At 40.8% G+C, this 72,089-nt stretch overlaps 2 protein-coding genes and 1 pseudogene across 2 annotated transcripts; 2 read left to right on the top strand and 1 right to left on the bottom strand.

The window, feature by feature from the left end:
• Positions 1-17,450: 17,450 nt before the first annotated feature.
• Positions 17,451-23,303, top strand: CRYBA1 (crystallin beta A1). The gene is made up of 6 exons (XM_058705400.1): positions 17,451-17,496; positions 19,096-19,160; positions 20,102-20,220; positions 21,435-21,576; positions 22,492-22,634; positions 23,055-23,303. The coding sequence occupies exons 1-6, from the start codon at positions 17,466-17,468 to the stop codon at positions 23,200-23,202; spliced, it is 648 nt and encodes a 215-aa protein (XP_058561383.1). The 5' UTR covers positions 17,451-17,465; the 3' UTR covers positions 23,203-23,303.
• Positions 23,304-23,945: 642 nt separating this feature from the next.
• On the bottom strand, positions 23,946-54,797 carry NUFIP2 (nuclear FMR1 interacting protein 2). Its single transcript, XM_058705399.1, has 4 exons — positions 54,352-54,797; positions 47,185-48,909; positions 34,668-34,700; positions 23,946-32,511 (listed from the first exon to the last, which is right to left on the bottom strand). The coding sequence occupies exons 1-4, from the start codon at positions 54,662-54,664 to the stop codon at positions 32,459-32,461; spliced, it is 2,124 nt and encodes a 707-aa protein (XP_058561382.1). The 5' UTR covers positions 54,665-54,797; the 3' UTR covers positions 23,946-32,458.
• A 6,854-nt stretch (positions 54,798-61,651) lies between these two features.
• LOC131497652 (small ribosomal subunit protein eS1-like) lies at positions 61,652-62,885 on the top strand (annotated as a pseudogene).
• Positions 62,886-72,089: the final 9,204 nt, after the last annotated feature.

Genomic DNA, 72,089 nt, shown 5'->3' on the forward strand with positions numbered 1-72,089 from the left:
AAGAAAGAAAAAGGAAGGAAGGAAGGAAGGAAGGAAGGAAGGAAGGAAGGAAGGAAGGAAGGAGAATAAAAGGCATGGGGTATAGGGGCACCTCGCTGACTCAGTCAGTGGAGCATACAACTCTTGTTCTCATGAGTTCGAACCCCATTTTGGGTGTGGAGATTACTTAAAAATAAAATATGTAAAATAAAATAAAATAAAATAAAATAAAATAAAACAAAATAAAATAAAATAAAATAAAATAAAATAAAATACATAGGGTATTAGAATGAGACACTCCAAATAGGAGTTCAGAGGGGACAAATAGAAAATAATGGAAGAGAGAAGCAGTACACAAACCAGTAGCAGTGGAGAAGATTCATGAACTGAAGAAAGACCTGAGTTCACACCAATTGAAGAAGCACAAGTCCGGAACAGATGTTTTGAGTCCATATCTAATACAGCCTGGAACTGTGGAACATCAAAGATGAACAGAAAATCTTAAAAGCTACAAAAGGGAACAGACTACTTACATAAGAACAAGAATCAGATGGTGGATTTCTCATCATTGCTGATGTTTCCAGAACACAATAACATAAAATTATCAAAATACTGAGGGAAACAACTGTCAATCAAGAATTTTATTCCCAGCTATCCTTACATTCAAAAGTGAGGGTGATGGGGTGCCTGGTTGTTCCAGTTGGTGGAACATGCAACTCTTGATCTCAGGGTCATGAATTCGAGCCCCCCATTGAATGAAGAGATTACTTAAAAATAAAATCTAAAAAAAAAAAATTAAGAGTGTAAAATAAAAAGTTTTAAAAAAAACTGTTTTGGAGGCACCTGGGTGGGTCAGTCGGTTAAGTGTCTGATTTCTGCTCAGGTCATGATCTCACAGTTTGTGAGTTTGAGCCCTGCGTCGGGCTCTGTGCTGACAACTCAGAGCCTGGAGCCTGCTTAGAATTCTGTGTCTCCTTTTCTCTCTGCTCCCCCCTGCTCACACTCTGTCTCTCTCTCCTTCAAAAATAAATGAATAAACATTCAAAAAAAATTTTAATATGCTGTTTTAGACATACAAAGATTTTTAAAAGTTTATTAGTTATAGCGATTTACTGACAGAACAATTAAAGGATCACTTTAGTAACAAGGAAGAGAAATCCAGAAAGAAAGAGTAAAATGCAAGAAGGTGTGATAGTAAATAAATTGGTAAATCTAAATAAGCATCTATTACTAAAACAGTAAAATAAGGAACTAAACAGTAACATAGAAGATGGGAATGAAAAGTTTAGAGTGAAGATCTTTATCTTATTCAGAAGGATAGAGAAGCTGGATACATTTAAGATTAAAATATAGGGGTGCCTGGGTGGCTCAGTCAGTTGAGTGTCTGACTTCCAATCAGGTCATGATCTCACAGTTTGCGAGTTCGAGCCCCGCGTCGGGCTCTGTGCTGACAGCTCAGAGCCTGGAGCCTGCTTTGGATTCTGTGTCTCCCTCTCTCTCTGCCCCTCCCCGACTCATGCTCTATCTCTCTCCGTCTCAAAAATAAATACACATTAAAAAAAAGTTTTTTTAAAGATTAAAATATAATTATAGGGGCACCACCATAGGGGCACCATTGGGTATAGGGATTACTTCAATAAAAATAAAACTTTAAAAAGTGTAATTATAGGGGTGCCTGGGTGGCTCACTTGGCTGAGCGTTTGACTTCGGCTCAGGTCATGATATCGCGGTCTGTGAGTTCCAGCCCCGCATCAGGCTCTGTGCTGACAGCTCAGAGCCTGGAGCCTGCTTCGGATTCTGTGTCTCCCTCTCTCTCTGCCCTTCCCCCGCTCATGCTCTGTCTCTCTCTGTGTCAAAAATAAATAAACATTAAAAAAAATTTTAAGTGTAATTATAAAAATACTAAAAATAGAATGCATACTTTTCAAACCAGTGGAGAGAAAAAAAGATGATTTGAAAACGTCAGTCAGAAGGTAGGAGTGAGGGTAGTGGGAAGAAGCACAGAAAATCATGATAAATAGAAAACACAAAGACACAAAGTCAAAATAAATAAATAGCACAAAGTAAAATTATAAGTTGTTGTACTTTCTTACTATGGAATATTATACAGTGCATAAAATGAGCGAACAGGATTTACATGTCTCAACATGGACAGATTTCAAAAATATATAAGGTCGAAAGGAGAAGGTGATTTGCAGGGATGCCTGGGTGGCTCAGTCAGTTAAGCGTCCGACTCTTGGTTTTCAGCTCAGGTCATGAGCTCACTCGTGGGTTCGAGCCCTGCATCGGGCTCTGCACTGCTGGAAGTACAGAGCCCGCTTGGGATTCTCTCTCACCCTCTCTGTCTGCCCCTCCCCTTCTTGTGCTGTCTCTGTCTCTCTCAAAATAAATACATAAATTAAAAAAAAAAGAAGGTGCTTTGCAGAATTTATGTCATGCACATTTACATGTATACCATTTGCCTGTATATTATTTACATATTTTTTACAAAATACACACACAAAAACTATGCATATGTTTTATAAGTATGTAGGAAAAATAGACAAACATAGGTGGGAGGCATACATACCGGCTTCAGGATAGTAGTTGCCTCTGAGGCGAGGAAGGGAGAATAAAACTGGGGAGAGGAACAAAGAAATCTTCCATTTTATTTGTAAGGTTTATTTCAAAATGAAAAAGATCTGAAGGAAATATGACAAATTGTTAACTCTTGTTAATTCTGGCTCGTAAGTCATGAGGTTTGGATACTGGAGGCTACTGGAAAAATTCTTCCTTGCCTTTCAGAAAGCCACAGGAAGCCACTCTGTCTCTCTCTCTCTCCTGATGGATGTGAACAATGAAGCACACAGCCCCAATTGCTACTGGAAAACATCCAACAATCATGAAAGCAAGCAGGCTTAGAATGAAGCCAGCACTGAAATCAGTAGAACAGAGATGGAAAAAACCCAGGCTATTGAAACATCACTGGGTTAACCAAGCCTGAAGATTACCTTACCGCATTGTTGTCTGCTAAGTAAACTAAATAAATTTCTTATTGTGCAAGACAGTTTGCATTATTAGGGTTTTCCATTACTTGCAGACAAACTTAGAGTAACTGATACAATGGGGATTTATAGAACTATTAGGGAGGGAGAATTAGCGAGATTCAGCCAAAGGCTGGATATGAGGGTAAGAACGAGAGCGAAGACAAGATCGATTACCAAATTTTTGACGTGGACAAGTGTGGGTGGTGGTACCATCTGTGAGACAGGGAAGAACAGAGGAAGATCAGGTTGAGGGTAGGGGTGACAGTAGAGGTCATCTGTACAGCTTGGTTACATTGGGTTTGAGGGATTGGTTGGAAGCCATCTAACTGGAGATGTCTAAGAGGCACCAAATACTCAATACTGGAGTTGAGTAATGAATAGTGTCTTTCCAGAATTCATGTCCACCCGGAATCTCAGAATTGTGAGATTTGGAAATAGTCATTACAGATGGAATTACATAAATTAAGGTGAGATCATATTGGATTAGAGTGGACCCTTAACCCAATGATTGGCATCCTTATCAGAAGGCCATCTGGGGGCGCCTGGGTGGCGCAGTCGGTTAAGCGTCCGACTTCAGCCAGGTCACGATCTCGCGGTCTGTGAGTTCGAGCCCCGCGTCAGGCTCTGGGCTGATGGCTCGGAGCCTGGAGCCTGTTTCCGATTCTGTGTCTCCCTCTCTCTCTGCCCCTCCCCCGTTCATGCTCTGTCTCTCTCTGTCCCAAAAATAAAAAAAAAATAAATAAAAAAAAAAATAAAAAAATAAATAAATAAAAAAAAAAAAGAAGGCCATCTGAAGACACAGAGAGACACATAAAGGAGAACAGACGGAGGCAGAGCCTGAAGTGATACACCTACAAGCCAAGCCAATGACTGCTACGAATTGCTAGCAACTACCAGAAGCTATGAGACAGGCATAGGACAGTTTCTATTTCAGAGACTCTGGAAGGAACCAACCTTATTGACATCTTGATTTTTTTTTTTAAACATTTTATTTATTTTTGAGAGACAGAGCACGAGTGGGGGAGGAGCAGAGAGAGAGGGAAACACAGAATCCAAAGCAGGCTCCAGGCTCTGAGCCACCTGCAGAGAGCGGGGACTCAGAAGAGAAGTGAAAAGAGAGTTTCTAAAGAAGGGTATGCTTTTTTTTTTTTTTTTAAAGATTAATTTGTAAGGTTTTATTTATTTCTTTGTAAGGTTTTATAATGAGCTTTACTATCAGTAGTGTATCGATGTAAAACTAGAGCTTTCTCCCTTAAAATTATTAAGTTCCTTGGGTTCTTACTTTGCCCGAAAGAAAGATATGCTTAATGGGATGGATAGTGTAGAGAAAAAACAAGTCCATTGGGTGTGACAATACGGAAGTCCCTGGTCTCCCTGGCCAAAGCAGTTTTGGAAGAGTGGCAAGGACAGAAATAAACATTGCTGTTATTGAAAGTGAGAGGGGTGAAGATGTTGAAATAGTCACTACTTCTTTAAGGCCTCTGGCCATGGTGGGAGCAAGGGGTGATGTCCAGAAGGGCAAGCGGAGTCTTGGATGATCTTGGGGTTTTGTTTTGAGATGAAGCCTTAAGCATATTTATAGGCGGAGGAAAAAGAATCAGGAGGAGAAGGGTTAAAAATTACAGGACCAGAAGGGTGCCTGAGTGGCTCAGTCAGTTGAGCATCCGACTTCAGCTCAGGTCATGATCTCACGGTTCGGTTCGCGTCAGGCTCTGTGCTGACATCTCAGAGCCTAGAGCCTGCTTCAGATTCTGTATCTGCCTCTCCTCCTCTCTCTCTCAAAAATAAACACACATTTTTTTTTTAATTGAAAAAAAACCTGACCCGTACTTACTCCTCAAAACTGTCAAGGTCATCAGAAGTAAGGAATGTCTGAGGAACTGTCACACACACAAAAAAAGGAGCCTAAGGAGACATGACGACTAAACGTAATAAGGTATCCATGCTGGAATCTTGGAACAGAAAAAGGACATTAGGGAAAAACTGAGGAAATCTATGTAAGTATAGACTTTAGTTAATAATAATGTGGCTAATACTTGTTCATTATTGTGACAAATGGACTATTCTGATGTAAGATGTTAATAATAGGGAAACTGGGTTTGGGGCATATGAGAATTCTCTCTACTGTCCTCACAATAATTCTGTAAATCTAAAACTATTCTGATATTTTTTTGAAGTTTACTTTATTTTTTTAAAGTTTATTTATTTATTTTGAGAGAGAGAAAGAGAGCGCATGTGAGCAGGGGGAGGGCAGAGGGAGAGACGGGGGAGAGAGAATCCCAAGCAAGCTCCACACTGTCAGCGTGGAGCCTGACTGAGGGCTCGAACTCACGAACTGTGAGATCATGACCTGAGCCGAAGTCAAGAGTCAGACACTGAACCAACTGAACCATCCAGGTGCCCCTCCTTTTTTCTTTTTTTAACGTTTATTTATTTTTGAGAGAGAGAGAGCAGGAGAGGGGCAGAGAGAGGGAGACACAGAATCTGAAGTGGGCTCCAGTCTCGGAGCTGACAGCACAAAGCCCGACGTGGGGCTTGAACTCATGAACCGCGAGATCCTGACCTGAGCTGAAGTCAGAAGCTTAACTGACTGAGCCACCTAGGTGCCCCTACTTTACTATTTTTTTAAAGTAGGAACTTTATTCTGTTCTTTGCTGTATACCTACAATTTTTCTTGGTTTTTTTTTTTTTTTTTGAAAGAGAGAGTGAGAATGGGGGAGAAGTGCAGAGTGAGAGAGAGAAAGAAAATCTTAAGCAGTCTCCACGCTCAGTGAGGGGCTCAATCCCATGACCCTGGGATCATTATCTAAGCTGAAATCAAGAGCCAGATGCTCAACTGACTGAGCCACCCAGGTGCCCCTAAAAAGTTTACTTTAAAAAAAGGGAATGGGGGCACCTGGCTGGCTCACTCTGTAGAGCACTCTTGATCTCAGGGTCATGAGTTTGAGCCTCATGTTGTGTGTGGAGCCTACTTAAAAAAAAAAAAAAGTGAATGGAAAATGGTAAATATCGCAACAAAAAGGACAGTCAAATCTAAGTGAGGGCAGTGAGCAGAAGCTTTGAAAAGAGCCTGGAATTGGAGGCACCAAATACCCACAGGAGGCTGGGTTCCACAAGGAGGCTCAAAGCAGGACTTTGTGATGATCTATAGAAAGAGTAGCTAGGTTTCAGTTCCCCCACCTTCCCACTCACAGCACGGTTAAAACCCTTCAGGAGATAAGACCGTCTGGACTTTGAATCCGAGGGACTGCAGGAGACAACGCACTGGGCACGGAGGGTGGAAGTGAGCCGCTGAGCTGACATCAGTAAGAGGAAGTGAGAGTTCATTCTACACCTGACCCCTTGCACCCGGCTCCAGAAAACGAACAGCCAGAGAGATCATCATTCTCAGCAGAAACTGAAGCACCCCAAGGAAAACACCTGTAGATACTGATCCCAACAAAAGAGCCAGCTGGCCACCTCTTGGCCTATAATGAAACCCACCGGCTGACAATCTTCACTCAAACATCCAGCACTTCTAATCCGTTTTTTGCAATCTGCCTCCAGCCAGCTTTTTCTTTTCTTTTTTTTTTTAATTTTTTTTTAACGTTTATTTATTTTTGAGACAGAGAGAGACAGAGCATGAACGGGGGAGGGTCAGAGAGAGGGAGACACAGAATCCGAAACAGGCTCCAGGCTCTGAGCTGTCAGCACAGAGCCCGACGAGGGGCTCGAACTCACGGACCGCGAGATCATGACCTGAGCTGAAGTCGGCCGCTCAACCGACTGAGCCACCCAGGTGCCCCAGCCAGCTTTTTGTTTAATAAGAAAGGACATCCACAGATCATAACACATTTGAGAAGAACCTCCAACATAAAGTAAAATCAAAACACACAAACAGAAGGAAAGGAACCCAGAAGGAGCAGAGATAATGTAGGGAGAAGAAGAAAACTTCAAAGAAGGTACAATGTCCTCAGAGAAATAAATGAAAATATTGCATCTATGAAACAAGAATAGAATGCTTTTATTTTACTTTTTTTATTTATTTTGAGCGAGAGAGAGAGAGAAAGAGAGAGAGAGAGAATCCCAAGCAGGCTCTGCACTGTCAGCACAGAGCCTGACTGGGTGCTTGAACTCATGAACCATGAGATCATGACCTGAGCCAAAATCAAGAGTCAGATGCTTAACCAACTGAGCCACCCAGGCACTCTTGCCTGACTTTTTTTTTTTAAGATTTTTTTTTAAGGTTTATTTATTTTTGAGAGAGAAAGAGTGAGCAGGAGAGAGGCAGAGAGAGAGGGGGACAGAGGATCAAGCAGACTCCATGCTGACAGCAGAGAGCCTGATGTGGGTCTCAAACTCGCAAACTGTCAGATCATGATCTAAGCCAAAGTTGGACGCTTAACCAACTGAGCCATCCAGGCCCCTCTAAGACTTTATTTTTAAGTAATCTCTACACCCAACATGGGGCAAGAACTCACAACCCCGAGACCAAGAGTCACATGCTCCACCGAGGCAGCCAGCCACCCCAAGAATGGAATGCTTTTAAAATGAAACAATCAGAGGGGCGCCTGGGTGGCTCAGTCGGTTAAGCATCCGACTTCGGCTCAGGTCACGATCTCACTGTCCATGAGTTCGAGCCCCGCGTCGGGCTCTGGGCTGATGGCTCAGACCCTGGAGCCTGCTTCCGATTCTGTCTCCCTCTCTCTCTGCCCCTCCCCCATTCATGCTCTGTCTCTCTCTGTCTCAAAAATAAATAAACGTTAAAAAAAATTAAAAAAAGAAATGAAACAATCAGAGATAACAAAATTGGCTCCTGGACATTAAACATGTAATAGTGAGGGGTGCCCGGGTGGCCCAGTCCGTTAAGCATCAGACTTCAGCTCAGGTCACGATCTCGCAGTTCGTGAGTTCGAGCCTCGCATCAGGCTCTGTGCTGACAGCTCAGAGCCTGGAACCTGCTTCGGATTCTGTGTCTCCCTCTGTCTTTCTGCCCCTACCCCACTCGCACTCTGTCTCTCTCTCCCTCTCAACAATAAATAAACATTAAAATTTTTTTCAAACAAAACAAAAAATATATAAATAAAAATGTGATAGTGAAAATGATAGATTTGATATAAGAGTTTGTGGTAGATAAAATGATAGCCCTCCAAAGATGTTCCCCCTCTAGCCCCCAGTGATCCTACATGGCAGAGACTTTGCACATATGATAAAGGAACTTGAGATGCGGAGAGCAGGCTGGATTGTCTGGGTCTGTAGTCACAGCGTCTTTGTGAGAGAGGCAGGCCAGAACATCAGAGGCAGAGACAGAGAGAGAAGGAGAGAGAGATCTGAAGATCCTATGCTATTGGCTCTGAAGTTAGAGGAAGGAACCCTGAGCCAAGAAGTGCAGGCGGGCTCTAATTGCTGGAAGAGGCAAAGAGACACATTCTCCCCGAGTCTACAGAAGGAACACGGGCCCACACAGAACTGTGAGGTCCTAAGTTCTCTCCTTTGAAGCCACTGTGTTTGTGGTAATTTGCAATAACAGCGATGGGAAACGAATACAGGATTAAAAGCTAAAATCAAGGAAATCTCTTAGAGGTCAGAACAAAAACACAAAGGGACAAAAATAGAATAGATCTATCAGAAAACCGGAGTATCAGTTCAGGAGGTCCAACATCCAACCAATAGAAGTTGCAGACAAAGAGACATTTGAAACAGATGTGAGAAAATGATCAAAGAAATAATACAGGAACATTTCTAATAATTGAAGGACATATGTTTCCTGAAGGTGGAATCTACCAAATGGGAAAAAAAGGAGAAAGATTTTCATCAAGGCACAGTCTCAAGAAATTCAGATTACTAGGGATTTTTTTAAAAAGGCTCCAGCTGCTTCTAGAAAGAAAATAAAAATTCTCATATAAAGGATCAGGAATCAAAATGGCATCACACACGGGGCGCCTGGGTGGCTCCGTCAGTTAAGTGTCCAACTCTTGGTTTTGGCTCAGGTCGTGATCTCACGGTTTCATGAGTTCAAGCGTCGGGCTCCATGTTGACAGTGTGGAGCCTGCTTGGGATTCTTGGTCTCCCTCTCTCTGTCCCTCCCCCACTTATGCTGTCTTTCTGTCTCAAAATAAATAAGTAAACTAAAAAAAAAAAAATGGCATCACACATAGAAGACAAAGGGGAAATGCCCTCTCAATTTATAGAGAACTAATACTCCAACATTCAGCCAAACCTTCAACCAAATGTGACTATATAAAAATACAGTTTTAGACATTTTGATCTTAAAACGTTCATCATTTCTCAGAATGATATTGGTGAATGTGCTTTACCCACTCAAAAAGGTAAACCATGAGGTTTGCCCATCTGGCTCCATTGGTAGAGCATGAGCCTCTAGATCTAGGGTCATGAGTTCAAGTTGGGCGTGGAGCTTACCTAAAAAAAAAAGAAAACAAAACAAAACAAAAAAAACAAAAAGTAATCTATGAGAGAGAAAGATACAGAATTCAATCCCAGAACACAGCACAGGAAATTCCCAGCATGTTTGCCAAGAGAAGTCTCTGGGCAGTACCTGTGCAGTAGCATAGAAAGAAATTTCTTGGGGCACCTGGGTGGCTCAGTCGGTTGAGCGTCCAACTTCAGCTCTGGTCATGATCTCACGGTTTGTGAGCTCAAGCCCCACATCGGGCTTGCTGCTGTTAGCCTGTCAGCACAGAGCCCGCTTTGGATCCTCTGTCCCTCTCTCTCTGCCCCTCCCCTGCTTATGTTCTCTCTCTCAACATACATACATACATACATACATACATACATAAATAAAACATTAAAAGAAGAAGAAGAAGAAGAAGAAGAAGAAGAAGAAGAAGAAGAAGAAGAAGAAGAAGAAGAAGAAGAAGAAGAAGAAGAAGAAGAAAGAAAGCTCTTCATACTGGAGCAGGACAACAGAGGCTTCCAGGGGAAGAGATGGAGCCAGTTGATTATCTGACAGGGTTGAGCAGAATATTGTATTAAGAGGTATTTCATGAAGATGCTGGAAAATTGAATCTATGAAAAAACGGAAAAGCAAAACACGGTTCAAAAAGAAAACGTTATCATGCATTACTTGGTCCAGTACTAAACAACATCTACAAAGTCACAGAAACAGATTCACGGAATATGGATGCAAGCAGAATTTGTAATATATCTATAGAAGGATGGGGAGGGGAAAAGAGCTAAAATCCTCTCTGCCAATGTAGGAAATCTGTATATAACATCTAAAATCAATGAATACCAAAAGAAAAACTAAAAGAGTTGACAATGAGAGCCTCTGGGGAGTAGGGCTTGTGAGTTTGTAAAAACAAACAAACAAACAAACAAACAAACAAACAAACATGTATTATATATCTTTTATTAATATATGACTTCTTAAGTTACATATACTTCTATAATAAAATATAGAAGTTACTTTTTAAAATACTATAGGGGTGCCTGGATGGCTCAGTTGGTTAAGCATCCAACTCTTGATTTCGGTTCAGGTTATGATCTTACAGTTTGTGAGTTCGAGCCCCGTGTGGGGCTCTGTGCTGACAGTGCAGAGCCTGCTTGGGATTCTCTCTCTCTCTCTGCCCCTCCCCTACTCATGCTCTCTCTCTGTCTCTCTCAAAATAAATAAACTTTAAAAGAAAGAAAAATTTAAAAAATAAAAATAAATAAAATACTATAGGGGTGCCTGGGTGGTTCAGTCGGTTAAGCAGCCGACTTCAGCTGAGGTCATGATCTCGCGGTCTGTGGGTTCGAGCCCCACGTTGGGCTCTGTGCTGGCAGCTCAGAGCCTGGAGCCTGCTTCAGATTTTGCATCTCCTTCTCTTTCTCTCTCTGCCCCTCCCCTATTCATGCTGTCTGTCTCTCTCTCAAATAATAAACATTAAAAAAATTTTTTTTAATTAAAAAAAATACTATAGACAAGAAGGGACTAATTGACTACATGAAGTCCTTAAGAAGGGTGAAAGTATGCTACCCGGGACAGGAAGCAGTGAGCAGCCAGGGCGGGTATGAGAGCTCTCAGAGGTGAGAGCTATGGAAATAGTGGTGTTATAGGTACTGCAGTTTCCAGGGGCAGGAAGTGAAGAAAGGTCATGGCTGATGAAACAGGATGTAAGATGTCCTGCTGGGAGAAAAGGGAGTACAGGTGGGCGAACAGCATGAGGAGAGCACCGAACAGAATGCACAGATGTGGACACTTGGGCTGAGACGTTAAAGTAGTAGTCGTATGTGACAGTTATGGGACAGACCACTCCGCAGAAATTTTGAAGGTGTTTGAGAACTGATTTGGTGGCTCTTAGCCCTCCCTTTTTACCATGAGGATGTATAGAGTAGGAGAGATTAGAGACAGAACTTGGAGACAGTGTTGGGAGTAAGCTGTGCTGTGAACCCCACCACCCTTCAGGGGAAGGAGTCAAAGAGTTTCACCTCAAGAAAAGGAGAAGGCTCCAAGATTCACTTGGAAAGCTTGCTGTGTGTCCCTCCAGTTCAAAATCCAATGGTTAGACGTTGGGCTGGACAACCACTGAGGGATGAGACAAAGCAGGGAAGGCTGAATACGAATCCACCTACACACCAGAATTTTCCCAGGCAGAGTACGCACAAGTGTTTGGCGTGGCCCAAAGGTGGGTCGTGCCTCACAAGGATCTGGCATGGGGCCGGAGCAGATTTAGTCTGATAGAAGTCCTGGAGGATCAATGAGTCCTTGTCAGAGTGGATCTAGGGCCATAGTGGAGATGCATAGACCTAGGTCAAGGCTACTACAGGTGAGGGCCCTCCCAAGAACCACTACGTGCCCACCAGACAGGCAGCTTTGAAGAGTTTCCGGGTACGGAATGTGAAGCCATCTTACCCCAGGACCATCAAGGAAGAAGTGTCCTGTTCTCCTTCCTCTCCCATTCCCTCTAACACTGAGAGGATCAGAAACCAGTGCGTAAGTGGAAGAAGAAAAAGAGTGTACTTTGCCTGGTTGCAGGCTTTCTGCCTAAAGCAGGTCCTAGCTAGGGTGGCAGAGAGAAGACTTTCCTCTGAAAGGAGATTGAAGTTTTGGTTACCGCGGTGGACGGAATATTCTAGTTGAAAATCAAGACTGTCTTTGGTGATTGAAAGTAACCATCCATGTTTTTATTACCTAAAAGTGACCAGAAAATTCATGAGACTGCCCAAGTTTACATCCAGGACAGGGGAGGGAAACTTGTGCCGCTGAAGGAACGTACAGGAGCAGAGGAGATGGAAATAAATTTGCTTCTGTGGCTCTTCCCCATGAGCCATGCTTGTTCACACAAGTGAAAGGTAACATGGTAAGAGCAACATGGTAAAGAGTATAGATTTTGGTACCAAAGAGAATTGAGTTTGAATCTGGCTGAGCCACCTCCTAGCTATGTGACCTTGGGTAAGAAACATGACCTCTCTGAGTCTGTTTTTTCTATTATAAAAATAGTTGAGCATATCTCACAGGGTTATTTGGGAAGATTAAATAAGATAACATTTGGAAAGAGGGGCCTGGGTGACTCAGTTGAGCGTCCCCCTCTTGATTTCAGCTCAGGTCATGGTCTCATGGTTCATGGGATCGAGCCCCATGTCGGGCTCTGGGCTGTTAGCACAGAGCCCGCTTGGGATTTTCTCTCTCCTCTCTCTCTGCCCCTCCCCGCTCATGCTCTTTCTCTCTCTCTCTCAAAATAAATAAATAAGCTTTAAAAAAAGAAAAAAGATAACATTTGGGAAAACACTTAAAGACATATTTTCTTCCATTCTCCTCTTTGTTATGAGATGTGGGTCTGGGGGATGTCAAGGAAGGCTCCCTGAAGACAGTGAGATTTTGCACTGACTGTCTTCTCCAGAGAACGAAAGAGACACAGAGAGGCAGAGGGGTGCTCCAGACAAAGGTGGAAGGAGACTAGGTTTGGTAGATAAAATGCAGGACGTCTGGTTAAATTTGAATTTCAGATAAACAACAAATAACTTTTAGTATTAAAAAAATGTTCGGGGCACCTGGGTGGCTCAGTCACTTAAGACTCTGACTTTGGCTCAGGTCATGATCTCACAGTTCGTGGGTTCAAGCCCCGCGTCGGGCTCTGTGCTGACAACTCAGAGCCTGGAGCCTGCTTCCGATTCTGTGTCTCCCTCTCTCTGCCCCTCCCCGCTCATGCTCCGTGTCTCTCTCAGAAATAAATTAACATTTTTAAAAAATGTTCGGAACCTATTTATACTCCAAAATATTCACTGCTTCTCTGGAATTCATGTTTAACTGGGCATCCTATACTTTGATTTGCTAAATCTGGCCACCCTCAATGGGACAGGGTTGGACCACTGGGCTGTGGTGAACAGGGGGGCTAGGCGTCACCCAGCAGGATGAGGCCCATCCTCGTACATATTTTCTACGCGTTGTAGGGTTTCGGTTGAGAGGAAAAGACTTAACCGGCAGCCTCCAGAACTTGAGCGAGACTGAACGGAACTGAAAGGCCGTCAAGCCAGCCCCATGCCCTGGCCCTCAGGACAACAGCATCCCGAGCAGGTGGGTGTCTTTTACTCCTGGCCGCAGAGGAACGGATGCCCAAAGCAAGGGCTTGGAAAGAATTGGAGGCTCAGGATGTCCTCGAGTTCTCTCCCAGCACTTGGGCCTTCCCAGGCCCAGCCAGGCCCTGGCTCTCCTGCTGGGGCTGGGGTAAAACAGGTCCCCCAGAAGCAGCCCCTTGTGGGGGAGGTAGGTGCTGGCCGAACGCTGACTGGGCCCTTTGTTTTGTACCCATCCTGCTTATTCCCAAACAACAGAAGTGCTGCTCAGCCGCCTGGTCAGCCCCATTATGCTCTTGCCACAAAGTGCTGAGTCCAGGGGCTGCCCGGGCCCCATGACCTCACCCCTCCTGCACTGGGCCTCATCCTGTGAGGCTCCCTGGGCCTAGAGGGAAGGCCAGGGGGCCAAGCCATCCATAAGATTCTCCTGAGCATCTACTGTGCTTGGCAAGTAGCCCTAGTCTTGAGGAGCTCAAAGTTCAAACTGACCAGGTGACACGCAGGGGGGCTGCCTCGTTCCCCCCAAGGGCCATCATCGCCTCCAAATCGACAGCCCGTTCCTCCATTTCCCCACCAGCTCGTGCAAGGAGTATGTGGGCTGAGAACAGAGTTCACAATCCACGGCCACCATAGATCAGCGGTGCCCTCAGAGGATTTGACGGACTGTACTGCTAACATCAAATAAAGAAAACTAGTGGGAAAAAAGAAAAACTGAATGAATGTGGGCTTTTCCAAATTCAAAGAAAGCCTTTTTTTATCGGATAAATTTTTCTAAGATCTTTGCAGCTTGGTCCCACTTGTCTCTATGAGAATCTGGCACGAGACGGTATCTGCTTTGGAACAATCAATAACGTAGATGCCATTTATTGAGCTGAATCCCTAACGCTGCCCTGAAACTTACATCTACCTCCGTCTGACAGCAGTGAGTCAGATAGGTAGTATCATCCTACTGTAGGCCAGAGATACAGGGCTGCCCAGAGGAAGGAATATGGTCTTTGGAGTCAGACAGACATGCATTCAAAAAGCTGCTGGGTTCCCTGGGCCAGAACGTGGCCCCTCAGAACCTCAGTAAACTCGTCAGTAAAATGGGTATTATAATAATCTGCTTCATGGGTTATTGCAAAGATAAGGGAGGTGCTATCTGGTTCACAGTAAATGCTCGGTAAACTGCGGTTATTATTAAGGATGAACAGGAGAGGGGCGCCTGGGTGGTTCGGTCAGTTTGACGTCTGACTCTTGATTTCAGCTCAGGTCATGATCTCACAGTTCGTGGGATCAAACCCCATGTCAGGCTCTGTGCTGACAGCTTGGACCCTGCTTGGGATTCTCTCTGTCCCTCCCTCTCTGCTCCTCCCCTGCTCACGCTCACTCTCTCTCAAATACATAGACTTAAAAAAAAAAAAAAAAGAAGGATGAACAGGAGAGACCCAATCCCAGCTTGGGAGAAAGACTTACAAACTAAGTGCTCCCTCATTTCCACTCCTGGAGTGGCTCTTCCCTGACTTTCCTGGAAAGAGATGGTGGTGGGGGCCAAAGTGTCCATGCTGTAACCATCATGGGGCATGTGAAGCCACAGTGCCAAGCAATGCCAGAGGGAGAATTCTCTAGAACGTGGTTAAAAATCATAATAGGGTGATATTTGGAAAGCATAGCAGTTAGTTGGATTCCTGGTAATTCTTCTCCAGCTTTCTCAGATTTCAGGTAGTTGAGGAAAGCAGAGAGAAGACAGGCTAGGGCTGCTCATGACTCCAAGAATATTGAATGGATCTTTGTAAACTGTTTGCACAGTAACCCTGATCCCCCTTCCATACACACATGATAGTTTTGTGCGTGTGGGTTTGAGCTTCTCGACGAAACATAAAAGCCCGCTTTTCTGTAAAAATTAAAAACGGGCTCAATCAGTCTTCATTATACTAACACTTAAATAGGGTGTAAAACTCCCACATTGAGATGCTGAGATCATATGAAGCACAAAGACAACATATGCAGGTCGTTTGTCGCTCGGGTAAGGACAATATCAGAGTTACCTCTGTGCCTCCAGACTTGCAAAACCTCATCAGAGGATGTCATTCATTTATTTATCTGATCACTCAAAATGTATTTATTGAGCTAGGAGTTACGCCCAGAACTGAAGATACAATGACAAACAAGACGGATGAAGCCCCTGCCCTCATAGAGCATGAAGTCTAATAGAAGAAGCAGATACTTAAACAATCAGCTTTTTTACTTTCAAAAATAGCTTTCATTATCTTAATAGAAATTGTGTCCACATTGTTCAAAACCCAAGAAGTACAGAAAAATATACTGTGAAAAGTTTTGTCCTCTACTTGAGCCCTGAGTGCCTCAGTTTCCCTCCTTGGAGCCCAATATTTCTAGTTTCTAAAGTAATTCCTACAGCATTATCAATGCAATACTTAGAGAAGTACAGGGTGCATGAGGGACCACTGCAGGGTCCCTAAGCCAGTCCAGGGGGTAGGGAATGAATGAATGAATGAATGAACGAACGAACAGATGACCAAGTAGGTATTTCCCTAAGACCCCAATTCCGCGGAGGAAGAGAAGGAAAAGTGAGGAAGGACCACCAGCCATGGACAGTGGGTTCCATAAGCCCTTGCATGGTCACCAGCTGTCCAGAACCTACCATGATCCCCAAGTCAACTCTGTCCCTTGCCAGCCACTGATCCAGACATCACCAATTAATCCAGCAGCAGAAACATTCAGGGTGGCACATTGTGTTTAGCATCAGACCTATATGTTTGAAATGTTCTGCCCAAATCTGCACATACTTGTGTATATATCAGAACTCGTTCCCTGGTTTTTGGTTCTAAGATAAAGCGGCTCCAAAGAACCTTGAGTCACAGACTAGAGAGATTGGCAGAGGGACTGGGAGAACTTTACTGGGAAGAGGTTCTTCCTCTCTCCAAGCTGCCATGGAATTTTTCTCCAGTATCTGTCACCAGAAAGAGAGCAGAGTAATAAGCAATAATAACCCCATAACGTGTCAGGTAGATACTATCTCCTTTTGGGGGGTTGAGAGACACTGAGTGACTTTGCCCAGAATCACCTAGCCAACAGAGCTGGGATTTGAACCTGTGTCTGCCTGCCTCAAAGCCCTCCTCACCCACTGCAAGCCTCTGCTCCTCAGAGAAGCTGTGTTATTTGAGCCACACATCCTCCCCTCAGGGCTTCTGGGGAAGCCAATGATTCTCCTACACTAATCTCACCAAATACCCTGAACTTCCAGAGAGAAATCATTTGAATCTTTAGGATATTATAGGCATAGTACCTCGGGCCTGTGAAGTTTCCAAGGTCCTGAAACAATATAGCCACAGCCCAGAAAGATTTACTGGCTCCAAATTTTTAAAACAAGAGCGCAAAATTAAAATGAATATTTAATAAAATAGCTATGGAGAGATTCCTGTCTGCGAGTCAGCCATAACTGAATCCAGCTCTTACATATTTATATATAGATATAGTATAAGAAAGATTCCTGAGAACACAGTGAACCTTCTTTTCTTTGTCTTAATGAAGTTCAGAACTGTTATAGTCCTTTCCTATTTTTTAACAACAAAAATGTATATCCTGTATGGGAAGTGAGGTGCATTTTGATGTGTCAGGTACGACATGGGTCTTAGGAAGGTCCCAGGGTAGCGTGAGGAGCCTGGAGAGGGGTAGGGGACAAGCACTCACATGGGGGCCTGTCCTCACCTCACAGCTGTTCTGAGATCAAGACCACGGCAGCCAAGGTCTGCAGCCCCCAGCCTTGCCCTCAGCAGCAGGGCCTCTCTGGATTTCTGTTTCCCCAGTTTAAACAAAAGCCTGAGGGATGCCTGCCCAGCAGGCTGAAGCACCAAAGCTCTGGGGATCAGGGGGAACAAAAGCAGAGGGAAAGCAGAGTGCTGACAGGGCCAGAGGCCATCGGCCACAGGGCTATAAAGGGCAGGGCCGCAGAGGAAGTGGCACCAGATGGAGACCCAGACTGTGCAGCAGGAGCTGGGTGAGTAAGGTCCTGCAGGTGTCCTGGCCCTTCCATTCCTTCCCCTGCAGAGACATGCCCAGGAGGGGCCCTGCTTTTTCTGTCTTGTGGTCAGAGCCTCGGAGGATGGCTAGAGGAGAGTAGGGAACACGGGGAGTGGGGAGGCAGCCTGCTCTCGCCACCCCAAGAGGAGTGGCAAGTGCCATTTATGTGGCAATAACCACTGGCCTAGCAGTTATGGCTGGGAGGGGGCATGGGGCTCCAAGAAATGAGCAGTTTCCTGAGGCACAGGGAGAAGCCATGGGGGGCAGGAGCTGGGAAATACTTACTCAGAGGTTCAGAATGGAAAGATAGATCACAGAGTTTACATGCATCAGTCCCTGGGCCTAACACTGGCCCCAAAGAAGGGCCGTGAATGGCTGTTCTGAGCCATGAAACCTGCCTGTCTCGTTCCCTCCTCCCCTCCCTCCTATCTTTCCTTCCTTTTACACTTCCTACCATCTTTTCTGTTGACCTAACCTCTATGAGCCTCAGTATCCTCATCTGTAAAATGGGGATAATGATAGTACCTCCCTCATAGGCCTGGTGCAAAGCTCAAATGTATTCATGCATATCAAGCATTTAGAACAGAGCCTGGCATAGAGTGAGCCACAGTTGGCTATCATTACCCCCTTTTCTTGCTCACTTTCCTTCGGTAAGTCTTTTTCTTTTTTTTTAAGTGTTTATTTATTTTTGAGTGAGAGAGAGAAAGGGAAAGAGAGCATGCGCTGGGGAGGGGCAGGGAGAGAGGGAGACAGAAGATCCCAAGCCGGCTCTGCACTGAGAGCAGACAGCCCGATGCGGGGCTCGAACTCACAAACCCCGAGATCATGACCTGAACTGAAGTCAGACGCTCAATTGACTGAGCCACCCAGGCGCCCCTCAAGAAGTCTTTTCTGATGCCACCCATCCTTCCCCACAACCCCGTACTGCCCGGACTTAGGGCTCAGCACGGTGCCACATCGATCAGTCAGAGGAGACCCAGACCCTGCCATTGAGATGTTCACCCAGGACACATTCGATAGAAAGGTCGGTACTCTTATGAGTGCCAGAAATCAGGAAAGAAAGCAATTCACCACAGGCTGGAAAAGCAGCAATGTCTCTCTGAGGAGGCCAGGCCAAGGCCAGGGAGGCCTAGAAGACAGAGATGGAGGGAGGGAATGGTGGCCTGGTCATGCATGGCTGGTTGGCTGGAGGCTGTGTGGAGCCAGGTGGGAGGGGACCACACATTGGTAATATGAGGGTCTGGTCTAGATGCTTGCCAAGGAGTTTATACTGGGGTACTTGAGACCTAGGCAATGCTGCCCCCCATAGGGGGGTTCCTGGAGGCAGGCAAGAGGGCAACAGCCACACTAATCAAGAGGTCATGTCACCTGTGTGGTGTTTCACCTGTATTACTGCTAATCATTTCAATAACTGCACACAGAAGCTTTACTGATGGAAAACAACTAGTGAGAGGCAGAGCCAGGATCCTAACCAAAGTCTATCTTTTGGACCTGATGCCCCTTTCCTTTTCCTGTGCTCTATCACCTCATCCTCTCCCCATGAGGCCAAGTCACTGATATGTGTTTTGTCTTCCAGAAGCCCTTCCAACCACCAAGATGGCTCAAACAAACCCCATGCCGGGGTCCGTGGGGCCATGGAAGGTAAGCTCCCTGCCATCACATGGAATATTGAGTAGTTCCACAGAGCAGAGTATGAGATCCTGCCACAGAGCAGGGCTGTGTTTTTTCCACGCAACAATGACCGACCAATAAAATGCCAGTTTTAGGGGAAGGGTCTACCCACTGTCGAGATGCTGTCTCAGGATGGATCTTTCAGAATACCCCATTTAGACAGAAGGATGACCCTGGAAGCCCAAATGATACCTAGTTTTCTAGGTCACCTCTCCACCACACTACTAAAATCATCTTAAAATAGAGCAGCCCAGAGTGGATTATGATGCCATGGAGAAACCGGGGGCCCAGAAACGAAGAGATCCCACCAGATCCCAAACCAGGACTCCTGACTCCCAACCTGAACTTGATTGCAACCATTTCCTGAAGTGGCTGAAACTCAGCTTTTCACTGTTTTCCTCAACATCCCTTCAACTGGGTCAACTCTGAGGACAGCTCACAGCTTTGAGGGTCATCCTCTAGCCAAGGTTCAAGAGCCGAGTTCTAGTACAAGGTATAAAAGGGGTTTATCACAACTCTCCCTTTATACCTTCCATTTCTGTCGAGGATGTGGCTGGAGAAGATAAGAAATAATCCACAGGAAGGCCTGGGACCCAGAATCCTTGGAAGCATGGTGGAATGACTCCACAAGTCCTTGGTCTGTCCACTGGGCTAGCTATTGTCCCTGGCAAACCATTCCTATCATAAGCAAAACCCCACAGTACATCCCTGGGCATGTAAACACCACCAACCAATGGTATTAACTCAAATTCCTTCCTATCCTGTCTATACCGGAAGAGACCCTACCAGGCATCCTGGGCTATAGCTAGTGATGGAAAACACAAGGTCAGACAGAAGTTAAGCTCTTGACCTGGGCCTCTGTTCTTCCTGAGGTACCATATTCTAGCTCTTTCCCTTTCAATTCCATTCAGATAACCATCTATGACCAGGAGAATTTCCAGGGCAAGAGGATGGAGTTCACCAGCTCCTGCCCAAATGTCTCTGAGCGCAGTTTTGATAATGTCCGGTCTCTCAAGGTGGAATGTGGCGCGTGAGTATGGACCCCATAGTCCTTATTTGTGGTCTCTGCAGATGGGGTGTGGAAAGATGTTCACCCAGACTCTAGCCATTTCTTGGAGACAGGCCTCCCTATGGAAGTAATCTCAAAAGAAATCACTACATGTGTAATTTAGTAACGCAAAGCTAGAAGGAACAGGAGGTTCCTAGTTGCTTGCTAGATTGGAGAGGGGGTAAAAACATGTAGACCATGAGGTGGGGCAGTGACAGTCGTTAGATCTGTGCCTCCAGAGCCCATAGACTGCTACCTAGGATTTTCTCAGAATAGCCACAAGACCCTTTAGTTTTTCTTGTCTATGGAAAATAGAGAGGAAACTGTCAAGCTCTTTACAGCTAACTCCTTTCCTGCATGTCCCAGGGCAGCCACTACTGGCTAATTTCTCTATGTGCGAAGGAACTCAACCCCAGAACTTGAGAGCCATATTAGTTCCCAGTGAGTCTTTAGGAGTTTCTTGTTGATGATTAATTTCTTTGGCAAGTTAGACTCTTACTTCCTGACTCTTGGCAGGGAGGTTGAGGCCTTTACCATCAGCCTGAAAACATGAGGAAAGGGCTCTCTTTTGGCCTAAGCAAAACTGGCTCTGCAGTGGATAGGCTTCCACAAGTTGCTCACCACCAAATTGAGTTAACCCTTTAAAGGGAGTAAAATACTTTAGGGGATCATCGGTAACAAAATTGATCTGAGGTGTTTTAATAAATAAGGTATAGGTGTGTGACGGTAGGAGAAAACCCACAAAGTTAAAAGGAAACAAGAGACTAGTAATCCATCAGCTGCCTGTTCATCCCTTTGCTTCCTTAGGAAGAAGCCAATAGGTTTGGCTGGAGCCAAAGCAATAGTCAGTCACTAGATCCTGAACCTGGAGCTCCAAGTAGAGAATAAGGTAACCTGGAGAGAAAGGAAATAAAACTTGAGACTGACTTTGCTAATACACATTTCTCAGGTCAGTGAAGTAGACCCTTTCAGTGGAGAATCCCAAAACAAATAGTCCATCTACAAATTTGCTTAATGCAGCTGCCAAGCTCATTCCCCACCTCTTGTGATAAATATTATCACTTCGTCGTATGGCTCTATTGGAATTGGCTTGATAGTTTACCCCACGGTTGACACCTAAAACAAAAGATGCCTTCTCCCTGAGGCCACGCAGGCTCTGAACACCATGATCAAACGTCACTATTTGTCTTTGGCAGCTGGGTTGGTTATGAGCACACCAGCTTCTGTGGGCAACAGTTTATCCTGGAGAGAGGAGAATACCCTCGCTGGGATGCCTGGAGCGGGAGTAATGCCTACCACATTGAGCGCCTCATGTCCTTCCGCCCCATCTGTTCAGCTGTGAGTCTCTGAAATGTTCACTTCTGTGCATGTTGGGGGGACGCGGTAAGAGAGGGTATACAGATGGACTGACATTTAGTATTACTTCTCATCAGTTATGCTGAAATGCAGCGGGAAGCATAAAAGTATAAAAGAGAAGACACTGGTCCAAGTTTGCCATTTGTTTTTTTCCCCACTAAGAGGTATTTTCATTAAGCTAAAAGCAAGGGTGGCAGGAAGTGGATACTCAAGAGCCCAGATCTTCTACAGTGCAGTAGGATAACTGACAGCTAGTTATGCCTGTGTACTTCATACGGGATAGTGTCAGCCTTAATGTTTGTGTAGTATTTATATCCCCTACTGGACTTTAGGTTATTTCCAACACCATACACACACAGGCTTACTTGTTCTATTAATTTCTGTGATCTTTTCTCACATTAGTGAATATTAATCCCTTGGTTGGCTGTTTGCTGCAAGTACTTTTTTCCCTGCTCTTATTATATTTTCTTCATGTCTTTTGTTGTCCCAAAGTATCACATCAGTTATTTGTACATTTTTTTTTAATGTTTATTTTTGAGAGAGAGAGTGCGAGCAGGGGAGGGGCAGAGGGAGAGGGAGACAGAGAATCTGAAGCAGGCTCCACATTGTCAAACTCAGGTACCTTGAGGTCATGACCCAAGCCGAAGTTGGAAGCTCAACCGACTGAGCCACCCAGGTGCCCATTATTTGTACATTTTAAATATTATGGTATTAAACTGGATCGGGCAGGATTCATTCTTACCACTATATTGCCTGCAATATTCTTACAATCAATGATCATGTACTTCCTTCTGTAAACCGGAAGTGTTTTGAATTTGAAAAATATGGTAATTAAAGAATTATGATGACAGCCATAACGCTTATGCCAAATGGTTTTTAAAAATTTCTGGGTTACAGAATCATAAGGAGTCGAAGATTACCATCTTTGAGAAGGAAAACTTCATTGGACGCCAATGGGAGATCTGTGATGACTACCCCTCCTTGCAAGCCATGGGTTGGCTCAACAACGAAGTTGGTTCCATGAAGATACAATGTGGGGCGTAAGTGCAAAAACAGGGTTGGGGTACATTTCAAAGTAACTCTTGCAACTGTAAGCCTTGTGAATATTAATACATCGATGGTTACATCTTATCAGATTTCATACATTAGATCATAATTGGTATGGGTGGCACATTGTAGTTATTACTGATACTCAAATTTCAAGTTGTCGGCCCTCTCAAATATTCCTCTGTGGAAGCATTTATGCTGACTACTCTTTTACGCTTTTTTCATGACCAAGGTTCATTTTCAACTATCTGTAGCCATATTATGCCCATGAACAGTGCCTGGCACATTTAGGATGCCTCTTGTTTTCTTAACCTACAAGCATTCTCAATCAGTTGTGTTGAGAAAAGAGGCTCCTGGCCAGGTATTGACCAGGTTCCTAATTTTAATAACCTAACGTGCTTTGGATTTTCTAGCTGGGTCTGCTACCAGTATCCTGGATACCGTGGGTATCAATATATCTTGGAATGTGACCACCACGGAGGAGACTATAAACACTGGAGAGAGTGGGGTTCTCACGCCCAGACTTCCCAGATTCAATCGATTCGCCGTATCCAACAGTAGTGGATTAAAAGCCCCAAAGTAAGAGAAACCTTGCTAAGCAATCTAGAATGAGTTTTATGTTAGCTGCTGAAATCCACAATAAATGTCATTAAAAACAACAACTGTGTAGACTGAACTAACTACCATACTTTTATATAAATCACGCTCGTGGGGCTGAGAATTTATAAAGACAAGCTTCGGTAAAACTCCGAATTCCCTTTTGTATCCTTGCAGGTCACTCACCAGACCAGATACAATTATCCTAACTCAAAGAACATAAAAACATATGAAGTCTATCAGTCTACATAGTGACAGACACACTTGTAAATGTTCTCACGTCTCTTCTCATTAGCTACTCTAGTATGTTGGTGTCAGCATTGATTTTTTTCAACTTGTGACAAATCAATGCTAAACAAACTCAGGAAGTTTTTCAAGTAGGCATTGCCATATATTTCTACATAAAGTTACAAATAAACCCAGAATCTTGGCAACTTATTCTAGTTGCTTAATTGCTGAGCTCAATTTTGGCTTATTTCGATTAGAACATACGGCTCAATGGCATGCAAAAAAACCAGGACAGCTGTTCTCACAGCTGATTTTTCAGTAAATACACCAATTCTAAGCACTTTGATAACCTGTATGATTTGTTTTAAAGCCATGACATACGGTCATGGTACACTTAAGATGTACATCTGACCCTTTGAAAAAATTGTCATTATCAAGGCAATAATCTTAAAGTACACAAAAGATAACGCAAACACCACTGAAACTTTAAAATTTTTTATTCAACAATGTACACTTATTGTCTCTTAATTTGATCTACAAATTTCTCAATTTTTTTTTTCTGATAAAATAAGTAAATCTGGGTATGGATGTAGAGTGTTTGTATATATTTTTAAAACACTGAACATGGAGTAAGACATCGATAAAGGAAGATCATAGTGTAACTGACACTTCCTCAGATTCCATGACATCAGAAACAGCTATGGCAAATACCTAAGCAATTAGCAAAGGGGTAAATTTCTGGCCACTGTTCTTTTATCTAGAAAAGGCCTTTTTTGACTGGGCGAAACAAACACTGAAAAAAATCTTAATTGGGAGAGGGAAGGAAAAACACCCTCCAACATAACTGTAGTCCACTAAGTATCCTTTCCCCCATATCAAGAAGAGGTAACTCAGCTCGTGAGTGCTGATGCACACAAGACACAGAAATTATTTTGCTCCTTCAGTACATACTGAACATAAGTGAACTAGTGACAGATGCTGAGTAGCCATATCATCTAAGATGATGCTACACTTCCCCCGTTTATGCCTTTTAAGGTCAGCCGTCATGGGTTACTTTTCCAATCTTGACTACTAGATTTAGTTTTTAACTGTCACTTTCAGAAGGATGGATTTTCCGGTTTTCAAAGTCAACAACATACAGTAAGAGCATACTTGATGACAGAGAAGTAACCCTCCTCTATAGGTAGGAAAACCCTTACAAATCAGAAATATTTCTTTTATATTGAGGAGCATGGGGAAAATACCACTAGCATTATCTTCTACTTAAGCTTATTAGCCTCTTCTATAAAAGCCCTAAGCAGATTACAAAACAATGTTTTAAAAGATGATTTGACAAACCTGGCCAGTACATCTACACAATCTTTTAAGTACACATACATGTGAAGTAAAGCTATTTAGTACATGCAGACTGCAGCAATTTAACCAAATTCGCCCAATTCCTAAACTTATGCTAATCAGCTTGGGCAATTTTTAAAAGATACACATTATCTTTAAAACAACCTGTGCTTTGAACTTTAAACAGTTGAATGATTCTAATCTCAAGTCATTCACTCAGTAAAACCAAACATGTGCTAAAGCAATAAAGGTAAAAAGGCTATCCTACCTTTAAACCAGGCTTAAGACAGAACTGTCACAGAACTCCATGTGGCAAAGGTCCTTCCCTCTTATTTGTTTGAATTACCTTCCATTTCTGTTTGACCAAATAAACCAAAATTTCCACGAGGAAGAGCATCCAAAAGTTTGTAAAGCTGATAAAACTGCCCTGTTTCAAGAAAAGCCCTTTAGTAGATACAAGTCCAGCTCTCATTCAAACTGGAGTTTATTAAAATAGGTGCCAGTTTTCCTCTCTTCTAGTTCCGCTGATGAGCTAGCCCAGAACTATTACTTTGAGCCATGTTTCTAAGGATGGTAAAGCTAAGAACAGCAAAGTAATAAGGACAGGTCACTTCTGGTAATGACACACAAATTAAACTTTCAAAACATGTGCATAGCTTTATTCATCTACTTAGATCTAACCTTTTCATGGAGCTTCAGCAGAATTCGAGTGTGCAAAATGCATTTCTAAAACGTAATGCAAGCAAAGCTTTTCACATTTACACTGGCAGGAAATACAGAGAAACTAACAAGTCACATTAGGGAGAGTTCAGATTTTTTTTTTTTTTTTTTTTTTTTAATGACAAGAATTGCACAGTTCATTATTTTGAGACAATTGTTGCAGACATAAATATTTAAAATTTCCTAAGCCAAGGTGCTTTAACAATAAAAATTTTTAAGTTGGAAAGAGCCAATAACTTGGATCATAGCTCACATAGAATTCCAAATTAAAGTGGACTCCATTATCTCCCTAGATTTTGCAAACAATGCTTTTCATAACACTTTTTTTTTTTTTTATAACACTAAAGGAGACAGCAAGCTGAAACTTTTTTCAAAGCACACAAGAAATGGTGTCATCACATTACTTGAAGAAGGTGCTGAGGGGGTAAAGGGAGTGAAGAATCCTTTTTACTATTTCCCACTACAGAACAGCCACTAACAGATTAAGAAAAAGAAACAACAAAAAGTAAATTAAATCACTTCCCCAGTTTATAAAACAGTTCCAGTTTGTGACAAGATCTATAACTTTAAACAGAGAGCACCAGTTGGGCGATAGAATGAGCATTTCATACTGCATAAAAATTAGTGAGGTGGTAAGAACCATCAACTATCTCAGGCATTACTACATGGCCTTTCCAAACTTTTTTAATATACATGCAAGGCACATTGATATAAAAATAGATCTCTGGCCAACAAATATATTAAATAAGCAAATTAAAATTTTGGCTTGGCAATATTGGCAACATCAAAATATAACCAGATAGCTTTGGACCACATATCTCATATTCCTCCACCCCATTTGGTGTTTCTTCCTCCATTATTTTGGGTTCAGTCTCCTCCAAGTCTAGGTATGTGCTTGAGAAATGACTTTTCCTCTTGTCAAGTAGCATTCCTACTATATGTAAGTTTATCTTTGCTAAGTAAAAATATACTAGAGAAGCAGAATAGCTGAGTTTTGATGGATTTGATTACACGAAATCTGATTGGCTCGGGATGGCATTATTTCTCCTCTGAATACAAACAAAAAATAAGTCCCCAGCTTATGTAGTAAACAATTGTTTTCTTTCTAAAAGATAAATCAGCAACAACCAATGAAACTTCTTTTAAGCTACTCTTCCCAAATCCTCTTTTTGAGGCAGAGAGAGGGAATAATAGAAACAAAACTAAAGTTTAAAAGATTTTCAGTAGTAGAAGACATTTTAAGGCCAAAAAGCGTAATACTAACAGAATTTTTATTTTCCTAAGTTACTGCCCTTCATAGGCCAATACCATAAATAGTTATTTGTACTGATTCCCTCCTGAAGAAAAATTCTAAATTCATTCACTTTTGTTAGTGGCTGTGCTACAGGAAAGGTACTCAAAGCGACTTAGAAACGTATGGTATATAGTAATGTAAAAAGTGCATCACATTCTTGATTTTCAGTTTCTCATAGCAGCAGCAGGATTAATCCAAGACAGAGAACAGTTGTATTTCCACTCTAAAAATGCAACAATTCCTAATGAAATGTATTCAAGATTATGAAAGGATCCTCCTCTACAGACGATAATTGAAACAAGACTAATATGACAAACAGGGGCAAACTAAAGGCATTCATTCATATTTACATATTAAAACCATTTTTGTTAACACCAAATCTTTATGTCTAGCAAAAGAAATGTTTACGAATAAAAGACATTACTAAAGCAGTATCCATTTTTTGGAGCCTTTGTTTAGCACCTGAGGAAAAAAGGATCTATGGAAAGCTATAGAATTTACCTCAAGTTGGTTTCTTGGTCTGTAGAGTGTAACTTTGATATACAACAAAAGTGAAACTGAACTGGAAAATGTTTGTAGCTATTTTAATAAGGCTGTAGAAAAGGGATACTGCATTGGAATATGTAGCTATTTTAGTAAGGCTGTAGAAAAGGGATACTGCAGTATTATAAAATGGCTTTAGAACTCTGGACATAAGCAAAATTGTATGGATAAATAGAGAAGTCTGAACCAGCAATCCCATCACATGTGAGGATGGCTGTTCCATAGGTGTCTTGCCCATAACTGCTATTGGACACTCCCAGTAATGCAGAAGCAACATCCCGCTCATGTTTCCCTGGGTGTTTCTATTATGCAGACAACTTAAAATTCTATTTATTCATATGGAGTAGCAAAACAGTGTGAAATTTAAAACTCAGTAAAGCAGTGCACTTGAGGGGGGCCAATGATTTATCATTCTTTAAAACCAGCCCAGGGTGGTCCTGGCTCTCAAACATGTGAACACATTTAAGCATATTTAAAAAGAGACATTTTAAGATATTCGAAGTATAAGCCCATCTTTCTCACCATAAAATAATCCTGGTGCTCTGCTGATTAATCACATTAATAAAAATAACATCAGCATTAAGAACTAATGATACCCTATGTATCTGCAAACTTCGAGCAGCTATCATACATACTTCTAGTCTTGTCCTCTGCCCCTCTAATTTTGGGGGAAAAAACAGATGAGCAAATCCTACCCTCTTTCAAAACCCAGCAGTTAAGTTATGGGTAGGACTGCTAAAGAACACAGCCCACCCAAAGAATCTAATTCAACTAGTACCACATCAACAGACCTGATCACAAAAATTATTGTTCATAATATGCATCTGTCCTGCTACAGTCTGTTGTGCAGTTAGCATAGGTATACAAGGATCATGTGTTGATATGACCCAATGGCATAAACTATACTCCTAATCCTTGGAAATGGGACTTTTATTAATCTATTTCTCTGAAGAAAGCCTTGACTGAATGATTCTCTCCTTATTTAGAATTTAAAATCAAAGTCCTCTTCCAGTTTTCCTTGCCTGTGGCCACTGGGTAGGACACAAAATTTCACACTAAATGGCTTTTCTGTGTTTAAAAGTTTTCATTAAAAGATAGACCACTAGATGCCTCCAAATGGTTAGTCACAAGATTAACAACCAAGTATGAAACTACCGCTGCTATGTAGTGTTTTGTGAAAAAACACATTTTGTACTGTGGACAATACTCCTGAGGTTTGCCAGATTTTGCCTAGAAACTGTTATTTGAAAAACCAGTGCAGCACTTTTTTTCCTTTATAAAGTTTTTGCAGATTTTGAATGACTGTGTAAGCAGATGATTAGGGGAACAGCAAAATTCTACAATGGAGAGAACTTCTCCAGCCATTTATTCCGAGAGAAAACAAACTGGCATTAACAAATTTCCTAATTATCGTCTATCCCCTCCCAGAAAGGAGGAGGAAGGGCTAACTACAGATGCTGTAAATATACTTCATGTGAAAGTTCATTACTAAGAAAGTCAGAGGAAAGGCTATGCAATTAACTTCAGTTCAGCAAAGTGGGGGCGAATAAAGAGAAAGATAAATACACCCTGTCTTTTGTGGGGAAAGGGAATTATTCAAGACATCTACAAGAGAGTGGTATGTGACACAAAAGCCTACAATCAAGACAGATTTAAAAAGAAATCTTCACCCATAATTAGTATCTTCATAGCTATTAAAAAAATAGGTCATGATTTCATTCTTAGTGCCATTTTTCAAATACTACCCTTTTTAGGATTAAAACCACCTGACTTTTAAATTCTGTGTAATGAAAACAAATGGCACAAAATAAATACAAGTTCATTCTCTGAATACTAATATAATGTCTTACACACATTCATTTACTAATTTTTACTATCTCCATCTGTCCCTCACACACACACACACGCACGTGCACGCGCGCACACACACACACACACACACACACACACACACACACACTCCTTTTTCAGTCTTTATAATGGAGGGATGTTAAAAATCCCCTCTAGACTGTATTTGGTTTATGCTACAGTACTAATACTCTGAGTTGAAGGAAAATTCTGTATACCAAACAATAACACATTAATGTTATTTAAATGTGCTAAATTAATCACAGCTGAAGTTTGTTTAGAAGCTTACACAAAAATAATCAGAAAACAAATCAACTCTTAAGATTTTTTTTTTTTTTTTTTAATAAGTGCTCTGTAAGGAATTGTGTGAGGACCTAAGGAGAAAGACTGCGACAAGTAGAGTTAAGTGTTACCAAACAGCACAAAGGAGATTTGTCCCAAAGTCCTGCTTGTACCTAGGCAATTAAATCCATTACCCAATGCCCAAAAATACTGACAATATGATGGGGCACTAGGGTTCCCAGAAAGAGACATTCCTAACTATATATCTCTAACCATATAATCAAGGAAATTTCAGTGGAGAAAATCAGGGTGAAATGTTGCATTGTTTCATTTAGAAGTGAGACTCTCAAAAACCTTTGGACAAACAGATAAGGGATACATTCTTTTTGGCTTCTCTAAACATGGAGGCCTGAGGGCTATGGGAAGGGAAGTAGAAAAGCAACAAGAGATTTCTAAAGATATTTTTTAAGTAAGTGTTGCCTCTAAATTAAAAAGCCCAATTTAGACGGGGGCTGTTTTGTTTTCTTTTTTAAATATATATTCATTCAACCTCTATGTCACAAACCCAGAAAGTTTCTTGTGAGTTGTGAGACAGAAGAGCTTTTAAATTCCAGGCAAGCAAAATGGACATTTTAAAAAAAGAAGGGGGGTGCAGGGGAATCTGGCCCTAAGGCGACAAGTGGTTACACAAGGCAATTGAACACACAGCAGAACTTTAAAACCTATAAAACAAACTGGAGTCTTTTTTTGTCCTTTAATCAACCTTGTATCTTTTTTTTTTATAACTTTTTGAAAATTTTTATTTAAAAAAAAAAAAAAACACAAAAACACAGACTTCTTTCACTTCAGTATGTGGTATGTTGCATTTTCCAGTTTGTTCAATGCTTTAAAGCTCAAGGATGCCTCTGCTTTCAATTGTACATGGGCCTGAAGCATCCTAGCTTTTGGCAAGCAGGCAGGAGACTCAACAAAAATCAAAATAGGAACAAGGCAGACTAAATGCAGGGCACATCTGTAAACATATTATACATTTGAAAATTACAATATCAGTAAAAGTGATACAGTTTACAGGTGAAATGAAACTATCTGGAACTGGCCTACCACAAGTTTCTGAACCTGGACTGATACAATAAGTTATTATATATATATATATTATGTATAAAAAGTTTTGTTTACATCAAGTGGAATTGGCAATCCATGCTTATACTTTTAAAATCTAAGCAGGGCAGAAATCCAGACGAAAGATATTTTCTCTACTCTAAGTTGAGTCCAACAGCTTCGTTCACAAACTACTTGTTAAAAGTCTCAAATAATCAACAAAACAAGAAAACTCATCCATACTACAGTCGCTCAAAACTGGACATTTCTTAAGCAAAGGGTTTGAGCAAAAGTAGTTACCTTCTCCCCCAAATACCCCAGGGGATCCAGTCTACTTTTATTAGAAGACTACACCTCTCTCTATATAAATGCCCTGCTTTTTTTAACCTGTATTTGACATACATGGATATACTAATTTCTGTGTGTGTGTGTGATGTGATGCTATGTCAGGCCAGAGAACTTGTTTTTATGCCACTAACATCACCCAATCTTAAATTGGACCCTTAGTTTCTGCACACACACAAAAAAATTTATTTTAGCATGCTATATACAAGCTGCAGTGCAACAGGATGGCAATGTGATGATAAGACAGGGCTAATGCTCTTCTCTGCCCAAAAGAAAATTTCCAGAATTTCACATTATTTTCCTTAAAAAACCCATTTTGCTCTAGTAATAAAATATATTTATTAAGATATAATTAGAAGCTAATAAGCTCAGAAGTATAGTTTGCATGGAAACACACCTTCTGCAGGCAGGGTTTATCACCTCCTCACTGGCTAAAAACATGAAAAGTTTTCTAGTTTTCATGGAGTTTTTTCTTCCCCTTTTAGATATTTCTGAGAAATTAAAAGAGAATTTACAGAAAGGTACAGAAGTTTCTCTTTCGATGTTCAATGAAAAACAAGGAAAACAGCACATTTAGTGTTAGTGACAGAGAGCAAGTCTGGAGCACCTACAGTTGAAAAGCAGAGTATATTTTTGCTCCCACTTATACAATTACATTAAAATATGGGCAAAGGAATATTTTTCCATATTAAATATCTAAAGCCAATTGTTTGTTCTGTAACTTTTCTTTAAATGACACTCATGGATTCTTCACTTGTTAAAGTCCAATATGTAACCAAAGCCAAGTGAACTATGTACCACCAACTATTCCAGAATTATAGAACTTCAATGCCCTCCCCTATCCCCACCCCACAAAAAATAAAAGGAAAGAAAGAAAAATTTCCCCAACACCCCACAGAGGTTGCTTAACTCCTGGCAAGACATGCAAATCATATTCGCTAAAAAAAATACACCCCTGCAAACTTCAAGGCATTTATCCAGCATTCTCGCAGGGCTCAAAGTATAACCAAAAGATCAAAGGAGGAGTGGGGGAAATGTTGAATCATTCTGGGTTCCCCGTGATTAGTGTATCACTTTAGTCACAGAACAAGATACAGAGATCTTTTAAGTGGATTTGCCTTTCCAGTGGGTCATTTGTTGCCCAAGTTGATGACAGCAGGAACTTTAGAACCACGCTTGGTAATAAGTCTGTATTCATTAATCACTTGCATTCACACTTAAAAACAAAAACTAACAAAAGAAAAAAGAAAAAAAAAAACAAAAAACTATTCAGTACCGGAGATTAAATAACCATGTGTAGTCTCTTGAAATAAATTTTGATTCCTTATGAAGTCTAATTACTTTCAGTTGCCTTTTTTTAAATAACTATATATATATATGTATATATATATATTTGTATATATTATCCTGTGATTCTACTTATGGTTCCTCTGCTGCGTTGAAGATCTAGGAGCATAAAAGCCTTGTGTCCCCCATGAACGGTGGCTCTAATGCTGCAGAAAGGTTACAAATAGGCAGTCTGGTCCTTCATTGATCTGGACTATCCATGGCTTCATTGTAAGTGATTATCCTTTTGGGATCTGGAAGGAAGGTTAAAAAATAAATACATAAATAAATATAAGGTTTGGAATCCCAAAATGCCCATGTTCCACAACAAATTCAAAATAACCATCATCATTTTAGCTGCCTCTTTTTTTTTTATGAAAACAATTTAAAGACCACTTCTTTGTAGTAACACATGTATGATCACAACCCAATAGTCTGGCATTTCCAGCAATAGGGTCCTCTAACCAGTGAGGGCTTCAACTCCTACAGATTAGAGAGGGGTTGAGTTCAGTTAACAAGGGTTATTTCAATGTGTTTCTCCCAATTATAAAAGCAGTACATTTGAAAAAAGCAAAAAACAAAAAACAAAAAAAAAAGCTTCAATCATCAATAATCTAATACTAAAATAAACACTTGGATTTACTTATTTTTGTTCTTAGCAAAATGAGGCCAAAATTTATTTTAACCATAGTGGACTGTCTAGTAAGGAACTGTTCCAGTTGGTATCTAGCACCAAAAACTTCAGGTTAAGTTTGGCAAAACTATCTGTTCAGTTCTAAACACGACTTATTTCTTCCTTCCTCCAAATTTCACATAGAACCACCAGTCTTTATTCTTACCAGTAGCAAAAACCTGTGATCACCTGGGTTCAAAGTATAAAATAGTCAGAATATGTCTAGGCAAAAATTCCACTGTTCTTCTGAATTCCAATAGCTGTATGCTACACCCTCTTCTGGAGAGGCAATGATTCTGTTGCACACCATTTCTGCCTACCATATGAATTTTTAAAAGTATACATACTTTTAATAAAAATTAGGAAACCAATAAAACATGTCACCTAACGGAAAAGTATATAAAGACCTAAAAATAATATTAAAGATCTCAAGCTCACTTCAGCTTAACAGTCAATCTAATTTAGTGCAGAGATAATATAATATCCTTTTTAGGACTGCAACAGCCATGCTCTAGCATCCTGCCATGAATAGAATGCTCATTCTTAATAGTTAATAGCCATCTTACAGTCAATATAGGTAGGTCTACTTTTGCCGACTGTATTTTCTAGTTCTACCTTTTTTTCACTTGTATTTGAACAAGAAAGCACACAGAAAGCAACTCAAAATAATTTAAGAGCTTGCTAGTTATATTCAGGCCACAGCTGTGTTAGACAAAAGACCTGGCCTAAGTACAAGAGAGAGGTGGAAGGAGGAACAATGCTGGGGGGAAATCAGGGAAACCTACATTTAATCTTGCCACTTTCTAGCTTACATAATAACATCTCTCATTTATATTAACTAGCAAAGTAGATGGGAAATAGGATGCAATTCAGCTACAGGGTTCTGAAAGCCCAAATGTATTAGCTATTAGTTCTCCAGGCTAAAACTTTATTTCAGGTATTCCAAAGCTACCACATTTTAATATTTGGAAAAGCACACAATTATAACCAATTTAAAATTTTTGAAAATTCCAAATATCCCAGATGTGAATTATTCAGTCCCTTTGCCTTCTTGCTATTCACATCTGATACTTGTAGTTTATAAAGGAAGTTAATTTGCTATTCTTAAGATTTTTTTTTTTTTTAACGTTTATTTATTTTTGAGACAGAGAGAGACAGAGCATGAACGGGGGAGGGGCAGAGAGAGAGGGAGACACAGAATCCGAAACAGGCTCCAGGCTCTGAGCCGTCAGCACAGAGCCCGACGCGGGGCTCAAATTCACGGACCGCGAGATTGTGACCTGAGCTGAAGTCGGATGCCCAACCGACTAAGCCACCCAGGTGCCCCAAGATTTTTAACCATCTATTATTTCAGAGAATATACAGCCCAAATAAGGTTTCTAAGACAGCTAGTATTTTTCTGAACCATGAATTTCAGTTCTTGGGCTACCACTTGTCTACCACACAAAACAGATAAAGACTGGCTATAAGTGGAAACACTTATTCATGTTGGTTTCCTAGATTAAAAATATTTATGTTCTTACTTTCACAGAGGAGGGAAAAATGTAGTTTCTTCACCTAACAAGTAAAGAGTATTTTCATACATTCTTGTTTCACTTATAGTGTTTCCCCGGATATAAATAATTCAAAATACAAAGACTATTCACTTGGTAGGTGAACTATTCCATGTTATTACCACCCAAACATAACCCAGTTAGTCATTAGTACTAACATTTTAGGTAACCTAACTATTCTTACCTTGCTTCTGCAAATTCCAAACAGATTCCATTTCTGCAAAGAAAAAAAAAAAACAGGCAGATTATTTTATACAGTAAGTTTTACAGAGCAAAGTTTAAAGCTATGCTTTCCACTTTAAACCTAAAAAATCTAGACTGGTTATTGCCGAGATAGAGGTAGGGTTGAAATAGCACAGTTCTGCTAAATCTCAGACATGACATTCTTATTCTCTTAGAATTCTCAAGAAGTATTCTTCAGATTACCTTAAGGGTTGATTATAGATAGTCAATAATTATCTGAAATCAAACTACCGAGAGAGCAATTCTGTCTACACAAATAGCAAAGATATGCAGAAGAATTCTATAGATAAAATATTTCCTATAATAGCTCATTATTACTAAAAATGAGGTTAAAAAATTTTTTTTAATGTTTACTTATTTTGGGGAGAGAAGGAGAGACAGAGTATGAATGGGGGAGAGGTAGAGAGAGGGAGACACAGAATCTTAAGCAGGCTCCAGGCTCCAAGCTGTCAGCACAGAGCCCAACACGGGGCTTGAACCCATGAACCATGAGATCATGACCTGAGCTTAAGTCAGATGCTTAACCGAGTGAGCCACCTAGGTGCCCCTGAAGTATTTTTTGGCAACCCATCATAACCCAATGAGCTACCCAAGTCTTCTGAATGAAGCATCCAAATTTAATTAAGTATGATGCTTAAAACACCTTATTAAAATTTTACCTAACTCTTTGCTATAGGCAAGTGGTTCTGTTCTTCAAACTACACCTACTCTTATTTTCTTTTTTAATTTTTTTTTAAGTTTATTTGAGAAAGTGAGCGAGCATGAGCAGGGGACAGAGAGAGAGGAAGAGAAAGAATCACAAGAATGCTCCACGCTGTCAGCGCAGAGCCCAACACGGGGCTCGAACTCACAAACCCTGAGATCATGACCCAAGCTGAAACCGACAGTCAAAAGCTCAACTGACTGCGCCACCCAGGCACTCCTACCCCTACTCTTATTTTTAACCCATAAGGTCAACATGCTAATCCATACTCCTTTATTAGTAACACACAATCCTCATTTGCTCCAATTCCATTCAAATATGATTATCTACAAGGTGCTTATTACTTTGATATCCCACAGCAAAGAAAATATGTACATGACCAAACTGTAGTGACAGAGAAAAAGCAAGAAAAATTGTATCTGGAAGCATACCAGAAAGCTTCACAGATGGCTTATTTGAAGGCTTGATGCGTAAGACAGAAGATGACTATTATACCACAACCACCTAAGAATGGGGACTTTGAAAGGAAATACCCTATTAAGAGATTTACAATGTAAACAAAGACAACTTAGTAGTAAGAATGAACTATAACTATGACTGAGAATAAGTGCTCTTCCCATGGCCATACAACTACCATTTTAAAAGACAAAAAAGTGATTTTATTCTCTATTACTGGATTCTGTGTAATTGTTTTCTATATAATTTATCAGTGACCAATTACAGTTAAAGAAAAATAAAACTGAAGCTCATTAAGATAGGATATATCTGGACATAGGTTACAGTTAAGGTACAACATAATCCCTCCCCAGGGCTAAAAGTATATAAATCTAAAATTATTTTTTTATTTTATGTTTACGGTTGGAGGCAAAGAATGGTAGAATCACATTCTCCCTACTTCCCTGTACTCCTCATGATATTCACTCCTAAAAACACTTTTAAAGTTTTGAAAATTTATCAGAATTGGATGTTTGGACCAACAGGTTAATTATTCAAAAAAATCAAAGTAATTATCCAGATAAAATTGCATTCAAAGTATCACAACAAGTGCCTGATAAAACAAAAACCGGGAAGTACTTCACTAGTTGTCACTTGGTCCAAGAGTTTAGATGGATGTTACAGGCTTTTAATCGCTGGGCAGAGGCCCATCCAAAGATTGGCAGGAAAAGTCTCCTAGGTCTAAGGAGAGAGAATTGTAATCAATCTAATCAGGAAAAAAGAACATAAATCAGAAAAGGCTATTCTAGTCATGGCACTCATATCTATCACTTTAATATAATTTCTAATTCTATTAGTGTCAGACAATTAGGAATAGTTAAAATGGTCATTAGAGCTGTTATCCTACAAATTTCTGTACCTCAGAAGAGCTTTAAGTCCAAAGATAAGTAAGCCTTTCCTTTGTTGACCTATCTTCAAAAAAACTAATTCAACAAACATTTTTTAGTTAAAGTACAGAAATCTCACATTTTGCAACAAATAAATCCCCAAGTTCTGTATGCATCGGTTACCTGATGCTCATTGTTAAGTTTGCTTAATGTAAAAATATATTATTTAGTTGTATGTTTAGAAAAACAAAAACTTTTCATTTTAGCCCCCTAAGCTGTAAAATATCCTTTTCTCTTCCCCACCACAAACCTCAACCTGCCCCTTCCCCTCCCATCTTTTTTTTGGGGGGGGGGGGGGGGAGGGGACAACACTCAAGATTGTCACAGTAACAACTATACTACTTTAAAGGCAAGCATATAAATGTTAGAGTAAAAATGAAAATAACTATTTGCAGTCACCCAATTTCTTTATTGGATTGAAGACGTTTCCTTAGCTTAAACCAGAACATTCAGCTTTAGGTTTTAAATATATAGATTTTAAATGATTTCTGGTAAGAAAGTTTTATTACCTTCAAACAGGGCTCTGGAATAGTGAATTTGATTATGCCTTTTGAGAAGAGGAAAGAGCCATATGACCTAGCTAAAAATTAGCCATGGGCCAACTTAGCTTCTGGCCAAGAAATAAATCAGCATTATCTTAAGTGTTGAACTGAAAAATGAATGCAATTCCCCTTCTAGTTATTTAATATTAAATACTTCTATAACAAGTAGCAACTTGATTTCCTTGATTAGAATTACAAGTTTCCATGAATCAAAAAGAAAGGGAAATAAATCAAATACTATTTGCATGTTTACTTGCTATGCTTAAACAACCTTACTAAGGCTAACAAGAAGCTAGTAAGAGAGAATATATAGGAAAGAAGTAAATTACATTTTGCCCTCTTTTAAATTACAAGTCTTAATGCAGATTCTAAATATAAAATGAGTTACTCTGTGTAACTGTTTTAATTACCCCAACAGAAAGAAGTTGAAGAGTAAGATACATCCAACTATACAAAATCATTACACAGTAATTAATCTTTCTACTTTTAATAATGCTCCCCACCCCTGGTCTTTAACTTCCCAGTTTTTGTTAGAGTTGGATCCCAGTACCCAATTATGCAAATAGTTACTGAAGAAAATTTAACATTCAACTTTCTAAAGCAGATTACTTTCTACAGAGCTCCCTACCATAAATGTCCAATAACCTAAAAATCCTAAATTCTAAGTGGATTAAAAAGTACTATTTAGGGGCTAGGAATATAGACGCAAAAACAAAGGCTCTGCCTCTGTAAACTTCGTAGAATATACAACTTTTCTAGGTAGAAGCATCAGCATGGACAAAGCTTGGTGATATTAAAGTATGAGGTGTGCTAAAAGCAGGGGGTCAGCAAAACTGACTTCTGTCTTTGCAAATAAAGTTTTATGGAAGAGAGCCACCTCCATTTTATATATTACCCATGACTGTTTTTGTGTACAAGGCAGAATCAAGTAACCAGAATTCCAAGGAGAGACCCTATGGCTCACAAAGCCTAAAATATTTACTATCTGATCACTCACATAAAAAGTTTACTGATCTATGCTTTAGTGGTCACAATTAATTTAGTAAGGCTGAAGTCACTAAGACAAAAAGATTTAGAAAAAACACTATTCAGGAGCAGAGCTGAAAGTCACTAAGAATGAAAGATTTACACACAGATAAATGCTATTCTGCTATTCGGGGGACAGCACAAAGGCACAAATGAAGGAAAGTTTACTGTTTAATCATATAGGTGAAGGAAGTCACTGAAGAGATCTGAGATTATTAGACTAAATATTAGTAATGACTGAAGTTTCAACTAGAGAGTATGGATGAAATGACAATACAGTAGTCCTCTCCCTTATCTGCAGGAGATACATTAAGACCCTCCCCTCCAGTGGATGCCTAAAACTGCAAATAGTATCACACGCTATATATACTAAGTTTTTTCCTATACATACATACCACATGCCTATGATAAAGTTTAATTTATAAATTAGGCACAGTAAGAGATTAACAGTAAAATAGAACCATTATAACAATACACTGTAAAAAAAGGTTATATCGAGTGTGGGCTCTCTCTCAAACATTGTACTGTACTTACATTCTTCTTGTGATGATGTGAGATGAAAAAATGCCTACATGATGAGATGAAGTGAGATGAATGACAATAGGCACTGTGATGTAGCATTAGACTACTACTGACCTTCTGACGATTCAGAAGGATCATCTGCTTCCAGACCACAGTTGACCGTGGGCAACTGAAACCGCGGAAAGCAAAACCACGGATAAGGTGGGACTACTGTACAGAAAAAGAGCCCAGTAAATGTTACTGCAAAAGTGAAGAAATTAGGACAGCTGTATTAGAGATGGAAAGGAAAAAATGGATATGTTAGAGACAGGATCTATATAACCTAACAATCAGGGTTTGGAATTCCATTTCATATACAAAGAATTGGGAGCGGTGATGCTGAATATACATGGTCTGAACTCAGGGTAAAAGCAATTGAAGTTTCGAGCTTAACACACAGCAGCAGAATTGGATGAGATTACCCAGGAGTTTAAGTAGCATGAAAAGGAGACCAAAAGAACATAAACCTTTGAGGAAAAGAGAATGATATAAGGAAGGTTATGCTGAAGATGTACAAAGTAGGAAAGTGGGTTGTTAAGGAAATGCAAATGAGAGAATTTAGGGAGGGAGTGTTCAACTACTGCAATCCTTACTCAAAGTTAAGACACGTAACTTTCTAGTCACCCTCTTTTTTTCTAGCCAGATGTCACTGCCTGGTTCAAGCAATGGTATCTTACAGAACATTTCTGCAGTGTAATCTTTTAACAGGCCTCTCTTGCCTTTAATTGGACCTTACCTTCTATCTTCTACACCACGGCTAACATTCTTTTCCTCTAAAAATACAAACCTGAGGGGTGCCTGGGTGGCTCAACTGGTTGAGCGACTGACTGGCTCAGGTCATGATCTCACAGTTCATGAGTTCAAGCCCTGCATCATGCTCTGTGCTGACAGCTCAGAGCCTACAGCCTGCTTCAGATTCTGTGTCTCCCCTTCTCTGTGCCCCACCCATGCTCATGCTCTCTTAATAATAAATAAACATTAAAAATTTTTTTTTAAATAAATAAAAATACAAACCTGAAAGTGACCAAAACACTTCGGTGGGTTCTCACTGCCTACAGGGAGAATGAATCTGTTTGTCTTGTGTTACATTTCTAGCACTGGACACAGGTGTACATCAATAAATTGGTTCCACTTCTTTTGAGTCTTGACTAGCCTACCCTGACCCCACCACCCACCTTAAGGGTTTCTCTATGTTCCAAGTGTATTTTATATATTTTTTCTACAGAGCAATCACACTAGTAATATATTTCTTTCCATGTATGTTTCCCTATTAGACCTTAATGACATGAATCCTTATTTCATCTAATTATCACGATTGCTTTGCACAGAGCTTGATGCCATATGTGAATATTGATTTTGAATGAAATACCACTTGTAAATCAGTCATCAGGAAGTAATAATAGAACAAAGTAGTATTAGGTAGGCCCATTTGAAACTGATATTCAACCTTCTGAGACCTACAAAAACAGTCATTTCATGTGGTCCAGTCAAAATTTCAGCTTTCAATTCTTCAAAGAAAAAGACAAGCTAAGAGGGTTAAAGCCAACTTGAGGCTTATTATTATTATTTTTACTTTTAAAAAGCACAGGTTCCCCCTCACACACACCAAAAAACAAACAAACAAAATATATAAGGTCAAAAAGAAGACTCCCATAATTAAATATCCCCAGATCAATTTACTATGGATCTTGCCTTCCAATCCTTATTCAAGCCATTTAGAACAAATTCTGTAAAATTCAGCAGGGGTAGTGACATTATTAAATTCTACTTTTCCCCCTTCTATTCCAGATTTACCCAATTTTTGATGATTACTGGCTATCTCACCACCATGTTTTTTGCTCTTCTGATTTCCTTTCCCAACCAGTCCACTGTACCTCCCTATTCTTTTGCAAAGAAGGCTGCCAGAAACTTCTCACCCTTTCCTTTTCCATTTTGACTATACCCATAGAGAATTAACAGCTTATTTTCTTTTTTAAAATAAATTTTAGAGGTGCCTGGGTGGCTAAGTCAGTTGGGCCTCCACATTGACAGCAGAGAGCCTGCTTGGGATTTTCTTTCCCTCTCTCTCTGCCCCTCCCCAACTCACATGGGATCTCTCAAAATAAATAAATGTTTAAAAAACTTAAGTAAGGGGCACCAAGGTGACTCAGTTGTTTAAGTGTCGACTTCAGCTCTCAGATCATGATCTCAGTTTTTTAAGTTTGAGCCCCACATCAGGCTCTGTGCCAATAGCACTGAGCCTGGAGCCTGCTTCAGATTCTGTGTCTCCCTCTCTCTGCCCCTCCCCTGTTTGCACTCTTTCAAAAATAAACATTAATTTTTTTTAATAAAATAAACTTTAAGTAACTTCTATTCCCAACATGGGACTCCAACTCATGACCCTAAGGATTGACTGAGGTGCATGCTCTACCAACTGAACCAGCCAGGCACTCTGGTAACAGCTTATTTTCAAGTAAATTTGACTCAAGTACTTAGTTAGAAGTCATCACCTTTTCAGGAGATGCTTAATGAACTCTTCACCCCATCAATTTCAATCTTACATTCCCAATTTGGAGCTAAAGACTAAACAGAACTGTCTTGACCGCCTCTAAATATATACGTTAGAAACTTGGAGCTTGAGGGGTTTTGTTCATTTCTACTGCTATACTTATTCTAATCCAGTTTACTTTTAAGGTAAAATATCAAATTCAAGTTGCTCGGAATGACACTGCTACTACTAAGATACTAATAGACAATTTCTGCTGTTATAGCATGGATGGTTACTTCCCTCACCTTCAGGAGGTAAGCTACTAAAATCTGAGGACTAAATTTTACCTTCCATAAATTCCTGGTAAGCTACCTTTTTGACTAATACCAAAGTAAATTCATAATTATTACACTCATAAAACACACTTAATGAGAAATCAAGCATCTTATATAGATACTAAAATGGTTAAGTCACTGGCAAAAGAAAGGATCTCACAACCATATTAAATTACTTGTTACAAACATTCCTATATGTCCCATATTAGAGAGAGGGCGGAAAAAAGGATCCTTCCCCAATCTAGGAAATTGAACTAGGGCTGAAACCAAAGTCAAATCTGCAGGCAATTGTTAATAAAATTGTAAGATAGCTGTGATGCCATAAGCAATCATGGAGCAAAATGCAGTAAAGGTGAAAATATTTCTTCAGCATTGTGTTTAAAGGAGAAAATTTAGTATTCAGATACATAATTCCCCTCTCCCTTTTATGGACTAACCATAACTTGTCTCCTGTCTCATCACACCCTGTACATATAAGAAGTATTTACCAGTTCCTTCATTCATAAACCTTCTTTTTAAAAAGTAAATGTGTATTTTCAGGTAAATAATACATTCGAATTGACTGCAAATACAAAAGGGAAAACCTTTTGTCATTTCTCTGCCTGAACTATTTATTCCAAGAGTTCATCAGAAAAATGGCTTTCAATATACCCAACAAATTGGCCACAATAACCTACCAGAAAGCAGATCTGTAAGTCAATTATTTAATACTAACTCAACTTTTATTTTTATTTCTTAAAGTTTATTTTTTATTTTGAGAGAGTAAGGGAGTAAGCAGGGGAGGGGCAGAGAGAGGGAGAGACCGAATCCCAAGTAGGCTCTGTGCTATCAGCAAGGACTCCAGTGCAAGGCTCAAACTCATGAACTCGACCTGAGAGTCGGATGCTTAACCCACTGAGCCACCCAGGTGCCCCTCAACTCAATTTCTGAAACACTGTAGTACAATCTGATAGAATAAAACAAAGACTGATATACTTATAAATTAGGAAACCCAGGCTTAAAAATGACAACTGATCTTTTCAGGTACACAGGAACTGGGAATAGCAGTGTTAAAATCCCTGTGTTTAAGTTACTTCCATCTCACCAGCCTATCACTGATATTGAGCAGCTCCCCCACTGCCTCCAGACTGATCTGATGATCTGGCAGCAACTTACCTTCCTTCTCTTTTATATTTCCTCACCACATCCAAAGCGGATCCCTTCCAACATTTACATCTACTCAGGTTCTCCAACTTATCTATTATCTTCCTCTTCTTTACATTTCCCCACCCATCAAAACCCAGTTTAAATGATGCTGCGTCAATGAAAACATACCCTGCCTGCACTTACTCTTCCCACCTTTATTCCATTAGAAATTCTCCCTCCATTGAAAGCTTCTAGTAGGGGCGCCTGGGTGGCTCAGTCGGTTAAGCGGCCGACTTCGGCTCAGGTCATGATCTCGCAGTCCGTGAGTTCAAGCCCCGCGTCGGGCTCTGTGCTGACAGCTCAGAGCCTGGAGCCTGTTTCGGATTCTGTGTCTCCCTCTCTTGACCCTCCCCCGTTCATGCTCTGTCTCTCTCTGTCTCAAAAATAAATAAACGTTAAAAAAAAAAAAAAAAAGCTTCTAGTTATTTATATCCATGACACTCAAATCTTGCCTTATAAACTTGTGTATTGTTTTCTCCTCTACTTAAGCTCTTCAAAGAAAAAGACTCACCCTGTCAAAATCTTCCTCAACTAAGCAAAGTACTTTGCCTATAATAAGTACATCTTAAGGGAAAGGAAAACACACACACACACACACACACACACACACACACACACACACAAATTATTACTGCACAACTGTGGCAGAGAAAAGAAAAAAAGGATTAAGCTGAGGAAAGCTCTCTAGACTCAGGAGTTCCCAATCCTAGCAGGCAATTAGAACCTCCTAGAGTTAAAATACATTTTTATTCCAGGGTGTAGCCTAGATCTAGTGAATCAAATAATTTATGCCAATAACCTATGGAAGTAACAGAGAAATAAATTTTTAAAATTTCATGTAGTAGCTTAGTGTTACCTCAGGGATATTTTATACTAGATAACTTTGATGTTAACTCACCTCAACTATCAAGAATTATACCTTACCATATTCATCTCCCTCGCATCTCTATATGCTGGGTATAATTTACCTATCAAATTATCTTTTTTTTTTTTTTAAGTTTATTTATTTTGAGAGAAAGAGCAAGCACGAGCAGGGGAAGGGCAAAGAGAGTGGGAGAGACTCCCAAGCAGGCTCTGCACTGACAGACCAGAGCCCAACACAGATCTTGAACTCAGGAAAAGCGAGATCATGACCTGAGTCGAAACCAAGAGTCAGACACTTAACCCAGTGAGCCACCCAGACGACCCTCAAATTATTTTTTCATGAATATTCCAAAATAGCAAGATGTTAACATAAATACATACACACACACACACACACACACACACACACACACACACACAATAAATGCTTTTTGAATGCTTGATAACCTTCAGTGCAGTATTAGGCATGGTAAATCAACCCGTTTAAACGAACACTTTGACCAAACACACAACTCACATCAACCTACCTTATTTCAACAGACTTGGCTTCAAATGACTTTTTCAAATCAATAACTTCAAATGATTATTTCAAAATCAAAGATTCACCTCAAAAAGTTAGGGTCTAATGTTAGACATGTTCTATGTCTTGGGTATGTGCATTAAAAGCCATCACTCTAACATAACTAAAGTGTCAACTAGCAAAATGTTAGGATACCGGGAATTTGTTTTTGAAACTCCTACCAAAAGAAGTGTGAACGTAGATAGGTGAAACAAGAATGACAATGCTATTTAAATGTTCAGGCTGGATGAGGAGTCCACTGGGGTTCGTTACAGGTTCCACTTTAGAATATAAATCTTTTATAATCAATTTAAAACTTAGAATATAATTTTTTTCATAATCAACTTAAAAAGGTATCACTTTAAAAGTTTGCCTCTTAAGTGCTACTTGAAATCAAAAGAAAATAGGACCTACATCTCACAGTCAATATTAATACTGCTATGTAATGGTACACTATTCCCCCAGGTAATAGAAAGATTAACCCTCTTGTTTCTTAAAACTTTACACCATAACGTGTCAAAAGGTAAAAGAAAAATCCCAAGAACTAGAATTCTCATCAATCCCTTTTTTATGCCTCATTGTATCTTTTTTTCATCTCCTCAATTATACTGAACAGATTTTTTAAAAATCTGCAGTACTTCTAAGGCTGCAAATAATGTTTGACCTAAAAAATGCAGTATTCCTACAGAACTGATACCAAGCACGTTCTTACCTATTTCCAAATAAAATTGAAGGACTTATTTTTGAAGTTGGGAAGTATGCAGAGAACTTCCATTTCTAAGCTTAACTTTAACCAAGAGATTACTTCTGAACATTTAAAGAAAATACTACACTGAAGGTACAAGAAAATACAGGTGGTCCTTTTAAAGGATATTCCAATAAGCCCAACTGATTATTACCTCCTTTAGAGTTTAAGACAACTTAAAAATAATAAGCCAGCCTTCACTTATGAAAAAGATCTTCAGATCTTCAAAAGGTTGTGATTTAAAACAAATTCAAAGAAAAGAGAAATTAATGACCTAATGAACCATCCACATTTGGCAGTAATTCAAAGAACCTGCCACTTTGGGACCTAACTGAACTGAACATTATTTGTTGGGGGTTGGGGGGAGGCTGGGCAATCAATATCAATTTAATTTCAATATCCAAATATAAAAGTCAAATGGATGCACTCAACTAAAGCAAGTATTTCAGTAATGCCAACAAAACTAAATATAAACTGCATCCACGTTGAGGCATTTAGCTTATCTAAATACCACTGATTTCACATCTAGTTAGCCCATCTATAGGGAAAACGCACACAGAATACCTAGTAATAAATAGAAATTAATTTCCCATTTAAAAAGGCCTGCAATTCTTCACAATAAAAATCTATATAAAACCACCAGCCAACCATTTAAGGGAACCTGTCCCAGAATTTTTCGCATGTTGTGGAAGAACATAACCAGATATCCTCTCAGGTTCACACAATGACCACCAGTATAAAATACACAGGTAAAATTTCCCAATGGTCTCTGGAGGGCAGATGGCACGGAAAATAACACCAAAAACACCAACTCCCCCAGCAGGATTTAACTTATAATTAACCACAAGTCTTAAGAAACTCAGCAATTGTTTTGCCTTAACTTTCCTAAAAACATCCATTTCCTGTTTAACTCATTTACTTCCAAACAGCAGTGCTGGAGAAAAAAGTTAAGACAGGTAATTTCATCTGCCAGGATTTCTGCCCCTAAACTGCCACAAGGCAATACTACTATTTACTCCCATTTTTTAAAGGAAGAAAAACAGAAAAAGTACATCTGTTCATTTTACTAAATGTCTTCCAGTTTGCAGATAAGGAAAGGGATGAAGAGAGGTAATTTGCTTAAAAGTCACATAAACAGCTTTGTTATTCATCTCTGAGGCAGTGATTCTTCCAGGGAAAATATGGGAATTACCTCATCTCCACTTAGCTGATATGCTGCCCCTTCCCTGCAGTTCCAAGTCACTGCCTAAATGAGCCACTGTTAAAAATCGGAATGTGCAGCATGTATTAGGTGTGTGTCTGCACGCGTGGGGTATAGATTTCTATTAGAAGAGGGAGAGATGGAAGTGTTCCCAATACACTGAGGTTTTAAACATCATTCATTAAACCTCATTATTTGCTGTAGGGATTTAAAGAAGTTATACCATACAGCAAATCTTTAAGATACAAATAAACCATATTCTAAAAAACGTATTCGCATGGAACTTGAAAGATACCGGATTCCTTTCTTAACATAGGCTTTGGGGCTATGAAAAGTACAGACCCCAAGAGCCTGGTTCGCTACAATGCTCATTGGGCTTGCCACTGCAGTTGTCTAAATTATTTTCTAGTTCCCATTCGGCACCCAGAAAAAATAGTTTGACACTCCATCTTTTTGGACTCCTCCTCATTTTACACAAATTAGAAGTATCAAATGAGCTGACTAATAAAGAAGTGTAGGATATAAAAAGCAAAAAAGAGGGAACATCTGTTCAAAGAAGTTTTAAAAATAACAAGAGAAAATATAATGTCCTCCCTTTAGGCACCACCCCATTCCTCTTCACTATTTGAAACAGGTAGGAAGTCAACTATACTTGTAAATATGAAAAGAAATGTTTTAAGTCGAAAAAGTGAACATTCCTTCTAAATAGTACTGTTTCCAAAGACCCTGAATAGTTTATCAACTGCTTATCCATGGTTATTCTTAATTTAGTTCTAAAAGTCTTGAAGAATCTCATAGTAATTTCCAAAATACACCTTTAACACAATAGCTTATAAATGTATACGAAATTGAGCAGTAAGAATCTTCATATAGGAACAAATGAGTTACCTTTAGTGTGATATACAATAGCAGCCCTCAGGTCAAAAGAACCCCAGCTATCATTTCTCTCTAGGCCTCTCTGGTATCTCTGTTCTTTGGCGGAGCCTAACAAAGTGTTCGTAGGAGACGCCAGAGGATTTTGATTTTCTATCTCGTAGTCCTTTGAGAGAAACACTAAAGCACCTTGACTACTGGTGTCTGCTTTTTGCAGATCACCTATATGACTGGGTTCCAAGGATAAGGCTCCACTCTCATTAGTAGTCCCAGATTTTAAAATGCTACCCAGAACTTGAGGACTAGTCCGTTTTTCCAGCTCATAAGCCTTGGGAAACACAGGATGCTCAGTTCCTGAGGGGATTATTTCAGCACCCTGTGAAACCAAAGTGGCAGGATATTCCCCTTGAAATGTCACCTCCATCACTTTATGATCTGATGACTTCCCAATAACAGTCTCAGGGCCAGCACTGGGCTCATTTATAAAAGATAAACCCCACTGATTCTGGAAGATATCCCCCAGGTTTTGCTGATCTGTCTGAGAGGGTAGATCCACTTGTGCTGTGCTCAACAGCACAGTTTGCATATTTGAAGGATAGATGAAAAGGCTAGATTTAATTTGTTCAACAGCTGCTGAAGTCAGACTCATGTCCTGGAGAACTGAATCAGTCCCAGAAGAGATGGGTGTTAGAGTATTAGCAGCAGTAGTTAACAGTGGCTGACCCCCTGGAGAATACACACTCGCATCAGTCCCTGCTAAAACAGGCCCATTAGAAAAGTTGGCCGAAGTAACAGATTTCAGCGCTGACATTGGGACCTGGGATAACCGACTTGAAGACTGGGTCTGAGTTTCCCCAGCAGATGACGAAGAGGATGAAGATGAAGATGGTGACACGGAAGAGTTCTGTACAGTTTTGTTGAGGTTTTCCTTAACTTTGCTTGCATAACTTATTTTAGGAACTATTTTAGCACTGCTATTGTCCACTGGAAAAACTGGGGGTGGTTTAAATAGGGTCCAAGAGTCCTCTTTGGAGGTAACAGCAGAAGCGTGTTTTCCTTTGGGCCGATCATCAAACTTCTTGCCGCTCACACCGGGTTTAAGATCAGAGCTTTTCCGCAGCATATCACCCACAGCAGGTTTTCCTCGATTTGTTCCTCCAGGCCCAGTTTCATACTTCCAAATGGGCTTTGAACTATCTACTCGATTTCCCTTTTGTTCACTGTAGTCAGGCTTGAAAGTTTCAAGTCCCTGTTTTAAGGTTGGGACACTGGTCTCTTGTTGCATTATTTTGTCCTGCACTAAATTAAGGTTTTCACATCCCTTGGCACTATTGCGCCTAGCTTTCCTTTTTTTAGGAGTGGTATATCCGCTCTCAGATCCACTACCATCATTATCTGCTCCTTTGCCCATATAACCATTAGTAATATAGCCAGAATTATTTGTTACAACACCATTTGGAATTGCTACAGTATCGGTCTTCTCTACAGACTGGTTCTCTCCAGATTTATTTTCGTAAGACTTCCCATTCTTTTTGTCCATACTGTTCTTCTGAATGAAATTCCTGGTTTTAATTCCTGCTTTCCCAAAGGTGTTGGCCTTTACAGTCTGCTTCAGATTAGTGTCTACAATTTGTTGGTTGCCATTGAGGACCCTGGAAATAGGGTTGGTAGCTTCATCAGAACCCAGGCTCTTTAAAGATATTTCTCTTTCTCCAGCGTTACCATTTAGTTCACCATAGCCTAGAAAAGGGGAAAAAGAAAGGTTTTGATTTACAATTACAAAACATAAATTACAGTACTACCTGACATTTAAAGACTATTTACTATGTGCTAGACACTATGCTATGAGCATTAGCTTTACTATCTTTATTATTTCACAACCAGGAGAACACTTGTCACCCCATATTACCGATTAGAAGTCTGCCAAGCAAGAGACTGAAGCAGCTGGGATTCAAACCGAAGTCTGAGGTCAGAAAGAACAAGACCTCTTAAGCAGTATGCCATAATATCTCTCACCTAACAAAATCAACTTCCCCACTGTTCTCACAAGGCTGCTATAAAAATTCCTTTACAATTAACATCAGAGCTACCCTCTGGGCACAAATCAAGTTATACTGATACAGTAACTGTATGTATTTCAGGGAAATTAAAGAATCCCTTTCTATGAAACCACAAATGACTGGCAGTCACCACAAGCAGTTTCTACTGCATTCTGCTGAACAAAAATCTAACAATTGTGAACTTTTTCTAAAGTAGTCTTGAATCTATTTTGACAATTCCCAGACATTAGATCATACTGTTAATGTATGAAACTAGACCACTTATGTACCAACTTCTAACTCCTCTAAGATATATTTTCTTCATTTTACATCTGGGTAAAAAAACTCTCAGAAAAATTAACTTGCCTAAGTCAGGTAACTGGAAACCTGAACTCCAGTCAGCCTGGAACATGGTTTTCTATCACTAAGTAATACTTCCTACACAAGTGATGCTGTAATAATTACCAACAAAACTACAATGAATGGTATCTAATTTAAAAACTGCTACGTGTTCAAGCGTAATTTAAGACCTTCAACTGCCATAAACAGTTCATCACTCTACATTATTCAATTGATAACAACCATTCCCATTTCCCTACCAGTAAAACAGAGATATTACTTATCTACCTTTTTATGAAATGTTCCCAAAAGCATTTTGAAGTCATTAGAAACAGATAAATAGAAGGATACATACACATTCATTTAAGGCAGCTTTCAGAAGGGTGTCCAATAAGACGAAGTTAATTTACATTTGTCACTTTCATTCATCCTTGTGGTCCTTTAGCCTATGAAGGCTAAAAGGCATGTGACCTTGTATAGTCTTATTTTGAAATTTTGTTTTAATTCCCAATTTGGTATAGATATAACTCATAAAAGCTCTTTGTGCATTTTAAAAGCATAAGGGATCTAGGGGCGCCTGGGTGGCTCAGTCAGTTTAGTGTCTGACTCTTGGTTTCAGCTCAGGTCATGAGCTCACAATTTGTGAATTCAAGCCCCAAGTTGGGCTCTGCACTGAGCACGGAGCCTGCTTGGGATTCTCTCTCTTCCTCTCTCTGTTCCTCCCCGGCTTGTGCTTGCACCCTGTGTACTCTTTCTCTCGCTTTCAAAATAAATAAACGTAAATTTGAAAATAAAGGGAAAAAAAGCATAAGGAATCTAAGATTTTTTTTTTTTTTTTTAAGTTTCAGAATCACTGCTTCAAAAGAATGTGACATGGAACAGAACATAGTCTGGGAAGACTCGCAACAGGACTTACTATTAATTTTTTTTTTAATTTTTTTTTAATGTTTATTTATTTTTGAGACAGAGAGAGACAGAGCATTAACGGGGGAGGGTCAGAGAGAGAGGGAGACACAGAATCTGAAGCAGGCTCCAGGCTCTGAGCTGTCAGCACAGAGCCTGATGCGGGGCTCAAACTCACAGACCGGGAGATCATGACCTGAGCCGAAGTCGGATGCTTAACCGACTGAGCCAGCCAGGCGCCCCCGGACTTACTATTAATTTTAAGGCATTCATTTTGTATCAGAGAAAGGACACTAAAAATGAACAAATAAAGGCATTTTATTCCACTGTATTAACTTTCAGAAAATAATTCAAGAAAATATACTTAAGGCATAATCATTCCTAAGTCTGAACCATACAAAACTTGTACCATAAAATAATTTTGTTTTAAAATTTGTTTTAGAGACAGGGAGCATGCGCAAGAGAGCAAACACTCGCATGGTGGAGTTGGGCAAGGGAAAGAGAGAATCTTAAGCAGGCTCCACCCTCAGTGTGGAGCCCCCATGAGGGGCTGATCCCACAACCCTGAGATCCTGACCCAAGCTGAAATTAAGAGTCGGACACTCAACTGACTGAGTCACCCAGGCACCCCCACCCCGCCAAATAGAATAGAATAGAATAGAATGACTGCTGAAAGAGCTTTGACAATCAAGTCAAACTTTTGGTGGAAAAATTCTAACCACGCAACTACTGAAGAAACTACTAAAGAAGAAATCTCTGCTTAGGTAGGATGTTTTCTGAAAGGTTCTTTTTTCTTTAGAGAAGCAGCAAGTTCCTGAACAGGAGCTCTCAACATTAACATATACAAGTTTACCTGTATACAACTCTAGACCAAAAAGAAAAACATACCATTTAACATGCTAACAAGCTAAACAAAGTTTTGTACTCTTGAGCTCATTAGTCATAACTTTCTCAAAGGTAAGTAAACAGTCTTAAACACAAAAAAATTCAATGTCCAAACTGACTTGGACCAAAGCCAAGATTTGTAAGTGAACCAGGATATTCTTTCCTAAAATTACTAGTATTTAGTGGCTCTGATATCAGAAATCACCAATTTTGTAACAGCTCAGAGCCACTATACTCCCAAGTTTTAATAACAAAAAAACATTTTTTCATTTAACTACTTAAAATTTTTTCCATGGCAACTTTGTTGGTATGCAAAAAGTGTACCAGAGACATTCTTTTTAAAACTTAGGTCTTTAAGAAAAATGCGACCACCACAGAATTACTGAGAGAAATCACAGGGCTCTTTGCACTTTTATTATTTAGGTTTGCCATGCTAATACTACTTCAAATGGACTGTGCAAAACTTGAGTCCTGATAAATCTCGCTTTTGGATTAGAAACCGAAATTACTGAACACATTTGGCCCTCTCTTGCGCCCTCTTCTGGATAAAGAAAACAGGTTCCTCTTTATAGGTTTGTGGGTAATGGGTCATAAAAGCCCACTTCAACATACAACAGATACATTTCAAAAACCCTCCTAAGTTTTCTTAGTAAATTAGCATCATACATGTTGAAGCAACAGTATTGTGACCGGGCCACACATAAAAAACTGTTCATCCCAAACTGTTTACATTCTCTCAAAACTGCTAAGCCCAGTTTCCCCTCTTTATTCTCTTCCAGGACAAGACCTACTGATTTGAAGGATGCCACCTTGAATGGTTCAGGGGCTGCTTCTATATGTAGAGACAACAAAATAAAATTTTCGAATCTGAACAGTAATACGGTTTGATCTTCCAAGCAACGATAATAAAGTAAGATTTTCTTATCTCTAAGTTGAAAAAGACCTAGAGTTAAAAGATTTAGTGTTGTACACTTTCTAATAGTTTTTAAACTGTTCCAAATCCGTTAAGATTAAATACTGAATATATTTACACGTTCATTGCTACAGCACGCCATCATCAGTCCCTACCCCCCCAAAGTGGAAAGTCTGATATTCCAATTTCAGTCTTTAAATTAAAGCAATTTTCCTCCAGCTCTCAGTAACTGCTTGTATTAAATTTGATAGCCTGGGTTTAACATCCATTTTCTTATTACTCCCTTCATTTTTATAAAGAACCTTCAATTTGGTAAAAATCTGCCTGGCTACAAACTTTTAAGTTCATTTCTTCTCAGATGTTTTCTAAAATGACTTTCACCCTCAATTTAACATTTGTTAGAACCAAGCATTTGGGGTTCGGTATCAGTTTAAAAATAGAAAAACACCTTTCCTCTTAACATGGAAAAAAAGCCTCGTCCGAGACAAGATGGTAGTGAACCAACCTCATGGATGGGCCACCGCGGTTCTTCCTTAAGGACAAGAAATAGGGGTCAAAAAACACCTCGCCCTCTTCCCCCATCCAATCATTTTCCTAATCGCTCTCCCTGAAAGCACTACTTAAGCCCAGAGGGTAAATGCTGGGGGGCTGGAGGCAGCCGGAACAAGCCTTTTTTTTTTTTTTTTTTCTTTTTTTTGTAAAAATGAGCTGCTAGAAGGAAAGGGCCCAAGTGAAAGCCTGAGAGGCGGAGTCGTGAGCGAACCTGGCAGGAGACGAGGTTCCTGTGGCAGAGAAACTCGTGACCGGGGAGCCTGGTTCCCGCTGGGTACCCCACCCGGCCTTCAGGCACCGCCTCTACCCAAAATGTATCCCCCCCACCCCACCCCACCCCCAGCCCTCCTGCCCCTCAGAGCGCCGCGGCCACCGCCCGCGGCCTCCTCCTCCCGCGGCTCCACTTCGAGGCCGGCTCCCCGCCCGGACCGCCCGCGCCTCCCGCCGCACCGGGAGCGGGAAACGCGGCCGCCGGCGCGCGGGGCCCGGTGCAGGCCGCTCCCCTCGTGGCCGCTTCCCTCCCCCACCCCAACCGCCCCCGCCCCTCACCCCAGGGACCCGCCCGGGGCCGCGCGGCCGCCACCGGGTTACACAACCCGGCCGGCGGCGGGGGGAGGGGCGGCCGCGGGCCGGGGGCGACTGCGCCCCCGCAGTGCGGGGGGCAAGGCGACCGCCGGTGGGGATCCCGAGCCCCCCAGCTCCGCCGCGCCGAGCGCCCCTCGACACCCTTCCCCCTCCGCTCTTCAGTGGGCCGGAGTCGGTGACAGGAATCGGCTTCCAACATGGCGGACAGGAAGCGGCCCCGCGAGGAGGAGAGAACATTCCAGCCGCGCCGGCTCTGGGGGGAGCGGGCCCGGGGCGCCGGCCTCGGGAGGAGGCGCGAGGGCACACTGCCGGATCCGGTGCCCAAAAGGGGCGTCTAGAGGTGGAAATAACCCAAGAAACGGGGGGTCCCGGCCACCCCCCCAGACGGGGAACCCCAAGGCCACAGGTGGGCTTGGGGTGGCGGGTGAGGGAGGACACTTCCTCAACTCTGCCCACCTACCCTCGCCTCGCCGCCTGCAAAAGGGTCTCGCGACACCACCCGAGTCGGAATTAGGTAGGCCTTCTTGAGAAACACCCCGAAGGCTTTTTTTGCGGGGGGGGGGGAAGCTATGTTCACCCCAACTCAGGGCCACCAAATTTAGGTTCCTCCAGGGCCTCACGAAGGTAAACGAGAAAGGAACAATGAGGCCAGATTTCCAAGGCCGACCCTCCGGGTCTCCCTCTGGCCCGGGCGGGGGCCGGGAAGGTCATACTGGCCTGGTTGGGCCTCTCCCATGCTGAGGGGAAGGAGAGGGCGCTGCAAACCCCGCGGCCTGGCTCGGGCTTTGGGAGAATGGAAGGGGGCTTCCCCAGACCCGCAGGGCACAGACATACACACACACACACACACACACACACACACACATACACTCCGACCGCGTCCGCGCTTTCCAGATCCATCCCCACCCCCATCTTCTCTACCCCCCACCCCCATTCCCCTTCCCCCACTCGTCCTCCCTCCCAGACCTGTTTTCTTCTTCGGCGTTTCCTGGTGCTGCTGGAGGGCGTGTTTCTGCTCATGTTTCAGCGCCTTTGGCTGGGCCTTGGGGCTGCCCTCGGCTCCATGCTGCAGGTACTGGTGAGGCTGCTGGTGATGGTGGTGGTGATGGTGGTTGTGGCTGTGGTTGTAGAAATAATAATGGTGGTGGTGGTGCGGCTGCTGTTGCTGCTGCTGCTGCTGCTGTTGCTGCTGCTGCTGCTGCTGCTGCTGGGGGTGATGGTGCGGATGGTGGTGGCTGTGATGGTGCTGAGGCTGTGGCTGGCCGGGCTTCTCCTCCATTGAAAGCGGCTGGGACTCCCTGGCTGAGGCTGCGGGCTGCTGCACCGTCAGGATCTGAGACTGCTTCTCAGGGCACACTCAGTATATCTGAGCGCGTCTAGCCAGCGCACTGGTTAACCGAGCGATTCTGCGAGATTGGCAGCGGCGCTCCAGCAATCAGGAGACAGGCTGCGCCGCAGGCCCCGCCCCTAGCCCAAATCCTCTTTCCTTCCCCTTCGCCACTGCCTCCTGGCCAACGCCACTTACCCTGTGCAACCTCACAGGGCCGGGCTTTCAACGTCAGCACTATGGCTCTCTCTTCTGTCGCTTTCTCTCCTTCACCGCGCATTCTGCGAACAGCACTTTCTACACTCCTCGCCCGCAAGCAAACTCACGTCGAGTGTAGCAGATTCCACTGGCGATTCCACTGGCAATTCTACTGGCTCTGGGAGTCATCTGTTGGTTTTGCAGCTCCTGGAATCTGTTGGCTTTCTTTTTTTTTTTTTTTTTTTTTTTACCCTTTTCCGGGTAACCAGAGGGGAAGCTCCGTTCCCTTAACCCTGAGACCACTAAAGGGGCAATACAAAAAGAGGAAATAAATGCATTTAAAAAAAAAAAAAAAGAAGAAAAGAAAGAATACAAGAGCTTCACAATCCAGTAGATCATTTTGTATTCTGGATTCATTTTGCTTTGTATTCATATGCTAATCTCTTCCTTTCCACGAAGGGATTATAGGGTTCCACAATGGGGTATCTGTGTAATTTTCTAAAAGGGCACAAAGGGTTTAAATCATTGTTTCTTTGTAGTTGGAGGCAAGGGAGAGCGGGAGGAATGAAAATCTAAAATCTACAGTGAAGTAGTTTTGTTGTTGTTGTTGTTGTTGTTGTTGTTTTTAACTCTGCAGGTGAGGTCAACTGTAGAACCAAGATAAGTTTTAGAATATGTGTGGTTTCAAGAGCGAAAGACAGGGGAAAGGGCACTTTAAACGTTATTGAGTTAAAAATAATTGCATGTATGGAAAATATTGGAATTTAAAAAAAATACTCTATTGCTTTTGCAATGTTGATTTAATTTATCCTGCATTATTACATCACAGCCTGATTTTTTTAAAAGCAAATGTTAGTCCGGAACATTGTGACAGTGATTACTCAGGAAGGAAGAAAAGGGTTTTGTTGGGAAGGGGCACACTGGTACCCTTTGATAATATTTTATTTCTTGACCTGGATGGCGATGATCCATATACTTGCTTCATAATTATTTCTTAAACTGAATATATATATATATATATATATATATATGTATATGTATAATACACTATTCTCAGTGTATGTTCTTTGAGCGGATTTTTTTTTATTTAGCATAAAATGTGTATGATTTACCATTTTAACCATTTTTAAGTTCACTAGAAGTAGGTATATTCGCATTGTTGTGCAACCATCACAACTGTCCATCACCAGAACTTTTTCAACATCCCAAACTGAAACTCTGCACCCATAAAACAACAATTCCTCCACTCTTCTCCCCCATTCCCTTTTAACCAATATTTCATTTTCTGTGTCCGTGATACCTTATACCACAGACAAGTGGAACCACACAATATTTATCCTCTTGTGTCTGAATTATTTCACTTAATATGTCTTTGACGTTCATCTCTGTTGTGGTATGAATCAAATTTTCCTTCCTTTTCAATGCTGAATGATACCCCATTGTATGTATATGCCACATTGTGTTTATCCATTCATTTGGCAATGGGCACATGGATAATTTCCTCAATGTATATTTTACAGTTTTTAAAACTGGCTTAGGGGGCAAGTGGCTGGCTCAGTCAATGGAGCATGCAACTCTTGACCTTGGGGTTGTGAGTTCGAAACCCACATTGGCTGTGGAAATTACTTAAAAATATAAATAAATACTGGGGTGCCTGAGTGGCTCAGTCGGTTAAGCATCTGACTTTGGCTCAGATCCTGATCTCACAGCTCTTGAGTTTGAGTTTCGCGTCCAGGCTGTTAAGCCTGGAGCCTGCTTTGGATTCTGTGTCTCCATCTCTCTCTGCCCCTCCCCACTCATGCTCTGCCTGTCTCTTTCTCTCAAAAGTAAGTGAACATTAAAATATAAATAAATAAATAAGTGGCTCGACTTCCCATAGCAGGACAATATTAAAGGAGTAAAGAGAGGTGCCTGGGTGGCTCAGTCGGTTAAGCTCAGCTCGGTCATGATCTCACGGTTTGTGGGTTTGTGGGTTTGTGGGTTTGTGAGTTCGAGCCCCACGTCTGGCTCTGTGCTGACAGCTCAGAGCCTGGAGCCTGCCTCAGATTTTGTGCCCCTCTCTCCCTCTGCCCCTCCCCCACTTGCACTCTGTCTTTTTCTCAAAAATAAACATAAAAAAAATTTTTTTTAGGGGCACTTGGGTGGCTCAGTCAGTTGAGCATCTGACTTCGGCTCAGGTCATGATCTCACAGTTTGTGGGTTTGAGCCCCGCGTTGGGGCTCTGTGCTGACAGCTCAGAGCCTGGAGCCTGCTTGGGATTCTGTCTCCCTCTCTCTCTGCCCCCCCCCTCCCCCCCCCCCCCGCTCATGCTGTGTGTGTCTCTCTCTGTCTCAAAAATAAACATTTAAAAAAATTTTTTTTTTAAATAAAGGCATAAAGAAGCTTTAAAGGAAAAATTTGTGCTCTGAAATTAATGAATGTCAGCACAAAAGCATAATTAGAAGTTAAAAGCCTTTTTACAACAGCATATGTCACTGAATCCAACCATGACCAGCTCTTGACTTGTTTACAGTAAGGATTGGCTTTGCCTTGCAAAATTTTGAAGAAAGACCCCTTTGGGGTGTGGTGGGGAGTACATTTACCCAAATTTGAGAGCTAAAACCCCAATAATAACATCATAACAAATAAGTCTTTGCCATTGAGCAATATTCCACTACTTTCTCATCTATTAAAGAAGAAATAAAAGTGTATATAAAAAGAATTATGTTGATAGGGCTTTATATTCTTTGCTAACTTAGACTTTTAGTTGGAAGGCCAGAATTCCTGAGTTCTAACTTCTCTTTCTACATTTTCCACATTACAGTTGCAGGCAAACCAAAAGCATTTATTTTGACTTATCACACCTTAGCCGGACTTACTTTCTTCACATACATTGTATGAATTTTCGGAAATTAAGTCTTGCTTTCAGGTGCTTTAGTTACTGTGAATGTTGCCTTAGTGGCATGTAGTAGTATGGAGAAAGGCTTGTGATATAATGTAAGAAAAAATGCAGATTATTAAATTCTATGTACACTAGCATCATAACCTTGTAAAAACATGAATATGTTAAAATAAGTATGGAAGGGGCACCTGGGTGACTCAGTCGGTTAAGTGTCTGACTTCAGCCCAGGTCATGATCTCATGGTTAGGTTCATGAGTTGAAGCTCTGCATCGGACTCACTGCTGTCAGTGCAGAGCCTGCTGGGGATCCTCTGTCCCCCTCTCTCACTGCACCCCCCGAACTGCTCACACTGTCTCTCTCAAAAATAAATAAACATTAAAAATATAAAGTATGGAAATATAACAGGAGAATGTGTACCTTTTCTTCCACCTGATTTTTCTAAAAGTTTTATGTGAAATATTTGAGATTTGCCATGTATTTGAAAACAATAATGCCATAATATCAAAGAGAATAATTGTAGGGCTAACCTCAGTTAGTTGAGCATCTGACTCTTGATTTTGGATCCTATGCCCCTCTCCCCAGCTAACACTCTCTCTCTCTCTCTCTCTCTAAAATAAAACTTAAAAAAAAGAGTATACTTAATTCATTTTTTCAATAAAATGCATCTGCATTAAGGAAGAAAATATACCAAGTCTGGTAAAATTATGGATGCTTCTTTTTCCTTTTCTCTATTTTCCAAATGTTCTGTTATGTAGTTATTACTTTTCATAATAGCATTATTTTTATTTATTTTTGTGTTTTCAATGTTTATTTTTGAGAGAGAGAGAGAGAGAGACAGAGCATGAGTGGGGGAAGGGCAGAAAGAGAGAGATACACAGAATCTGAAGCAGGCTCCAGACTCTGAGCTGCCAGCACAGAGCCCAATATGGGGCTCGAACTCACAAACCCATGAGATCATGACCTGAGCTGAAGTTGGATGCTGAACCAACTGAGCCACCTAGGCACCCCGCATAATAACATTATTTTTAAAAATTAAAGTAGGGGCACCTGGGTGGCTCAGTCGGTTAAGCGTCTGACTTCGGCTCAGGTCACGATCTCGCAGTCCCTGAGTTCGAACCCCGCGTCGGGCTCTGTGCTGACAGCTCAGAGCCTGGAGCCTGTTTCAGATTCTGTGTCTCCCTCTCTCTCTGACCTTCTCCCGTTCATGCTCTGTCTCTCTCTGTCTCAAAAATAAATAAATGTTTAAAAAATTAATTAATTAATTAAAGTTAAAGTAATAAAAAATTGAATCTGCACCATCCTTTGAAATTCATTTTACAGTATATTGTACCTACAGTCAATGTGGGAAGTTGTAAGGAGATAGGAGGTTCCTATGTGTGGTAGGTTAATGTTTTAACTATTGCTATAATCACAGTTGCTAATATTTATTGAGCATTTACTATGTGCCAGGAACTGTACCAAGTATTTATCTTGGTGTTCATTGTAAGTCTTAAGGTAGATATTAAGCCCATTCTACAGATGAGGGATTTGAGGCCTGAAGACATTAAGAGACTTGCTTATAATTACAAGCCACCAAATTTATAGCAGGGACTGAAATAACTTCCAGGTTGGCTGGATAGAAAGAATATCGAACCCTATCGAAGTGTGATGTACATTTCTAAAATTTTAGTACATCTCTGAAAAACATTCAAGTTATATCATAACCACCACGAAGATGGTACTGGTTAACAGAGGCAGATCCATACTGCAAAGCTAATGAAGATTCATAGCCCTTCAATGCACAGTCCATCTAAGGCCCTGGAGGGGCCCTAGAAATGGCCTTTTGAAAGAGCTAGATATTTTTTCAATATTTTGTAAAATTTGTTAAAGCAATATATTTTTGTCTTTTATTCCTTAATGAGGAAGGGCTCCCCAAACCCAGGAGTACCCAGGTTAACAGTCATTTGGGAATCTGACTCAGAAGTGTTGTAACTTCAGAGGTATTTTGAAAGATTCTAGTCATATTTTATAACAATATGGAGAAATGTTGGCAGTATAACTCAAGTGCAAAAAGCAAAGTAACAAATTATATGTACACATTATTATTGCATATAAAATATGAATTCAAGGACTATCAGAGAACTTGAAAAATGAAAGCAAAAAATCCTTTTATTCATTTGTTCATTCGCAAATATTTATTAGGCACTTTTTTTTAAAGTTTGTTTATTTTGAGAGATGGGGGGAGCGGGAGAGAGAGAATCCCAAGCAGTCTCCACGCTGTCAGCACAGAACCTGATGTGGTGCTCAGTCTCATGAACTGTCAGATCACGACCTGAGCCAAAATTGACAGTCAGATGCTTAACCAACTGAGCCACCCAGGTGCCCCCAATTAGGCACTTTTGAGGTACCAGGAATTATGCTTTTTGTTATTTGGGTGTTGTTTGCTTTGTTTCATTTCATTTTGCTTTGTTTAAATGTTTATTTATTTATTTTGAGACAGCACGAAAGAGCAAGCCAGAGGCCGGGGGGGGAAGGGGGGAGAGGTGGGCAGAGAGTGAAGGAGAGAGAGAAAGAATCCCAAGCAGGCTCCACACTGTCAGCATGGAGCCTAATGTGGAACTCCGTCTCACATATGGTGAGATCAAGACCTGAGCCAAAATCAAGAGTTGGACACTTAATTGGGATGAGCACTGGGTGTTGTATGGAAACCAATTTGACAGTAAATTTCATATATTAAAAAAAAAAAAAAAAAAAGAGTCAGACACTTAACCCATTGAACCACCCAGGCACCCCTCATTCTGTTTTTTTTAAGTTTATTTATTTATATATTTAACTAATATCTGCACCCAATGTGGGGCTCGAACTCATGATCCCCAAGATGAAGGGCCACATGCTCCTCTGACTGAGCCAGCCAGGTGCCCCTTGTTTTGTGTTTTCAATCCATTTCTCTTATTAACACAGTTTTGCATCTTGGTTAAATATATTTGCAAGCCTGTCTTAATTGTCAAATGGAAACCACTTTTTACATACCTTTAATCTTACATTTTGTGTGCTATGACAACTTTAAGAGATACAGAAATATTTAAGTCTCTGGACCTCAGTTTTTTCCTGTCTAAATTATGGAGAATGGGTAAAGAGGCCTCCAAATTTCTTCCCACTCTAACATGTCATGATCATAACTCTGCACTTTCTTCCCAGATTATCCCTTTATTTCATTATAATAAAACTATACAACAGCAGGAAATTTAGCTGATAAAAGTTAAGTTTTCAACTGTAACAATTGATTATAACTTTACAGAAATTATAATCAGAAACAATATTATGTCATTTTATATAAATGGAAATTGGCTCTCTGATGATAGTTCCAGTTTCAAAATGGGGCAAATCACTGGTAACATCCACTGTTTTATTTCAGCAGGGAAAGAATTTTATTCATGTATATTTCCTTTAGATCTTAATATTTTTGCCTAGAGACAGTAACTTCAAAAAACTTTCAAAGGAATTGAACAGAGGTATGGGTAAATTAGGTTAGTCTTTTAATAACTGGAATATGACAACTTTTCCAAATATGAAAGTTTTCAAAAATGACATTTTGCTTTTATGAAGAGTATTATGAGAAAAGTTTGAGGGAGAAGCTATAGCAGAGTGGTATAAGTTTTGTAGTCAGAAATGAGATAGGATCCCTATTCTGAAACTGCTTAGATTAGTGACCTTGTTTGGGCAAATTATTTAACCTCTTTAAACCTTAGTTTACTCAGCTGAAAAATGGAAGTAATATTAATGCCTAACTCACAAAATGTAGTGAACTTTAAGTAAGATAATATAAACAAAGTTGTTGAGTATAGTGTTTATAATATTAGTAAGTGGTACTAAATATTAAATGTTACTGATACTAAATTATTAAATATTCGATATATAAAGGTAAACTCTCAGATATATTTCATTAAAGAAACTGAGTTTCAGAGAAATCAATTAGCAAGTTAACCAAGAATAGAGTGTTTTCCCCAATTTTTGAAAGGATAGGCAAATAGCCCTGTTGGCTCTCTGAGCAACACCATGGCAGTAGGCAAGAATAAGCACTTTAAGAAAGGCAGCAAAAAGGTTGCCAAGAAGAAAGTGGCTAATCCATTTTCTAGAAATATTGGTATGATGTGAAAGCACCAGCTGTGTTCAATATAAGAAATAAAAAACACTGGTCTTGAGAACTCAAGGAATGAAAATTGCATTTCATGGCCTCAAGGGTCGAGTTTTTGAAGGAAGCCTTGCTGATCTGCAGAATGATGAAGTTGCATTTAGAAAATCCAAGCTAATTACTAGAATGTTCAGGGCAGAAACTGCCTTACTTCCATGGCATGGATTTTACCAGTGCCAAATGTGCTCCGTGGTCAAAAAATGGCAGACCATAAGTGAAGCTCAGGTTGATGTCAAGACTATCGATGGTTTTCTCTGTCTATTCAGTTGGTGGTTTTACTTAAAAACTCAATAATCAGATTTGGAAGACCTCTCCCGCTAAGCACCAATAGGTTTGCCAAATCCAGAAGAAGGTGATGGAAGTCATGACCTGAGAGGTGCAGACAAATGACTTGAAAGAAGTGGTTAATAAACTGATTCTAGGGGCACTGGGTGGCTTAGTCAGTTAAGTGTCCAGCTCTTGACTTCGGCTCAGGTCATAATCTTGCAGTTGGTGAGTTCGAGCCCCACACTGGGCTCTGCGCTGACAGCCGGGAGCCTGCTTGGGATTCTCTCTCTCCCCCCTGTCTCTCTGCCCCTCATCCTCTTGTATGGTCCGTTTCTCTCTCTCAAAATAAATAAATAAACTTGAAAAAAATATTGATTCCAGACAGCATTGGGAAAGACATAGAAAAAACTTCCCAATTGTTTTTTCCACTCCATGATACATTTGTTAGAAAAGTGAAAATGTTGAAAACCCTAAAGTTGTACTGGGAGAACTCATGGGGCTTCATGATGAAGGTGGTAGTTCTGAAAAAGCTGCTTCAGATGAGACAGATGCTGAAGTTGAACAAGCTGATAGCAATAAGCCACCAGTCCAAGAAGCTGTTTAAAATTCAGACTTTTGGGGCACCTGGCTCAGTCCATAGAGCATTTGACTCTTGATCTCAGGGTCGTGAGTTCAAGCCCCACATTGGATGCGGAGCCTACTTAAAAAAAAAAATTGTTAAAAAAAAACATTAAAATTCAGACTTTTAATGTGACAAAAGTCATTAGTAATGTTAAAAAAATAGATAGGCAAATGCTGTCAACTAAAAGCAGTAGTATATTCAGTCTCAATAGCAGTCCTCTCTGAGCAGCAGGCTCAGAGCTGACTTTCATTTTCTTCTCTTTTGCTTCACTATTTTCTCTAAATGTTGTATGTTGAGCATTTATCCCTTTTGTAAAAAGAAGAAAATGACTTTAAAAAATTAATGAATTCAACATCCAACTATCCTGTGAACATTAATCCCCCCAAAAAGACCAAGAGAATTGATATGCCATTTTGGATTCCTTTGTGAGTCCCCAGTAGATGAAATGAATTTAAGTTTGAAATAACCAATACATCTGAAGTTGTCAGTATGTATACTCAGTCTGTTGGAGTCCATAATTAGATGCATCCAGAAGTTGTATAAAAGGTCACTCCCTAGGGGAGCCTGGGTGGCTCAGTTGGTTAAGTGTCTGACTTCAGCTTGGGTCATGAACTCACGGTTTGTGAGTTTGAGCCCTGCATCAGGCTCTGTGCTGACAGCTTGGAGCCTGCTTTGGATTCTGTGTCTGCCTCTTTCTCTGCACCTCCCCTGCTCATGCGCTGTCTCTCTAAAATAAATAAATGTTAAAAAATAAAAATAAATATGGGGCACCTGGGTAGCTCAGTCAGTTAAGCGTCCTACTTTGGCTCAGGTCATGATCTCACAGCCCGTGAGTTTGAGCCCCGTGTTGGGCTCTGTGCTGACAGCTCAGAGCCTGGAGCCTGCTTCAGATTCTGTCTCCCTTTCTCTCTGCCCCTCTCCCATTTCCCCCCCACCCCTCTCTCTTTGTTTCTCAAAAATAAATATTAAAAATCGGGGTGCCTGGGTGGCTCAGTCGGTTGAGCGTCGGACTTCAGCTCAGGTCATGATTTCACCCTCTGTGAGTTCGAGCCCCGCGTTGGGCTCTGTGCTGACAGCTCAGAGCCTGGAGCCTGTTTCAGATTCTGTGTCCCCCTCTCTCTCTCTGACCCTCCCCCATTCATGCTCTGTCTCTCTCTGTCTCAAAGATAAATAAACATTAAAAAAATAAATAAATAAAAATAAAATTTTAAAAAGGTCACTCCCTGAGAAAAAACAACTGGAAGACTCTGCATAAATTGGATGAAATTAACCACTAATAGGGAATCTAGTCAGCATGATTAGAATGTCTAAGAAGCTATAAGAAAATAAATAGAATAGACATGAAAACTACAACATATCAATTTTATTCCCCCCACCCCATTCACTTTTGGTGTTTTAAAATTAGTATTTCAGAAGTTATATGATTGGTATTGTGTTAGTTACATATTGCTGTGTAACAGTTTACCCAAAACCTAGTCGTCTTAAAACAAGCATTTATTATCTCATCATTTCTGAGGGTCAGGAATTCAGGTGCTGCTTAGCTGAGCGCTGGCTCACGGCCTCTCCTGAAATTGCTGGGAGGTTCTGCTTCCAAGCTCACTTACGTGGTTCTTGGTAGTATTCAGTTCCTCAGGATGTGTTGGACTGAGGACCTCAGTTCCTCACTGGCTGTTGCCTCTCCATAGGCAGCCCAGGACATAGCAATTGTCTTCCCTCAGAATCAACAATAGGGGGCGCCTGGGTGGCTCAGTCCGTTAAGCGTCTGACTTCAGCTCAGGTCGTGATCCAAAGGTCAGTGAGTTCCAGCCCCGCGTAGGACTCCGTGCTGACAGCCCAGAGCCTGGAGCCTGCTTAGGATTCTGTGTTACCTCGCTCTCTGTTCCTCCCCGGCTCATGCTCTGTCTCTCTGTCTCAAAAATAAAACAAAACATTTAAAAAAATAAAAAATAAATAAAAAGAATCAACAATAGAACAAGAGGGAGCCCTCGAGATGAAGCCACAGTCTTTTTGTAACCTATTCTCAGAAGGGACATCCCATCACTTCTGCTTCATTTTATTCATTCGACGTGAGTTCAACCTACACAGAAGGGGGGAGGAACACAGGAGGGTATGAATACCACACTCTCATTGAAGGTCATCTCAGAGCCTGCCTACTGCAGAGATAAAAACATCCATCAAACTTATTCTGCTTGCTTTGATGTCATCACCTAGCTATATTCTGAATATAATCTCATATTATATATGACTTGCCTTTAAGGTGAGAAAGTACACTAATAGCACACACAAGTTCCTCATTATCTTTACATTAGTAAATATTCTTTTTTTTTTAAGTTTATTCATTTTGAGGGGGGGGGGAGAGAGAGGGGGAGAGGCAGGGAGAGAGAGAATCCCAAGCAGGCTCTGCCCTGTCAGTGTAGAACCTGATGTGTGGGGCTCCATCTCATGAATTGTGAGATCATGACCTGATCAGAAACCGAGAGTCAGATGCTCACCAACTAAGCCACCCAGGTGCCCTAGGTATATATTTTAATAGAGCTATCACTGTAGAATTTGATGCTGTGTTGGGAGAAATGTTTCTTATATCTAAGTTAGCTGACACCCAAGTAACTCAACCCAAGTTAAGTTACCTGCCTGGCCCATGAAGGCATTTTATATTTGCATTCCTATTTTCCAAGGAGGCTTCCTTCCTGGCAGCTTACATTGGCCCTCTCAAGACAGGACTATAGCCCTGGGCCTGGTCACAAGTTTTGGTTCAGTACTTAGTAAATTAGTAAATATTCTTAACTACTTGAATTTTGTCATTTGCTCAGGTCAGGAGCTCACAGTTTGTGAGTTCAAGCCCCCCACTGGACTGTCTGCTTTCAGCGCAGAGCCAGTTCGGATCCTCTGTCCCCCTTTCTCTCTGCCCCTACCCCTCTCACACATACACATTCTCTCTCTCTCTCTCTTTCAAAAATAAACATTATATATATATATATATATATATATATATATATATATATATACATACATATATATATACACCTATTTACCTTAAGAACTGGGGGACTTAATTTCTCAGTCTAATATCTGCCTTCAGTTTAACTAAAAGATAATCTGATATACACTCTCAATCCTGAATCCTATCTTTTCACATAAGGTAATCTTTACTCTTTTGCCAGATAAGATGCTATTCATAGGTTCCAGGGATTAGGACATGTACACATCTTTTTGGAGGCGACCATTCATCCCACAACAGGACATTGTAAAGAATTTTAAAATAATAGTAAAACTGACTAAATGTCAGTCTACTTTTTATTATTACCATGGGCAGGCAATTTCAAGCAATGTCAGTGATAAAATACTCCCCATGGGAGCAGCCCACTCCCCATACCCCCCTACTTTTGGTGGGCCACCATTGAATAGTTCAATGTAAGCTATTCAGCCTGCCTTAACTTTTCAGGACCAAGCACCGCATAAAACTATTTGGTGGATCATCAGTGGCCAGTCGCACCCCCTCATCTTGGTATGACTGACTTAGGAATCAACTTAAGCAAATGTCACCTACTCAAGGAACATCTCCCTAAATATCTAGACTCGAAGTACCACCTCCCACTTATTTCCTGTATTTGTTCCTTTCACAGCACTTGCCACACTTTTTAGTTATTTTGTTTGTAGATTAATTTTTTTTCCATCTCCTTTATTAGTCTGTAAGCCCCAAGTCCTGTATGTCTTATTCTTTGAGTTATCCCCAGAGCCTAACACATTGGTAGGTGCTCAATATATGTGTAGTTACCACTGCATTCTCCCCAGCTCGTGGGCTACCAGTAAAGCGGACTCGCTAAACATTGAACAAATTATTCTTTCTTCATTTCACGCCCATTACTAAAAAGAAATAGCCACTTGTCTAAGACTGGTGACATAGAGAACTATTTATCTCCATAATTCAGAAACAGCTGCAGCGTCATGGATCTTAGTAGAGTTTTCTCCTCTTCCAAACTCGAATTCAGGCATGATTAGGAATGTTTTATTCTGAAAAATTCAGAGTTATCCTAAGACTGAATCATAGAGTAAGATACAAATACAGCACTAACATTATGAAGAGGGCCTACACATTTTGTCCCAGCGGCACACTAGAAATGACAAGAATCCAGCCAGTAGCCCAAACTTACCAAGTTCCACAGATAAAGCATCCATTTCCTCTTCAAACCACGTGCTCCTCTCAATCTCCTTCAGTATTTCTTTTAGTAGCACAACTAGTCACCTGGCTAGTTCTCCAGGCTTAATCTTCAGCTCTCTTTTCTTCTCTCTACACCGTCTTCCTAGGAGATCTCACCCATCTCCAAGACTCAGACATTATCCCTACAGGGTTATTCCTGATGTATGGCCCAGTCCTCTCCCCTGAGCTCCAGACACACAACTGCCTACTTGTTATACCTTCTTCATTATACCACAGGCATTTCAAGCTTATCATGTCCAAAAGCAAACTCTTGTTTTTTCCTCCAAGCCCCTTTCTCTCTGAGCTTCTCCATCTGTAATGACACTGCCATTCACCTGTGGCTGAGTCCAGAAACCCAGGCGTTTCTGGGTTCTTTGACTCCTCTCTTTCTCTAATCCCCCACAGTTAGATCATTCACAAGTCCTATGAACTCTGCCTACAAATATATTTGAATTGCATTTACTTCTTTCCATCTGCACTACTTCCTAGTCTAAGCTACTGGTCTCTCTACTTCCATTCTTAGCAAAATAAGTGGGGTAATCTTAACATATAAATCCCATCATGGCATTTCTTTCCAAACTCATGTTATGTCATTCTCTGCTCAACCACTGTATTATAACCATCCATTGTGCCTTTCAGTTCTTTGCACAAGTCAAGAACCTCAGCACATTCTGTTTCTTCTGGTGTAATTATCTCTCCTCCAGCTTTTCCCATAGCAGGTTCCTTCTCATTCTAAAACTGAATGTCAGCATCACTTCATAGATTCCCTTCCTGGCCTATTGAAGCAGATCTTTCCTCCTCTACTCTTATTTGTGTGTACTTTATCCCATACATTTCCTTTCTGGCACCTTCTCCCAATTAAAATACTTGATTAGAGGGGCGCCTGGGTGGCTCAGTCGGTTAAGCATCCGACTTCGGCTCAGGTCATGATCTCACGGTTCGTGAGTTCGAGCCCCACGTGGGGCTCTGTGCTGACAGCTCAGAGCCTGGAGCCTGCTTTGGATTCTGTGTCTCCCTCTCTCTCTGCTCCTCCCTAGCTTATGCTCTGTCTCTCTCTCTCCTTCAAAAATAAGTAAAAACATTAAAAAAAAAATACTTGATTAGAGAAAAGTGGGGGGGGGGGGTCCCTGGGTGGCTCAGTGGGTTAAGCTTCCGACTCTTGGTTTTGGCTGAGGTCATGATCTCAGTTGGTGAGTTTGAGCCCCGCATCATGGTCTGTGCTGACAGCACAGAGTCTGCTTGGGATTTCTCTGTCCCTCTCTCTCTACCTGTCCTCAGCTTGCTCTCTCTCAAAAAATAAATATGGAAACACAATTTTTAAAATTAAAAAAATAAATTAAATAAAATAAACTTAAAAAATTAAAAATAAAATACTTGATTAGTCTTCCCCACTAGATTTGACACTACATGAGGACAGGAACTGTGTCTTGTTTACTGATGTATCTCTAGCTCCTAGTGCAGTGTCTGGGACGTGGCAGGAGATGAACCAACTGTTGAATAAATTAAGGTGTCCTATTCTATTTTGGTCTCTGTATTACAAGTGTATTTTGCACAATGTTGCCCAGAAGGGAGAAATTCTTATCCTTCCATTTCATGTCCATTACTTAAAAAAAGAAAATGACAAATGACACAGAAGGCCATTTATCTCCATAGTGCAGAAACAGCTGCAGTGTTATGGATCTTAGTAATGACAATATTTTTTCCCATGATTAGGAAATTTCATACTGAATTTTACAGGAATTGCGTAAAGAAATTGAATCATAGAGGCGCCTGGGTGGCTCACTCGGTTAAACATCTGACTGTGGCTCAGGTCATGATCTTACGGTTGGCGAGTTCGAGCCCCGCGTTGGGCTCTGAGCTGTCCTCACAGTTGTGCGGACAGCTCAGAGCCTGGAGTCTGCTTCAGATTCTGTGTCTCCCTCTCTCTCTGCCCCTCCCCCCGCTCACACTCCGTGTGTGTGTCTCTCTCTCTCTCTCTCTCTCTCTCTCTTAAAAACAAGCATTTAAAAAAACTTAAAAAAAAGAAATTGAATCATAAAATACAGAAAGAATTAATAGTGTAAGCAGGTAGCAGCCGGAAAGTTTGGCCTGGGGCAACAAGATATTTTCTTTAAGCTTCTGAGGTAACTGTACCGATGTTTCCTTTTGCACACTTCCAAATCATCTCGGAAAGATAGACAACACGTGCTGTCTATTCTGGCCAGAAGTACTAAAGTCATTTATTAAGGCATGATTCACCCACCAAGAGGCCTTCATTTTCCTGAAGAGGAAGGGCAAACTAATTTCAGATAAGTCTCGAATAGTAATTTGACCTAACAGAAGTGTGGGTCCACATTTACCACTCTCTTGGGGCTTACACTACATGACAGTGTCCAAAGCAGTGTTCGTTCCTTCCCAGCTACACTTCAGAAATGCTTTTCATATCTGAGCTTCCCAGCAACCAGTTCTCATTTGCTATCCCTCCCCCAGACACTCTTTGGGCTAGCTTGAAAGTGCTCAAAGCTATAATAGCATTCAAACAGCAACAATCAGATTTCCTTAGTGTCTGTCTTTGAGCAGTTCATTCCACATTTGTTTTTTGTTTTTTTTTTTCTGGTGCTTTCCCTGTCACACTATGACGTAAGGAGATCTGAGATTAGAGAACCTGACGTTCAAATAGTTTGTTCAAAGCCACAAGTGAAATTACCTGTCACAATCATCAAATTCCATCCTCCTGACTCCCACACGGGGTTTGAGACCCTTTACTAAAACTTTCAAGACTACGTACAATTATGAGTCTTGAGCATTTTTTTATCACCCTCTTCACATAAAGAAAAAATATTATTTTGTGGTTTCTTTAATAAAATGTCTTTATGAGGACAAGGCTTCTAAATCACCTCATTTTAAGTTTACATAGAAAAGATCGAAGGAATAAACAAACATAGAAGAAAAGTCTTCCACGTGCCAAAAACTTTGAGGAACTTCTGCTAGTTAGAATATAAAAGGACTCAATTACAAGGAAGGGCCAGTTCAAGATTCCACTTCTGTAAAATGTGTTATCACCCCAATAGAAGTCCATGAGCATTCCCTTATTTAGGATTGAAGGCCAGGTGAGGGCAGGGGGAGAGACAGTCAAGCCTTACGCTCAGACCCATTTCAATCTCTAACTGAACCCACTGCAATTCCTACTTAAATATTAACCAAAGCTAGACACACATAGACCTCTCTATGTTAAGATGAGCAAATGGAGAAAAACCAAAGGACTATTCAAAGATGTCTCAGTTTGGGGTGCCTGGCTGGGTCAGTTGGTAGAGCATGTGACTTTGATATCAGGGTCGTGAGTTCAAGCCCCACACTGGGGGCACAGTTTACTTAAAAAACACATATACAAAGATGCCACAGCTCAAAGTATGAGGTCCCCTTGAAAAAACAGAACAGGGACGCCTGGGTGGCTCAGTCAGTTAAGCATCTGCCTTTGGCGTGGGTCATGATCTCGCGGTTTGTGAGTTCGAGCCCCGCATCGGGCTCTGTGTTACAGCTCAGAGCCTGGAGCCTGCTTCGGATTCTGTGTCTCCTCCTCTCTCTGCCCCTCCCATGCTCATGCTCTGTCTTTCTCTGTCTCTCAATAATAAATAAATGTTAAAAACAATTTTTTTTCAAAAAAGAAAAATCAGAACAAAAGTGGGTAATATATAGAGCAGATTCAGGAAATCCAATCAACAAAACTGTAAGCATTTGCATTCCCTAATAATATTTCCCCACTACTGAAAATTGTGTCTAGGGGCGCCTGGGTGGCTCAGTGGATTAAGCGGCCAACTTCAGCTCAGGTCATGATCTTGCAGTTCACGAGTTCAAGCCCTGCTTCAGGCTGTGAACTGTCAGCACAGATTCTGTGTTTCTGTCTCTCTCTGCCCCTCCCCTGCTCACGCTCTGTCTCTCTCTCTCAAAAATAAATAAAAAAGCATTTAAGAAAATTTAAAAAAAAGAAAAGAAAATAGTGCCTACCATTAAGTAGTTGCTCAATAAATCTTTGTTGAATAAGCTGACTGATTACATTAGGAATCTGGTGGAGGGGAGGTGTGGGGGGATGCTGGCTGGCTCATTTGGTGGAGCATGCAATTCTTGACCTTGGGGTCATGAGTTCAAGCCCCACATGGAGGGTAGAGATTACATTAAAAAAAGATCTAAAAAAAAAAAAAAAAAAGAATCTCAGAAGGGGGAAACAGGGTAGGAATAGAAACAATAATTAAATAATTGTCCCCAGACTTAAGCCTGCTGGTAAAATGAATGAAAAGAAACCAACATCTAGACTAACCAGGTGACATTATTAAATATTTCAAGGATAAAGAAAAAAGCCTTCAAGAATCCAGCCAGGGAAAAACAAAAACAAAACAGTTTATCTCCAAAGGAACTGAACTCAAGCTGGCCTCAGAATTCTGCAACGCTGTAGGACACAAGTCAAAGCATATCCCACAGAATTCTCAGGGTAAATGTTTATAATTTAAGAATTAAGTGTAGACTTAGCCAAGTTGTCATGCAGTTGTGAGAGCCTCAAAAATAAGTGCTTGGGCTTAAAGTCTCAAAAATTAAACCACCCAGATTATCTGTTCTGAAAGAAAAAATGGCTCAAACACATACTGCTGAATTAGAACTCAAGAAGAGAGAAGAAAGTCATGGCATGAAAGGACTTATGCTTAAAAGATCGTTGAGTGTCAGGGGCGTCTGCGTGGCTCAGTTGGTTGGGCGTCTGACTTTGGTTCAGGTCATGATCTGTGAGTTCGAGCTCTTCATTGGGCTCTGTGCTGACAGTTCAGAACCTGGAGCCTGCTTTGGATTCTGTCACCTTTCTCTCTGCCCCTCCCCTCCTCGTGCTCTGTCTCTCTCTCTCAGAAATAAACATTAAAAAATTTTTAAAAAAAGATCTTTGAGTGTCTAAAATGAGAGAAAATACAGAATATAAGAAAAAAGAAATTTGTCTTTCCAAGAAGAATAATCAAGGTAGAAAGGGCCAGACTGCACTAAAATCAAGCTGGGAGAGGTGGAGAGTGGGAGGTAAAGAAT

This window comes from Neofelis nebulosa, chromosome 16 (assembly GCF_028018385.1).
Source record: "Neofelis nebulosa isolate mNeoNeb1 chromosome 16, mNeoNeb1.pri, whole genome shotgun sequence".
NCBI classification, from domain to species: Eukaryota; Metazoa; Chordata; class Mammalia; order Carnivora; family Felidae; genus Neofelis; species Neofelis nebulosa.

Excerpts from the sequence above, each read along its gene's own strand:
- CRYBA1 (XM_058705400.1), top strand. The coding sequence starts at position 17,466 with ATGGAGACCCAGACTGTGCAGCAGGAGCTGG. Across the intron at positions 17,497-19,095 it reads GACTGTGCAGCAGGAGCTGG|AAGCCCTTCCAACCACCAAG; the intron begins GTGAGTAAGGTC and ends TTTGTCTTCCAG. Across the intron at positions 19,161-20,101 it reads GGTCCGTGGGGCCATGGAAG|ATAACCATCTATGACCAGGA; the intron begins GTAAGCTCCCTG and ends AATTCCATTCAG.
- NUFIP2 (XM_058705399.1), bottom strand. The coding sequence starts at position 54,664 with ATGGAGGAGAAGCCCGGCCAGCCACAGCCTCAGCACCATCACAGCCAC. Across the intron at positions 48,910-54,351 it reads AACGCCGAAGAAGAAAACAG|GCTATGGTGAACTAAATGGT; the intron begins GTCTGGGAGGGA and ends CCCCTTTTCTAG. Across the intron at positions 34,701-47,184 it reads TATTGTATATCACACTAAAG|AAATGGAATCTGTTTGGAAT; the intron begins GTAACTCATTTG and ends TTTTCTTTGCAG.